Source organism: Sorex araneus, chromosome X (assembly GCF_027595985.1).
Source record: "Sorex araneus isolate mSorAra2 chromosome X, mSorAra2.pri, whole genome shotgun sequence".
Taxonomy (NCBI): domain Eukaryota; kingdom Metazoa; phylum Chordata; class Mammalia; order Eulipotyphla; family Soricidae; genus Sorex; species Sorex araneus.
The window spans coordinates 79,994,159-80,066,247 of NC_073313.1; the positions used below are offsets into that span (position 1 = coordinate 79,994,159).

Genomic DNA, 72,089 nt, shown 5'->3' on the forward strand with positions numbered 1-72,089 from the left:
AAAATGTGTATGGGTTTTCAAATGTAGATTGTTTCTAACATTATTTTTCTGCCCAAGAACATTATACTATCATGACTGCTACCTTACTAAAAAGCAGTGCCCAAATATTTTCTTATGGAAGTCGGATGTGGTTCCTTTTTATCTCTCATTCTTGCATTTTATTTGGTGACTTAAGGAAATATGCAAATTCTATCATTTTCAATATAAATATTTGGGCTCTGCTGGTAAGTGTATCTCAGACAGGGTATGAGAAAATGAAATTTCTCTCAGGCTAAAGAGCTGAGCGATAAATTTCTGACTTGATATGCAGGGGTTTTGTTCATTCAAATATCGTTTCATAAAGCAAATAGTGCCCACTCTCCTCCTCTCCTCCATTAAATGATCAGGTGTGGCGTCCTGACATCACCATGATATGCTGGAGTTTAGTTAGCAGCAATATGAAATCTTTTCCTCCAAGTACCTGGTTTCTTCCATCACAGTAGAAACAAATCTCATTATGATTCCAAGCACATAGCACGATTAATTTCAGATGACTGCAACCAAAATTAATTTGAATATTTTTTATTAAGGCACTCTAATTTACAAAGTTGTTCAGGTTCAAGTTCAGGCAGAGAATATCAACGCCAATCCCATCCTAGAATATTCCTTGATCGTTGGTTTGGTGTTCCTGCAGATATAAGGGATAGAGGGGTGAGGATGGAGGGAGAAAAGATAATTAATCATAAGTTTTAATTAAACTAGCATGCATGTACAAATAAAAATGAAGACTGTGCTTCTGAAATACTTCCCCCTCCCTGGCTAAAGCCTCATTAAGAATAAAAACAAAAGCAATTAATTTTTTAACTTAAAGAGCTGTGATTTACAAAGTTATTGATAGATGAGTTTTAAGCACACAATATTCCAACACCAATCCCATCACCAGTGTCAACTTGCCTCCACCAGTGTTCTCATGCTCCCTCCACCCCACCCTCCACCTGCCACTATGGCAGACACTTTCAAAGTTTAGTGCTTGTAGTTTAGATCTCATGTTTTCAGTGTGGTTGAGTCTGCTTTTTGGATATATAGCTATACCACTCTCCCACATCAGTACACGAGGCCTCCGACCCGTTTGCCAATTAGTTCTCTTTCTCATCTTCTTCCTTCTCTGCATTTCTCTCTGTACTCTGAACCCAGAGAAGTGTACAGGGTGTTCAAGGAATCCCTCTTTATTACATTACATCTCCTTGTAGAGTTATTGTATGTATCACAGAGAAGTGAGGTCATCTTGTGTTTGTCCTTATTATGTGGCTTACTTCACAAAACATGGTATCTTCCAGTTCCAACCAGGTTGTGGCAAACTGCATGAAAATCAAGCAATCTGCAGCAAAATGGATGGAACCAAAGGATGTAAATCTAAGTGAAGTCAAGCAGAAGGAAAGAGATAGATACAGAATAATTTCTCTTATGCATGGGACTGGAAGATACATAAGGTAGCAACATGGGACAAGGCAACACAACTGGAAAACTGATCTACATGATTAAGTTGGTTTAGGGTTTGAAATGGAGGGGTGTTGAGGTACATGGCCCAGGAAGAGAGGTAGGTACACTGGTGATGGCAGTGGTGATGGAATTATGTGAATAAAAGGTGCCATCATTAACAGTACTATAAATCACAAAATATCAATGAAAAAAATTTTAAAAGACAGCAAATTTCCTTACTTCTGTCTGAACATAAGGTCACAAGGTGTGATTACTTCTGAGCACGGGCTGAAGATGGAGCAGGTTTCTTAGGGGCTGTGGAAGCACCAACCACTGGTAAACCAGCCCTTTGTCCAGGAAGCGAAGGCATTAGTGCTGAAGAAGTCCCTGGCATAGTGCTGTCACTGGTTGCAGGTATATTGCCTCCTGCTGACCTGCTAGACTCGCCAAGACTTTGAGAAAGCTCCTTCACAAAAGGGGACAAATAGGGGTGTGCCATGGCCTCTCTCGCAGTAAGCCTTAACTGAGGGTCATATTGTAGCAGATTATCCAGTAAATCAAGGGCTTCTGGGCTGACAAGGTGCTTGTTTTCACCGGAGATGAAGTGCTGCCAACGAACACGAGGATGCTTGCCCACGATTATTCGGAGTTGTTTATCTAACTTGATTCTGTATTTTTGAATGTATGCATAAAAACGGTTTGTTCCTAGAATGCTAACTATCTTCAGCAACTGATCATTATTATTGCTACCCGCAAAAAATGGATCCTTGCGAAAGATCATGCTTGCCAGGACACACCCCAAGCTCCACATATCCAAACTATAATCATACATCTCATACTCCACCAGAAGTTCAGGACCTTTGTAGAATCGGGTAACAACTTCAGCACTATACTCTTCACCAGGATTATAAAACTGTGACATTCCCCAGTCGATCAACCATAGCTTTCTTTGTTTGTGATCAATCATGATATTTTCGGGTTTGAGATCTCGGTGCATAATTCCCATGCTATGACAGTAATCCAAAGCTTTCAGAATCTGATAGGTGTAAAACCGTATTTCATAGTCTGTTAATATCTGGTGCAATTCCTTAAATTGAATGTTGTTTATGAATTCAAAAACCAAGGCCAAGGCTTCTGAATCACGGATTTTGACAACTGCTAACAAATTTATGATGTTGGGACCACCTCGCAACATCTCCAAAATCTTTATTTCACGCTTAATTTTCTCCTCCTTAGTTGGTCTGAGTACTTTAATAGCAACCTTTTCACTCGTTAAAATTTTAACAGCTTCAAATACTTCGCTATAGCCCCCTCGACCTATTACTTTACCTATTTTGTAGTCACGTATATTTCCCCATTTCACCACATATGACTCATGATCCCAAAATTCTGGGGGTTGACGTGTATTAACATCTGCATAAACTCTAGCCCTACTTGGCAAGGGTGGGGACAAGTTAGACATATTGGTAAACAAAGATAAAGATGATGGTTGGAGATCTGGTAATCAGTGTTTAGGATCACTTTATATCTTGCTTCAGTCTTGTTTCCTTCAGGCTTGTTATGCCCTGTAAAGAAAAACATCAGATCAGCAACTCTTTAATATCTGATTTGTTTGCACAATATTAGTCTACTCTATTACTGTATGTGCCAAATATTTATGAGGTAGTATTCAATTCCTGACAGTAACTTGTGGCCTGTGGAGTATTGTTGGATGGGACCCTCTCTGTGGTAGAAGTTACAGCGGAGGCTGCTGCTCTCCCATCTTCTCCACAATGTGGCTGCCTCAGAAGAAAAGGAGATACTGCTTAGCCACCAGCACCCAGGTATCAATTTGAGGTTGGCACTTTTGTTCCACCTGTACTTTAAATAGTGTCCACAGATTATCTGGGGGAAAGAACAACATACTATTAATATTCTTGAAAGATACTAAGAAATTCAATCAGATTTAGATATGTTCATTGAACTCATGTTCCAATGCTTGCTACTATAGGCTATATATTACTTTTGCTTTATGTGTCTCAGATTCCTTGTATCACTTATATCACTTGTCATCCCGTTGTTCATCAATTTGCTCGATCGGGCACCAGTAACGTCTCCATTTGTCCTTGTTGCGTGCTAGTGTAGCCCAGTGGCGTCTGCTCGCTCCAGGAACACGAAGAACCTCAAACCGTTCATTCAGGCTCTTGATAAAGAAGTCAAGTTTTTTGAAAAAACTTCCAGGCTAGAGTGCAGTACCCCGTAAAGCTCTCATTTATACTTGAGGGAGGGTTAACAACCTTTTCAGACAAACAAGAGCTGGAAGAATCTGCGACAACTAAACCAATCCCGCAATAATTACTGAAAGGCCACTTAAACTCCTGAAAAAACACATGAATCACACAAACAATGTACACACAAATGACAATACAGTCCTATATGAATAATCTCTCCGAATGTCAATGAACTAAATTCCCCTATAAAAAGGCATTGAGTAGCAGAATTGATCAGGAAAGAAAATCCATTCATTTGCTGCCTTATAACAAATACACCTAAACTCACAGGATAAATACAGACTTAGAGTGAAAGAATGAAAAACAATTGCACAAGCCAATGTAAGACAAAAAATAGCTGGGGAAGCCATCCTTACATCAGACCAAATTCCATTCAATATATAGAATGTAATTAGAGACAACGATGGACACTACTTATTGGTCAAGGGACCAATACATCAAGAAATATTGTCATCAATATTTATGCACCAAATAAAGCCTCAGAAAAGTTCATAAAGCTTCTGCTCACAAACCTAAAGAAACACATGAGCAGAAACAGAATAGTAATAGGATACTTCAATACACCACTTTTTCCACTAGACAGATCAAATAGACAGGATATCAGTAAGGAGACAAGAGCCCTAAATGAGGACAAGAATGAACTAGGAATGTTGGTCATATACAGGGTTCTACACCCCTCCAAACAAGAATACATATTCTTCTCTAATGCACACAGAATATTCTCAAAGATAGACCACATACTAGGGCACAATTTTAAATTTAACATACATAAATTTACAAACACAGAAATAATGTACAAACTACCTTCTCAGAACACAACCAGAACCTTTGGGATACAGCAAGTGCTCTGTTAAGGGAGGAATTCATAGCAATGCAGCCCTACATTGAAAAAGAAGAAAAAGCCCAAATCAACAACCTAAACACACAACTCAAAGATGTGGATAAGGAACAACAAATAAATTCAAAAAAGAAGCAGAAGAAGGGAAATAATAAAAACTAGAGCAGACATCAAAAACATAGAAACCAAAAAAGCAATTCAAAAGAATCAATGAAACCTGGAGCTGGTTATTAAAAATGAACAAAATAAATAAACCTTTAGCTAGACACAATGAGGAAAAAAGAGAAAATGTTCAAACAGATTGGATCAGAGATGAAATGAGAGAAATTACAGAGGATCATTCAGAAATTCAAAATATAATGAATTTACTATTTACTTTATGCTCTTAAGCTGGAGAACTAGAAGGAATGGATAGATTCTTAGAGTTAAGTTATTTCCCAAAGCTGAATGAGGAGGAAGAAGAAAGCCTAAATTGGCCAAATTACAAGTAAGGAAATTGAAACAGTAATTAAGAATCACCCCAAGAACAAAATTCCTGGCCCAGATAGGTTCACTGGTGAGTAAATCAAAGAATATTTACTGCCTATATTCCTTAAGCTCTTCCAATATATATAAAAGACATGGAATCTTAACATGCTCTAAGAAGCTAACATTACACTAACACTCAAAGCAGACAGAGACACTTCCGGAAAAAAAATTCAGACCAATCTCCCTGATGAATATCAAGAGGGAGATTGGTCTGAATATCAAAATCCTTAACAAAATCTTAGCTAACTGAATCCAAAAACATATAAAAAATCATACACCCTGATCAAGTGTGAGTCATCCCGGGGATGCAAGGATAATTCAACATACACAGATCAATGAAAATAACACACATTAATAAAAGGAAAGATAAAAATCATATGATCATATCAATTGATATAGAGAAAGCCTGTGATAAAATCCAACATCCAATCATGATAAAAACCCTTAACAAAATAGGGGTGGAAACTTCCTCAAGATAATAATGGCCAAGAGCTGCACAGGACCAGGGACCCCAGGCTGGAGAAAACCCCCAATTCGAGTTCAAGCTGTAACAACCTAATACCTCCAATTACAGGTGAGGCATAGTGGGAGTGGTTTCTGGAGACCAGGACACTAACTCAGCTTCGAGTTAATCTCCTCTTCCATATCCCATAAGAAACACAAATTATTCTCCTTTTCCCCATCCCGATGGGACTCTGAGATGACGCCAAATCCAGCCATCATCTACTATTTAAGCTGTCCTATTCAAGGTCAGGGGAATGAGGCCCATCATTGCTACTTTATTTTGGCATATTGAATATGCCACAGGTAGCTTGCCAGGCTCTGCCGTGCGAGATTCTGCATTGCTCTCTTTGTTTTATAGTCTCTGGATCTTGGCTGTTGATGAGATTACATGGTGCCAGAGGCAGTTTGTGGGCGTGACTGCCAAGCTACTGGAAAACTGGGGATCTGGGTGGAGGAGGCCCAGTTCTGATCAGAGCAGGCTTGGAGATCTCAGCCACGGGTCCTGCATACCTGGGTTGCTCTGCCGGTTCCTTCATGCGGGAGGCTTGTCCAAGTGTGTGGAGAGTGGCCTTGAACATGGCTGTGGTTGGGTTCTGGAGGTTTTGGCTGCCAGGGTTCTGCATGGGGCGGGGAGGGAGACTCAACCTGCCCCCCTCCGAGGGACCCCGGTGGAAGACAGCCAGGTGCAGGGGTAGGAGATTCTGCCATGGTGGGGGTTATAGTGAAAAAACTATATATATATATATACACACATATATATATATATAGTGAAGTAAATGCCTCACCAAGAATACTTTATCCAGCTTTATCCAGCTAGATTCATATATCTAATGGAAAAAACACAAAGTTTCACAAACAACAACTCATAGACTCAAAACCATGGTTACAAGAAAAACCTAATGGGCTACTTTTTGAATTTCAGAAACTACAGAAATTCAAAGAATAATCAGAGACTACTTTGAGAGTCTTTGTGTCATAAAACAACATCAAAGAAATTGATAAATTCCTGGATTCCTACAGCCTCCAAAGGCTGAACCAAGAGGACTTGGAATATCTGAACAGACTTATCACTATCAATGAAATTTAAATGGTAATCAAAAGTCTCACCCAAAACAAAAGCATTGCCCAGATGAATTCACTAGTGAATTCTTCCAAATTTTTAAAGAGGGGGCATACTCCCAATCCTTTTCAAGCTTTTCCAGGAAACTGAAGAATCAGAAACACTTCCAAGCACTTTCTATGAGGCACATATCAACCTAATACCAAAAGAAGACAGAGACACCACAAAGAAAGAATTACAGGCCAATATCCCTGATGAACAGATACAAAGATGCTAAAAAATCCTAGCAAACAGAATCCAGTGACTCATCAAAAAGATGAGACCAAGTAGGATTCATCTCTGGGGTGCAAGGATGATATAATACTCACAAGTCAATCAACATAACACAATATATTAATAAAAGAAAATGAAAAACCACAAAATCCTATCAATAGATGTAGTGAAAGCATGTATTTGACAAGATCCAGCAGCCGTTCATACTAAATAAAACTCTCAACAAAATGGGAGTTGAAGGAGCTATCCTCAGTAGAGTCAAACTATCTACCACAAGCCCACAGCAAACATTACTCTTAATGTAGAAAAGCTAAAAGCCTTCCCTCTAAGATTGAGGACAAGAAAGGTTGCTCACGTTCACCACTTCTATTCAATATAGTCCTAGAAGTACTTACCACAGAGTTAGGAAAGAAAAAAAGATATTGAGGGCATCCAGATAGGAAAGGAAGAGGTCAAGTTATCACTATTTGCAGATGACATGATATGATACTTAGAAAATCCTAAAGATCACAAAAAAAGCTCCTAGAAACAATAGGTTTGTATAGTAAAGTGGCAGACTAAAAAAATCAATATCCAAATGTACATAGCTCTCCTATATACAAATAATGAAAAACAAGAAAGAGATCTTATAAAAACAATCCCGTTCACAATAGTGTCTCAGAAAATCAAGTACCTTGGAATCAGCTGAACTAAAGAGGTGAATGACCTGTACAAATAAAACTACTTCAAGAGATAAAAGAAGGCACAAGGAAATGGAGATGTACTCCCTGATCATGGATCAGGAGGATTAATATAATAAAAATGGAATTAGTCCCCAAAGCATAATACAGATTCAATGCAATCCCTGTAAAGATACCCATGAAAATTTTCAAAGAAATGTACAAAATCAAAACAAAACAAAATCCTGAAATCCCCAGGAGTGTCAGAAGTGAGTCCAAACCCCAAGTAGGCACTGAAGGGATCCACCACTCCCTGTAAAGTGGGCGCCTTGGCCTCCCTTTCCCAGCTCTTTGGACTCACAGGTCAGCTTCCGTTACCTAAATCTGAAGAGGACATCCTGGCTATCCCAATCACATTAGGCCAATAGTCCACTAGCCTATTCTAATCAGAATACTCTCCAAACCACCAAAATAATAGTGAACACACATAATTAACAATCCCAATGAAAAAGAACACAACCCCTGAAGCTACATTACTGGCCCCACATAAGCCACAGAGGAGCACTAAACAGGTAGTATTCTTTAAAAAAAAAATTATGAATCACTGTGAGACAGTTACAAGCTTTAATTTTGGGTTACAATCACACAATTATCAAACACCCATCCCTCCACTAGTGCAAATTCCCCACCACCAATAGAGGTAGTATTCTTAAAGAGGAAAAAAGAGAACACCATCGACCGAGCCCATCTAGAATCCTCCCTTGCAACAAGAGGTGGTCACTGATAGTGAACTGAAGGGACCCACCTCCATACTACCACAACAACATGAAGAAACAGCGCAAATCTCACCCAGGAGTAGTGGATGAAGAGCCCTAAAGCCTCATCAGGAAATTACCACAAATATAATCTCTCAGACAAAGAATTCAGAGAAGAAATGTCTAAGATGTTCAACAAACTCAAAGAAACGGTGGAACAGACATCTATAAGTTAAAGGACAACATGAAACAGCGGAACAGACAGCCAAGAAAATATAGGAAGAAATGAGAGCAGAAATAAGAAAGCTATAACAGAAGTATCACTAATAAAGGATTCAGTAGATAAAAAACTCAGTGGGTGCTCTCAACAGTAAAATGAGTACAGCTGAAGACAGAATCAGTGAGTTTGAAGATGAGCTGCTGAAAACATACAGGGAACAACATACAATGGGAAGAGACAACAAAATAGCTCTAGGCAAGTCAGAGACCAAGGGGATGAACTCTGGAGGAACAGCATAAGAATCATCAGAGTACCAGATGGACAGGGAGGCAACCCCAATGAAAAAGCAATAGTTAAAGATATCATTGCCGAGACACTCCCAGAGCTGGAGAATGCAGGCATATAGATCCAAGGAACCCAAAGGGTACCAGCTAAAAGAGACCTTAATAAAGACTCCAAAACATATCATAATCAGAATGATGGATACTACGGATAGAGACACAATACTGCAAGCAGCAATGTCAAAGAAGGAAATCCCATATAAAGGAGCACCCCTTAGATTTACAGCAGACTTATCAGAGGAAACTTTCCGAGCCTGAAGACAACGGTGGGATATAGTGAAAAAGCTCAATGAAATGAACACCTCACCAAGAATACTTTATCTGGCTAAACTCTCACTCAAACTCAAAGGAATGATAAACTCTTTCTTGGATAAACAACAAATCAGGAACTAAATAGACTCAAAACCAAGCTTAGAAGAAGGACGAAAGGGGCGACTGTAAGAAAAACCCCTACAAACACAACAAACCTCTACAAAAAGATGGCACAAAACCCCATGACAATAATCTCTCTCAATGTCAATGGTCTAAATGTACCAATTAAGAGACAGAGTGGGAAAATGGATTAAAAAATTCAACCCAACATTCTGCTGCCTACAAGAAACACATCTAAACAGTCAGAGCAAACACAGACAAAGTCAAAGGATAGAAAACAATCCTTCAAGCAAAAAACTTCCTCAAAAAAGCCTCGGGGACAATACAAGTATCCGAAAACATCGATTTCAGGCTGAAAAAATATTAGACAGGACAGTGAAGGCCACATTTTAATAATCAGGGGATATATACAACAGGAAAAAAATCACACTCCTAAACACATATGCATCCAATGAAGGACCAGCTAAATACTTAAAACAACTGTTAACAGATTCCAAGGAGGACATTGGTAGCAACACAATAGTAGTTAGAGACTTCAACACCGCCCTATCACCGCTTGATAGATCAACCAGACTAAAACTCAACAAGGAAGTACTAGCTTTGAACAAATACATGGAAGAGAGAGGACTAATAGATGTATACAGAGACTTTCACCCCCCAAAAATTGAATACACATTCTTTTCCAATGCACATGGAACATTCTCCAAAATAGACCATGTGCTGGGCCACAAAACATACCTCAATAGAATCAGAAGACAGAAATTGTATCAACTGTTTTTTCAGACCACGATGTACTGAAGATAGAAGTTAATCACACAGAAACAGAGAATCAAATAAAAAACCTAAAAATTAAACAACTCAATGTTGATCAATGAGTGGGTCAGAGAGGAAATCAAGGAATAAATCAAAAGATACCTGGAAACAAATGAGAATGAAGACATGAGCTACCAGAACTTGTGGGATGCATCTAAAGCAGTGTTGAGGGGGAAATATATAGCTCTGCAAGCATTTCTCAGGAAGGAAGAAAGGGTCCACATAAATAACCTGACTTCACAGCTCAAGATCTTAGAAAAATTCCAACAAAAGGGGTTCAAACCAGGCAGGAGGAAGGAAATAACAAAACTTAGAGCAGAAATTAACAACACAAAAACCCAAAGATTTATCCAAAAGATCAATGAAACCAAGAGCTGGTACTTTGAGAAAAAAAACAAGATTGATAAATCACTAGCAAGACTCATAAAGAAAGAGAGAACCCTAATAAACTGAATCAGAAAGGAAAAGGGGGACATCATATCAGAAACCAAAGAAATTCAAAAGATAATCAGAGATTACTTTGAAAGGCTGTACACTACAAAACAAGAGAACCTAGAAGAAATGGATATATTCCTGGATTCCTATAGCCTCCCAAGGCTGAGCCAAGAAGATCTGGAATACCTGAATAGACCTATTACCATCACATAAATTGAAAACAGTAATTAAATATCTTCCCCAAAACAAAAGCCCAGGTCCAGATGGATTCACTAGCAAATTCTTTCAAATACTTCAAGAGGACCTATTGCCAGTCCTTTTCAAGCTTTTCCAGGAAATTGAAGAAACAGAAACTTTTCCAAACAGTTTCTATGAGGCACATATCACGCTAATACCAAAAGCAAACAGAAACACCACCAAAAAAGAAAATTACAGGCCGATATCCCTGATAAACACGGATATGAAGATCCTCAATAAAATATTAGCAAAAAGAATCCAGTAATTTATCAAAAAGATCATACAACACGACCAAGTGGGATTCATCCGGGGGATGCAAGGATGGTTTAACATTCGCAAGTCAATCAATATCATATCATATCATATCATATCATATCATATCATATCATATCATATCATATCATATCATATCATATCATCATCATCATCCCCATTGATCATCAAATTTCTTGAGCATTCTCCGTTCATCCTACCCCTGAGATTTTAGAAGCCTCTCTTTACTCATCTTTCCCGACGATGTCGCATTGGAGGCTCTTTCAGGATCAGGGGAATGAGACCCAGCACTGTTACTGGTTTTGGCATATGAATACACCATGGGGAGTTTGTGAGGCTCTCCCATGTGGGCAGGAAACTCTCGGTAGCTTGCCAGGTTCTCCCAGAGGGAGAAGTAGGCTATAAAATATCTGGGAGCTTCTGGGAGCTTGGTTTTAAGTCTCTGGATGTTGGCCGTTGGTGGGATTACACGGCGCTGGGGGCAGTCCCTGGGTGTGACCGCCTAGCTACTGGAAAATGGTAAATCTGGGCGGAAGAGGCCCAGGTCCGATCCGAGCAGGCTTGGAGGTCTCAGCCCCTCCAAGGGCTATCATATCATTTATATGATATTGTGAGGTCCCACACACAATATCATATAAATGAAAGATAAAAACCATATAATCATATCAATACATGCAGATAAAGCATTTGACAAGATCCAGCACCTTTTTATGATAAAAACTCTCACCAATATGGGAATTTAAGGAACTTTTCTTAATATAGTTAAAGCCATCTACCACAAGCCTTACGGCAAGCACTATCCTCAATGGAGAAAAATTAAGAGCCTTCCCTCTAAGATCAGGGATAAGACAAATATGCCCACTCTCACCACTACTATTCAATATACTACTGGAAATACTTGCCATAGCAGTTAGACAAGAAGAAGACACTAAGGGCATCCAAATAGGAAAGGAAGAAATCAAACTCCCACTATTTGCAGATGACATGATACTATATATTTAGAGAACCCTAAAGTCTCTACCAAGAAACTCCTAGAAACAGTAAACTTGTATAGTAAAGTCACAATCTATAAATCAATACCCAAAAGTCCATGGCTTTCCTATACGCAAATAATGAGAGAGGAGAAAGTGATACGAAAAAGGCAATCCCGTTCACAATCATGCCTCAGAAAATCCAGTAACTCAGAATCAGCTTAACTAATAAGGTAAAGGACCTGTACAAAGAAAACTACAAAACACTACTTAAAGAAATAAAAGAGAACACGAGGAAATGGAAACACATCCCCTGCTCATGGATTGAGAGAATTAACATTGTCAAAATGGCAATATTCCCCAAAGCATTATATAGATTCAATGCAATTCCTATAAGGGTACCCATGATATTCTTCAAAGAAATTGATCAAACACTCCTGAAATTCATGTGAAACAACAATATCACACGAATAGCTAAAGAAATTCTCGGGGAAAAAATATGGGGGGGCATCACCTGCCCCAACTTTAAACGATACTACAAAGTGGTAATAATTAAAATGGAACAAAAACATTTGTATTGGAACAAAAACAGACCCATAGATCAGTGGAATAGGGTTGAACATCCTTACACATAGCCTCAAATATATAAGCATATAATCTTTGATAAGAGAGCAAGAGATGCAAAGTGGAACAAGGAAAGTCTCTTTAACAAATGGTGCTGGCAAAACTGTATAGCTCCATGCAAAAAAAAGTGGGCTCAGAGTCTACCTAACAATGTGCACAAAAGTAAGATAAAAATGGATTAAATACCTCAACATCAGACCTGAATCCATCAGGTATATTGAAGAAAAGGTTGGCAAAACCTTCTATGACATTGAAGCTAAAGGTATCTTCAAGGATGACACGCCACTGACCAGACAAGGGGAAACGGGGAAACAGAGATAAAGAAATGGGACTATCTTAAACTAAGAAGTTTCTGTACCTCAAAAGAAACAGTGACCAGAATACAAAGACAGTCTACAGAATGGGAAAGGCTATTCACCCAATACCCCTCCGATAGGGGGTTAATATCAAGGATATACAAGACACTGGTTGAACTCTGCAAGAAGAAAACATACAATTCCATCAGAAAATGGGACAACGAGATGAACAGAAACTTTCTCAAAGAAGAAATCTGAATGGCCAAAAGACACATGAAAAATGCTCTTCATCAATAATCATCGAGGAGATGCAGATCAAAACAACCATGAGATACCACCTCACACCACAGAGACTGGCACACATCCAGAAGTACAAAAACAACCCGTGTTGGCATGGATGCGGGGAGAAAGGGACTCTCCTTCACTGCTGTGGGAATGCCGACTGGTCCAGCCTTTTTGGAAAACAATATGGACTTTTAAAAAAATTTCAATGTTTTTCACTGTCTATTTTCTTTCTTTTTAAAAAAATTATTATTTTTTTATTAATGAATCACTGTGCGGGTACAGTTACAGATTTACGCATTTTTGTGCTTGTGTTTCAGTCATACAATCCTCGAGAACCCATCCCTCCACCAGTGCCCATTCTCCTCCACCGATGACCCCAGCATCCCTCCCACCTCCTCTCCCACCCCCACCCCCAACTCACCCTGCCTCAGGGCATTTGCTTTTGTTCTTTCTCTCCTTCTGGGTGTTGTGGTTTGCAATGCAGGAATTGGGTGGCCATCATCATCAATCTATAGTCTGCTTTCAGGACACCTCTCCCATCTCGAGTGGGTCCTCCAACTGCACTTTAGTTGGTGTTCCCTTCTGTATCTGAGCTTCCTTTTCCCGCAGCATGTGATGCTGGCTTCCAAACCATGGAGCAAACCTCCTGGTACTTATTTCTACCATTCTTGGGTGTTAGTCTCCCATTCTGTTATTTTATATTCCGCAGATGAGTGCAATTCTTCTATGTCTGTCTCTCTTTCTGACTCATTTCACTTAGCATGATACTTTCCATGCTGATTCACTTATATGCAAATTTAATGACCTCATCTTTTCTGAAAGCTGCATAGTATTCCATTGTGTAGCTGTACCAAAGTTTCTTTAACCAGTCATCTGTTCTTGGGCACTCTGGTTTTTTCCCAGTTCTGGCTATTGTAAACAGTTCTGTGATGAACATACAGGTGCAGATGTCATTTCTACTATACTTTTTTGCCTCAAACAGTTTCTATGAGGCACATATCTCCCTAATACCAAAAGCAAATAAAGACACCACTATCAAGGAAAACCACAGGCCAATGTGGACATTTTAAAAAACACTAGAAATCAAGCTCCCATTTGACCCAGCAATACCACTTCTGGGAATATATACTGGAGATGCAAAAGTATAGTAGAAATGATATATGAACTTGTATGTTTAGTGCAGTACTATGTCAATAGCTAGAATCTGGATAAAACCTGAATGCCCGAGAACAAATGACTGGTTAAAGAAACTTTGGTATGTCTACATAATGGTATACTATGCAGCTGTCAGAAAAGATGAAGTCATGAAATTTCCATGTATGTGGATCAACATGGAGAGTATCATGCTAAGTGAAATGTGTTAGAAAGAGAGGGTTAGTCATAAAAGTAATGCATTCATTTGTTGAGTATTAAGTAAGATAATAGGAGACTAACACCTAAGGATAGTTAAAATAAGGGTCAGTAGGGACTGCCCCATGGCTTGATAGCCGATCTCATGCACTGGAGGTAAAGGTAGCTGGGGTGGTGAGAGGAGTACTAAATAAGTGATGGTTGGAAGGATCGCTCTGGATAGAAGATGCATGTTGAAAGTAGACTATGTACCAAACATGATAGTTGCTTATTTCCTGTATTGCAAACCATAACACTCAAAAGGACAGAGAGAGTAAGAGGGATTGTGTCTGCCACAGAGGCAGAAAGTGGGAAGGGACAGGGGTGAGGGGAGGGATACTGGGAACATTGAGGGTGGAAAATGGGCACTGGTGGAGGGATGAGTACTTGAACATTGTTTGACTGAAACACAATCACTAAAGTCTGTAATTCTGTAAATATATCTCGCAATGATTCACTAAAATAAAAAAGAAAAAAAGAAATGTACAAAACAATCCTGAAATTCATATGGAAAAATAACCTCTAACAAATAGCTAAAGCAGTCCTTGGGGAAAAAGAAGGTAGGTGGCATCACATTCCCCAAATTCAAGCTCTACTTCAAAGCAGTAGTAATTAAAACATCATGGTATTGGGGTACTGGCATAGAAACATCCCTGCAGACCAATGGAATAGAGTTGAATATACTGACAAGACCCTCAAATACATGATCACTTAATCATTGATAAAGGAGCAAGAAATGTGAAGCGGAGCAAGGAAAGCCTCTTAAATAAGTGGTGCTGGGAAAACTGGAGAGCTACTTGCAAAAAATGAATTCATACCTCTAACACCAGGTAAAAAAGTCAGATCAAAATGGATTAACGACCTCAATATCAGACCTGAATCCATAAGTTACATGGAAGAAAATGTAGGCAGAACCCTCCATGATATTGAAGCTAAAGCATGAAACACCATTGATGGTACAAGTGGAAACAATGATAAACAAATGGGACTACATTAAACTAAGAAGCCTCTGTACCTCAAAAGAAATAGTGACCAAAATACAGAGACAGCCAGCAGATTTAGAAAAATTATATATCCAATACCCATTAGGTAAGAGATTAATATCCAAGATATATAAAACACTGGTAGAACTTTACAAGAAATAAAAAAACCTCCAACCCCATAAAAATTGGGGAGAAGAAATGAACAGACACGTCCTCAAAAAATACAATGGTCAATGGGCATAGGGAAAAATGCTCTACATCGCTAATCAGGGAGATAAAAATCAAAACATCAATGAGATATCATCTCACACCACAGAGTTTGGAACACAAAAAGAACAAGAACAGGGGCTAGAGCGATAGCACAGCAGGTAGGGCATTTGCCTTGGCACGCGGCCGACCTGGGTTTGATTCCCAGCATCCCATATGGTTCCAAGAGCACCACCAGTGGTAATTTCTGAGTGCAGAGCCAGGAGTGACCCCTGTGAATCGCCAGGTGTGACACAAAAAGCCAAAAAAAATTAGAACAAGAACCACCAATGCTGTTACAGGTATGGGGAGAAAGGGACTCTCTTTCATTGTTGGTGGGAATGCCAACTGGTTCAGCCTTTTTGGAAAACAATATGGGCATTCGTTAAAAAACTAGAAATTGAGCTTCCATATGACCCAGCAATACCACTTTTGGGAATATATCTTGGGGGTCCAAAACAGCACAGTAAAAGGATATCTGCACCTGTATGTTCACTGCAGCACTGTGCACAATAGTCAATCTGGAAACAATCCGAGTGCCCAAGAACAAACAACTGGTTGAAGAAACAATGGTACATCTACACAATGGAATACTATTCATTTGTTATGAAATATGAGGTAATGAAATTTGATTATAATTGTATAGACTCAGAGAGTATCATGCTAAGTGAAATGAGTCATAATGAGACAGACATAGAATGACTGCACTTGTTTGTGGAACATAAAATAACATAGTATGAACTAACAGTAGAGACAAGGAGACAAGGGCCAGGAGGATTGGTCCACGTTTGGAAGTCTCCCTGAAATGCTGGGGGAGAAAGCAATTGAAATAGAAAAGGAACTATAAAGTCAATGATGGTTGGAGGGATTTCTCAGGATGGGAGATGCATGCTGAAAGTAGGCAAAAGGACCAAACATGATGGCCTCTAAGTGTCTGTATTTCAAACCATAATAACTAAAAGGAGACACAGAGCAAGGCCGGAGTGGGGGTGGGGGGAGAGATACTGGGAACATTGATGTTGGAGAATGGGAACTGGTGGAGGGATAGGTACTTGATCATTGTATGACTGAAACATAATCACGAAAGTTTGTAAATCTGTGAATCTGTAAAGTTTGTAAAACTATATCTCATGGTTATTTAAAAAATTCTTTTAAAAATAAGGAAAGTGTCTACCATAGAGTCAGGGGGTGGGATGGAGTGGCGGTGGCAGGAGGGATAGTGGGGACATTGGTGGTGTGAAATGTACACTGGTGGAGGGATGGATGTTTGATCATTGTATGACTGAAACTCAATCATGAAAGCTTTGTAACTATCTCATGTTGATTTTATTAAAAAACAGAAAAAGGCCATCTATAACAAGCCCAAAGCCAGTAATCATCCTTAATAGTGAAAAGCTGAAAGAATTCTTTCTGAGATCAGGTTCAAGACAAGGATGTTCACTCTTTGCACTTCTATTCAACAGTTTTAGAAATCCTGGCTATAGCAATCACAAGAAAAACCAATAAAAGAGATCCAAACTAGAAAAGAAGAACTCAAATTATCATTACATGATGATGACATGATCACATACATAGAAAACCCTTAAGAGTCCATAAACAAGCTCCAAGAAACAATAAGGTTATACAGCACAAGTGGCAGGTTACAAAATCAACATACAAAAATAGGTGACATTCTTAAATTCAAAGAATGAAGAAAGCGATCAAGAAGCCTATCCCATTTAAAATCATATCCAAAAACATCAAATACCTATGAATCAGCTTAACAACACTGGAGGGAAGCTGAAACTGGTGGTATGGCTGGTGTTGAAATATTATATGCCTAAAGTTCAACTATCAATAACTTTGTAAATCACATTAATTAAAAAATGAAAAATAATTTTTAAAATCTGATAAAAATGCAGAAAACCTAGTGGAATTACAATCTGGAATTGATAGAAAAAGAAAGGTCATAAGCTCCCTATTCATATTGACTTTCACCATGGTTCTTTGCATCTGTTGAGAAAAAGATGGTGCTAAAAGGGAAAGCCAGCAGAAGCCCAAGAAAGGATTTCAATGATATGCTCATGAGAAAACAGTCAGAAGAAAGACTGTAGTGTGATTGGGAAAGAATCCAAGTGGAGCAGGTGTTGCTTCAGGTGCCTGATTCCTGATATACCTGCAATCCTGGAGTTACACTCACAGATTATTGCATTTCTAATTCTCACATTCACCCCTCATAAATCTCAAAAAGGAAGCAGCTGGATTCAACGATGTGGTAAGTTCATCTATTTCAAAGGAACTGGGTTCATGGAATTCAGAATCATAACCTCTTCCACACACAATGTTGGAGTAATTGGATGGCCAGTGGCACAGGATGAAACTGGATATGCATCTCACACCTTGCACAAAAGTTCATTGCAGGTTGAATACTCACCTGGACATTAATCAGTAATCCATCAAGAACACTTTGAAAATATAGGCACAACTCTGCAGGGCATGCATCTCAGAGGTGTCTACAGTGATTTACCTACAGTAGCAAAGACAACAAGAATATAAATAAATGGGATATCAAACTCAAAAGACAAGGTAGCTAAAGAAACTCAGTCTAAAAATAAAAAGATGTCCTATTTAATGGGACAAAATAAAACTTGGATACCAGGCATTAGATAAAATATATCAAGCTCAACAATAAAAAAAACTCACAACCCATCACAAAATGTTAAGAGTTGATGAACAAGTCCTTCCACAAGGAAATGTATGGACCCCCAAAAGGTATATGAAAATGTGTCCATCATAACTTATACTTAGGAACATGCAAATAAAAACAGCAGTGAGATATCATTTCACACTTAGAATGACATATACCTAAAAGACAGGAAACAACCAGTATTGGTGGGTATGCGATGAAAAATTAACCAGATTTTTATCTGGTTAAGCCTTGAAGGAAAAATACAATATGGTGATCTCAGCAAAGACTAGCGCTTCCATGGTATCAGTGATTCCGCTACTCAAAATCTACCCCTAAATCACAAAAATGTTACTTTAATGACAAAATATTCACATTCATGTTTACTGTAGCACTTAGTACAATAAACAGAATATGTAAACAACCCAGGTGAACAATTTTAGATTAATGGATCTAGAATTTGTAGTGTACTGCCTTATGACTGGCTCTGCAGAGAGGCCAAACTGCCAAATAATTTCAGGTACAAAGGTCTTTAGGCTGAGAAATCTAGGGTCTTCTCACAGCGGGACAGGAAGCCTCCTCCCACCTCCCCATTACTTCTGGAAGCCCCTACAACCACACCCACATTGTACAATCACCACCACATAAGCTCAGTCGAAAATTTCAGGTACAAAGGTCTTTAGGCTGAGAAATCTGGGGGGAGGGTCTTCTCTGAGTGGGGACGGGAAGCCTCTTCCACCTCCCGGAAGCCCCTACAACCATACCCACATTCTACAATCATCACCACATAAGCTCATGTAAAGCCCATCTTTACAGACTCAGGATCAAATCTCAGAAGAGATCAACTAGCCATAAAAATTCATGGATACACTGGTTTTCCAGATGAAAACTCTGGGGTACCTAGGGGAGGGTAACAGGTCAAGACCTTGCCCTGACAAAGCCCTGGCAGCCACACTCACATCTCCACAGCTATGACAATTGCCTAACTCCACTGCCTCAAGACAGCTCTGCAGAGATGCCAAACTGCTGAAAATTTCAGATTTACTGGTCTTCAGTCCAAGAACTCTGGTGTCTTCTTGGTGTGGGATATTGGAGAAGGAGCAGGCAGCCTCCCTTCACCAATCCCATACTTCTGGAAGCCCCAGAAGTCACACCCACATCTCACAAATGCTGCCATGTAAACTCACTGCCCAGTTAAATATTCTGGATTTTCTGTATCACGAACCTGCAAATGCTGCCACCCAACACATCCAAACTCTACAATACTGACATCTGAGTAGGAGCATACCAAATTAGATGGGAAAGCAACATAGATGGTAACTAAGCTCAATAACACAGAAGGTAACAACAGCTTATTAAATACTCAGGAAAGACTTAAGATCCCCACAGTGAGAATAATTTTCACTAATTTTTTGTATTTAAGTATTTTTTGTAAACTGCATTTACCATATAGTTCTAAAAAGCAGTATAAATAATTTTGTGCCTGCCAAGGGCACAAGGATGGGGGAGGTTAGGAAAATGAGGACAGTGGTGGAGGGAAGGTCACACTGGTTGTAGGACAGTGTTGGACTACTGAATGCCTATAACAAATACATCATGAAAAACTTTGTAAACCAGTGTTTAAATAAAGGGGGGGAAAGAATCTGCCATGCATACATGTGTGTACATGTTACACATGTACATGTGAAAAATAAAATATAAACAGAATAAAGATAAAAAGTCACTGAGGAAAAAACACTGGGAGGAGCCAAGATGGTGATGGTCTGGATGCAGGTAACAGGATGGGTGGAGTGGTGGCAGCTCTTGGACCTCCAAATTGTGGGTGCTACAGCATAGAAACTCTCCATATTTCCTCGGGAATGAATGTGTCAATTCTTATAAAAAGCACGTTTCAAGGCCAGTCTGGAACCTGAAATTGCTGTAGTGCCCCAGGTTTCTGCCTGAGTAGCCAGTTTGAGCAGCAGGGTAGTCCCAGAAACAGAAACAGCTGGGCACTGTTCTAGGGCCAGAAGCTTTGCCAGCTAAAAATCTTCTGCCACCACTCCCATGGCAGTCAGGTCCTGCTGCAGGACCCCAGGTACCTGCCATGAACGGTCAGCTTGGGCAGCTGAATAGCTCCAGAAACTGTGGCATCCGGGTGCCCATGCTGGGTCCAGAAGTTGCACCAAGACCACAAACCATCACTTCTCCTATGGCTCAGACTCTGGCAAGGAGGCTCCACTGTCATTTCTTCCCTGGACCAGCCTGCATTACCCACAGTGTATAATGGAGGAAAACCTCCTTGAGCACCAACTGTCTGGAGACCTAGGATGGGGGCATGTGCCCCCAGTCAGGCTCTGCTGGACTGGTGGTTGCAGCCCACCCAGAGTGCCCAGACTGCAAACAATAGCAGCTTTGGCCCTGGTCCTGGTTCCCGCTGAGGCTGCTGCCACCATCGTCACTGGGGCCAAGGGGGCAAAGCACTACCAGCAGGTCAACCTGAACCTGCAGGGTGAGTATATCAGCAGCTTTATGGTGCCTTCAGATTACCTGATACCCCAAACTCACCATTTTGCCTCTGGCCAGACTCCAACAATTCAGGACTAAGTTTCATGAGAAATCAAACAGCCAAAAGTTATGTACGTGGGAACCAGGTCCACAAAACACGTTCAATTCAGCCATACGAGCTCATTTATCAGCCTTGCTTCAGAGACCCATAAATAAATCTCGAAAGAGATCAAAAACCGCAGTTAATATCAGACCTGCACAGACCATGGTGGAGCAGAGGGGGGACTGGAGTGGGGGAAGTCAGCCTGGTGCCACCCAAACAAAGCCCCTGGCAGCCACTTGCTCCCACAATGCAAAATGACCGTCATGCCCCCGGCCAGACTCCACCACCTTGGAATGGAACTCACCGAGATATTAACCTGCTGAAAATTTGGATATGCAGGCTTTGTAACTGAAATCTCCAGGTTTTCTCTGAGCTGACATGGCCAACTCCCTCCATTTCCCTATAAACCTAGATACACTGGCAGTAACCCCCACGAATCAACTCCAGTGCCACCATGTAAGCTCTTCTACCTGCCTCACTTCAGAGACATAAATAAACCTCAGAAAAGGTCAAAAACTGCAGTTAATCTCGGACCCACACAAGGATGAACAGACCAGGGTAGATCAGAGGCGGGCAGGTTAGCCTGGTCCCCACCCAAATACAGCCCCGGCAGCCGCTTGCTCCCACAATCCAAATTGCCGGCATGACCTTAGCTGGACTCCACTGTACTGGGACAGACCTCAGTGAGATATTAATCTGCTAAAAATTTGGTATGTAGATACCACAAAGGCTGAGATCTCCAGGCATTCTTGGTATCTGGATTGGTTACTTTCCCCCACCTTCCTGTACTTCCGGAAACCTGGCAGTCATGTTCACACTCCAAGGCTAGCACCCAGCTTAAAAAAGAACTACTCCAGGGGGGCCTCCCCAATAAAAACACTGAATGCCCTGAAAAAAACCACAATGACCTCTTAGCACCTGTATTGTCAACCATAATGTACAAAAAGAGAGAGAGAAAGAAGGAAGAAAGTTGCCTGCATAGAGACAGGTGAGGTGGGTGGGTGGTAGGGGGGCAGTGGGAGGGAAACTGAGGACACTGGTGGTGGGGATGGATACTGGAACATTGTATGACTGAAACTAAATCATAAATAGCCTTGTGATGGTCCATCTCATGGTGACTCAATAAAAAAACCACTGGCAATATTACCTTATAACACACCAACAGGACTTCATACCTTAAATAAACTAAATTGCTTATTTGTTTAAAAAACTCGGTCAGGGGACTGGAGCTATAGCATAGCAGGTAGGGTGTTTGCCTTGCATGGAGCCAACCCAGGTTCGATTCTCAGCATCCCATATGGTCCCTTGAGCACTGCCAGTAGTAATTCCTGAGTGTAGAGCCAGGAGTAACCACTGAGCATCACTGGGTGTGATCCAAAAAGCAAAATAAATAAATAAAAAAAATAAAAATAACCTGGTCAGGTGCAAGCTAGATAGAAATGTTGTGTAGCATGTTAAGCGATACAAGAAGGAGAAAGAAGCACAAAGAACTATTCATCTCTCTTGTATGGTATAAAACGAAACCAAACTGAAGATAGGCAGTAACAAATGGTGAGAAAATCCTTGGATGGATTACAAAACTGAAAATGGAAATCAATTAGGGATTTTTTAGGGGTGGGTAATTTTCAGGCTGTAGTACTGTCGTCCCATTTGCTCAAGTGGGCACCAGTAATGTCTCCATTGTGAGACTTGTTACTGTTTTTGGCATATCAAATATACCATGCTTAGCATGCCAGGCTCTGCCATGTAGGAGGGATACTCTCAGTAGTTTGTTGGGCTCTCCAAGAGGGATGGAGGAATCGAAGCCGGGTTGGCTGCATGCAAGGGAAACGCCCTACCTGCTGCACTATCGCTCCAGTCCTTTTCAGGCTAACCCATGAAATAAAGGTGTTAGGTGCTTGGGTCCTTTAGTGGAGAGCAGATTTGGTTAACTCTGCACATCAAAACAAATAAATGCTAAAATGACTTGAAACATATTACCTAGAAGAAATAACAAAAGTGGTAAATTAAAATAAGAGCCAGAGAAAAATTAAAGTGTAAAGCACTTGCCATGGATGTGACCTACACTGGTTTGGTTCCCAACAACAGTGCAATATGTAAACCACCTTTCCACATAACCAGGAGTGATCCCAGAGCCCAGAGTCAATAGTAACCCTTAAGAACCACTAGATGGGGGCCAGAATGACAGTACAGCGGGTAGGGTGTTTGCCTTGCACACAGCTGACCTGGGTTCAATCCCCGCCATCCCATTTGTTCCCCCAAGCATCTCCAGGAGTAATTCCTGAGTGTAGAGCCAGGAGTAACCCCTGAGCATCACTGGGTGTTACCCAAAAAGAAAAAAAAAGAACCACTGGATGTTGCAAAGCCAAAAGCTGCAATCAAAAAAAAAGAGCATAATGTCAAATAAATATAAAAGCTAAAATAAACTGGCATACTAAGTCTTATAAACTGGCATACTAAGTCTTGTGGCAATGTGTGCTGTTATTATCTCAGTAACACTGAGTTTCACAAGTACAGGCGACAACCACGAAATAAAAAAAAATCACTTGAAAACAAAAGAGTTTAGGGATAACTACAGAGAAACTTTGGGTGAGTTTGCTTCCTGTGGATAGGAATTCATTTAAAACAAAAAGTCCCAATCACATAGAAAAATTCTTTTTCTTTGAAGAAAATGAAAATCAGACCCAGATTTTACCAATTGAATTCAAGAAAGACACTGAATTCTTCTGCAAGAAAATCCCAAATGGTGTCCAGGTCAGACACAGACACACAGATAATAGTTTTAGTATGATAGAAAGGCAAGAACTCATATAATGGATGTTAGATTTGACTTCCCTTTCTGTACAAATTTTTTAACCCCCAAGCTTATAAAGAACAAGCACCTACAAAATTTATGAAAATAACTGTAAGGTGATAAGGGAAAAAAGTCATCAGTTAATGGGCTGAAACGATAGTACAGTGGGTAGGGTGATTGCCTTGCAGGCAACAGACTCACTTTTTATCCAAATCATCCCAGTGCCCCCCCCCACCAACCCAGCCAGGAATGATCCCTGTGCACAGCCAGGTATAAGCCCTGAGGACCATCAGTGTGGCCCCAAAATAAAAATACGTCATCAGTTTTTCCACATCTTCGTGGGCTAACCAGAATGAAAATAAATACAATGAAAAGTCATTAAAACAGGCCATGTTACTAAGCCATATATATATATATATATGTACACATATATTAAATATTTTTTTATTATTTTTCATTTGGGGTTATACCCGGCAGTAGTCAAGGCTAACTCCTGGATGACTAGGTGACCACATGCAGTTCAGAGGAAGAATCCTGGTTGGCCGCGTGAAAGGCAAGCACCCAACCCACTTAGAATCGCTCCGGTCCTCCCATCTTTACTTTCTGTTTTTCTTTTTGGGTCACACACGGCGATGCACAGGGGTTATTCTTGGCTCATGCACTCAGGAGTTACTCCTAGCGGTGCTCGGGGGACCATATGGGATGCTGGGAATCGAGCCCGGGTCTGCCACGTGCAAGGCAAATGCCCTACCCGCCAGGCTATCGCTCCAGCCCCCGGCCATCTTTACTTTCAATACGTGCAGATGAACATGTAAAATCCAGAAGCCGGGCTGGAGCGATAGCCCAGCGGGTAGGGCATTTGCCTTGCACGCGGCTGACCCAGTTCGATTCCCAACATCACACATGGTCCCCTGAGCACCGCCAGGAGTAATTCCTGAGTGCAAAGCCAGGAGTAACCCCTGCGCATCACCAGTGTGACCCAAAATGCCAACCCCGCCCCCCCAAAAAAAAGCCATTCACCGATAAGACGGTAGAGTAAAATCAACATTTAGTGCATGAAATGCCGGGCCATAAAACCTTTCCCCAATACTATTCATCACATGTGGACGGGACACTGGGTATGGCGTATACATGAAAAGTCCGCGTCACCCAAGTCACTTGCTCTCACAGACACCCACCCTTCACTCATTTTCTAGATCTCAAACCATAACACAATACAAACCAGAATCAAGACTTACAAGAATGAAAAGGCACATCCCTGAAAAACCAGAAGAAAACACAATAGTCGACCCCGGGATGGCTGCTGGTCCTTCTGCGTTAGCAGATCTGATGCCCACTTTCTTCTCTGAATTTGCGACGACTCCTCGGACCCTCCTCCCCTCCATTCACAGTAATTGAAGGGGCTGAGAGACAGTGATGGAGGAATGGTGCTTCCTGTCCCGAGACTGTAGGCACAGAAAATGGCCGCCCTGCCGCCCCGCCTCCCACACGCAGGCCGGAAGTGATGCTCAGAGCCCCGAGGGCGCCTGAGCGGGCGCGGGAGGAGGTACGGCCCCCAAAGCGCAAAGAAACACAAAACCCGCACTGAGAAGGGCATACCTGCCACACAATCCTCTCAAATGGCTAACGGACAACACATAGGAATTAAAATCAGACACTCTTAAACGGAAGGGCGTCAGGAAAAGGTCTCACCGTGTTCCTGCACGTCTAAGCACAACCAGCTAAGGATGCCATGCGGATAATGTGCAACGTCATTTCCGCATGGCGCGCATGCACACTGTAGGGTCCTGCCCTCCAGCATCACCATTGGACGACCTGCGGTGATTGACAGGCTTACTGTCCACTCGCTTCACTTCTTGTCTGAAACCTCTCTGCGCTTTCCAAGACCCAGAGGCATTGCACAATTTCCCTCATGTTGTTCTAATACTTTTTTAGAGAATAAAGAATAAAGAATCCATCCTTATTGCTAATATTTGGAAAAATGTAAACTACTCACTTGCCTATATTTCACATAATGAAATGTGACTTTTTCTTTTCTACTGCGTTACGAGAGATGGCTTTCTCACTCTACTCTTGGCTAGAGACACGTGCTTGCATTGCCCCGGTATCCGGCATACAATACCCCATAATAACTCTGTCCTATGTCCCCGGTCATCTCTGCCTACCTCGTCATTGGCATAGTACACTTTTGTTCCATCTTTCCTTCAAAGTATGTTCAAAGACTTTCTGAAGGAAGTTATCCTTTGCCTCTCACCTAATATTCTCTTTGTATACTGTCAAATTCTGCAAGCTTGAGATGCGCTAATGGATTTTCCTACACAAATAGTCATGCCACCTACTACAAGTTCATCACACTTTCTGTGTCTCAGCTTCTTAGTACATTGAGTTACGGGTATGACCAAATCATACTTTGCATTGCAAGAAAAGAATTATTCTTTGTCTTCTGTAAAGAGAACAGACTCAAGTGATATTTAGCACTTAGATAAAAGGTTAGGACGATCTTGTCACTTGTAACCTAATCAAATTTAAGACTGAGGGCCGCCACTGGAATTATGTGAAAATATACTAACTATATTGTTATTCATGATCTCCACAAAAAACTTTAAGATCAAATGCTTAAAAAACATGGCATAAGATTGAAATTTTTGTAAGAGCAGCATAAAAATATTAAAAATCAGAGTAGAGATTGTTTCATACTTAGGCTAAGATGATAAACATTATTGTACGTAGTGTGCATATATCTTTTCCAATTACCTGTATTGGGGTGACAATGGTTTACAACAGAAGGAATCTGTTTCATGGTTATGGTTCACACCTCTCTATATCACTGTTACCACACCAATCCCACTGCCAAAGCACCAGTATCTTTCCACCACAATCCACTGAAACCCCTTTGCCCTTGGCTCTCAGTCCTCACCCTGTCTAGTCATCACAGAACTGCATCAGACCCCAGGTTTTCTTTTTAATTTTAAATTACCTTTTCAAAACCTCCTGCATTCCTCCCTTGCTACTTGTGGAAATCTTAACCTCCCTTCAAATCCCAGGCAAAGAGTCTTTTCTGGCTTCTGTGATTTTATATTGCCAGCTCCACCCCTCAAGAGGTGTTATTTCTAGCATGAAAGGATGAAAGGAAAGGAAACTTCACAGCTCAGCTTCAAAGAGCAGGGCACTGCACTGCACTGTCCTCCCCTTGTTCATCAATTTGCTCAAGCAGGCACCAATAACATCTCCATTGTGAGACTTCTTGTTACTGTTTTTGGCATATCAAATACGCCATGGGTAACTTGCCAGGCTCTGCCGTGCGGGAGGGATACTCTCGGTTGCTTGCTGGGCTCTCCAAGCACTAATCCTTATAATTTCAAGTTCAAACCATAGGTCCACTTCTTTAGAGGAGGTCATTTGCCAAGTAAATTTTGCAAGTGCTCTCAATTTTCCTTTTGTCCATCTTGAACACTGACCAACCTCTTTTGTTTCAACTATCTTTTGTCTACCATGGTGGGAAGAGCACAGAAATACTGCTTGTTGTTAGTTGGCTTGTACATTCACAGTGAGCAATGTCTTTGGAAGATTTTTCTAACGTTAGCACTATTCTGATCTCCAGAATGTTCGTTTTTGGCATGGGGACATATTGTATAGTCAGATTTATGCCATAGCTTATAGTATCTTACCGTGATGTGCAAAGTATATATCGTAGTTTCAATTCAGTCAAAATGCTCTCCCTAAACACCATGTATTTTTTGAACTTACGAACTTGCTGTACTATAATATTTTCAGTTTAAGAAATGCTGTAATTGTGATATGTAAGACTATAAGGCCCGACTTCTAGAAACCCTAGAAGCAACATTTACTTACTATAAGCTGTTCACCAGCCACATAAGATATCATGGTATAAGCTCTTCACTTTGCTCCTGTGTGATAAATGAGGAACCAAATACCCCATAAAATGCTCTTAAAACCCCAGCTCATGATTTTATGAGCTTTGCCTAATTTCAGTGCAGTTGTAGGAATAAACCTCCTTTTTTCCCACCATAAAACTCAGTGTGCCAAGGGGTGGGTGAGGAAGGGCAGTTAGAACAATGAAGGGATCATTATGACAATGATAGTGAGAGATGATCACTCTGGGTAAGAACTGGATGCTAAAATGCATGATAGCTTTTTAGTAACAGTATTGCAAATCACAATGTCTAAACGGGAAAAAAATGGCCCAGATGGAGCCCCGGCGACAATGAGCAGCAACTAACATGGCTCCGGGATGCGGGACTGGGACAGCTCCGAACCACACGGCCGCTAATGCGGCTGCACGACCTTTTCTAAAAACTGAAAACATACAATCTTTTATTGCCATCCAACATGTCTGCCTGCTGGAGGAAAATCTCCAAATAATGATAGTGAGATCCCTGTTGAAAATTGAATGTAATCAAAGTAAGGAAAGAGTAAAGTGAAAAATGTCTGCCACATAGGCAGAGGGGGAGTGGGCGGGGGGTATGCGGGGGTTTGGTGGTGGATCAAATATGAAAACTTTGCAACTGTATCTCAGTGATTCAATAAAAAATAAAATTAAAAATATAAAAAAAGAATAAAAAATAAAAATAAATAAAAATAAAAGGGAAAAAATGGAAAAGTGTCAGTTATAGAGGCACGATGGAGACACATGAGGGAAACTGGGAACATTGGTGTAGGGTAATGGACACTGGTGAATGGATGGGTGCTTGAACATGACTGAAAGTCATTCATGAACAACTTTGTAACTTATGATGATTCAATGAATTTAAAAAATGTAAAAGGAATAAAAACAACTAAGTATGCTTACTAAATGAACTCTGGCTACGATACCTTCCTACTGTAGCAATGTCGTCCCATTGTTCATCGATTTTCTTGAGCAGGCACCAGTAACGTCTCCATTGTGAGACTTGTTACTGTTTTTGGCATATCAAATATGCCACGGGTAGCTTGCCAGGCTCTGCCATGCGGGCGGGATACTCTCGGTAGCTTGCCGGGCTCTCTGAGAGGGGCGGAAGAATCAAACCCAGATCGGCTGTGTGCAAGGCAAACGCCCTACTCGCTACCTTCCTACTATGACGGGTAATTCCTGAGTCTACTTGAGTGCCCAAAGGTTGTCCAGATTTCAAAGAACACATTTCTGGAGAAGCACGGAAATATTTGCAAAGGAATTTTTTGGATAAGATTGACACTTGAATTGGTGGTTTTTTAAGGACCTTTGCTATCCCAAATATAGGTGGGCATTATCCAATCCAATGAGGCCCCAGATAATAAAATCAGTCAGAGAAGGAATTCCTTCCTCCCCCTACCCCATCCCCACCAGCATTTTCCTGTCTCAGCCTTAGCCTTGAAACCCAATCTTATCTTGCCCTCACGTTGGAATGTAAACAAGTGGCCCACCTGCTTCTTAGTCCTCTAGACTGAAACTGAATGACACCTCCAAATTGCCTGACTCCTAGGTTCCAGTTAGGAGATCAAAGAAATTCTCATATCCTCCACAGGTGGACAAATCCAATTCCATATAAAATTTCCTTTCCTAACAGGATAATCACTGTAAAATAAAGAAACTGGATTACCCAGCATCCTGCCTTATAGCTTTAAACTCTGGTACTTATGTTCAGGTCACAACTGGACTTAGTTCTATGCCATGATGATGCAGCAGAATCAGATTGGGATTTTACAGTCAGTCACTTTGGGTATTTTGCTTTTTGTTTTGGGGCAATACCCAGCACTGTTCGGGGCTTTTCCCTGGCACTCCGCTCTGGAATGACTCCTTAAAGTGCTCAGGGGATCATATGGGGTGGAGTGATCAAAGCCAGGACAGCCGTATGTAATGTAAGCACCTTACGCTCCATACCATCTTACCAGTTAATATATTTGGGACAGTTTCTGTGATCACCACTAAATAAAGGGCAAGTAAACTGTGTCATAGATTTTTTCATAAGTTTTTGCTTCCATAACGTTTTTTCCTTTCCTGGAATATTATACTATTAGGATTGCTGTCCAACTGAAAAGCAGTGTCCGAATGTTTTATTATAGATGTGAGCTCTGGGTTCTTTTTTGAAATCTCTTGCACTTGCATTTTATTTGGTGTTTGAATTGAAGAGTCAAGAAAATATGTAAATTATCATTTTCACTAAATCTTTGGGCTCTATTAGTAAATATATATCAGACAGAGTATTAGTAAATGCAATTTCTCTCAGGTTAAAGACCTGAGTGATAAATTTTTGTGACTTGATATGCAGGGGGGTTGCTCTCATTTAAATGAATATGGTTTCAAAAAGCAAATGGTGCCCACTCTCCTCTTCTCCTCCATTAAGTGTTCAGATGTGGCACCTGAGATGATGTGCTGGAGTCCAGTTAGCAACAATATGAGATCTTTTTCTTTCAGTGTCTGGTTTCTCCTATCTTTAACCAACCTCAGTGGAGGCAAATCTCACCATGTTTCCAAACACAAAACATAGTTAACTACCGATGAATCAGAACCAAAGTAACCAAAGTAACTTTTAAAACTTTTATATCAAGGCACTGCAATTTACAAAGTTATTCAGGTATGAGTTTCAGTTAGGGAATGTTATGATAACCAATATCATCACAAAAAACTTCTTTAAATAGATGATTCCACACTACTGCAGATAAAAATAAGGACCTGAGGATGGAGAGACAAAGAAAATCAATTGGTTAGTTTTTTAAAAATTGTTTAATTGGCATGCATGCACAAATGACAGTATGAACAGTACTTCTGAAGTACTTCTCCCTCTCCCCACCTGGCTGAAGCGTCATTAAGAAAGAACAAAAATCTTCTAATTTGCAGCATTATAGATGGAACTACAGGATATGAGGCTAAGTAAAGTCAGTCATTAAAAAAAGGATAGATACAGAATGATCTCTGTCATGTGTGGAACTTAAACACGGCAAGGCAGAAATAAAAATGACAAAGGCAACAAACCTGAAAAACTGATCCCCAAGATTAAGTTGGTGGAATATATGAAGAGAGGAGTGTTGGGGTACTTAGGGACTGAAGGAGGTGGATACATTGTTGATGGATGTGGTATTGGAATCATGTGTACAAGAAATAATCATTAACAGTATTGTTAATACTGATATACTGTTATACTGATATACTGTAAAGCACAGAATATCAATGAAACAGTTTTTAAATAAAAATTTTGAAGAGAGCTGACTTCCCTACCTACCTCTACCTGAGCATCACGAGACAAAGTGTGGTTACTCCTGCGCATCGGATGAAGATGGAGCAGGATTCTCAGGGGCGGTGGGATCATCAATCACTGTTGAACCAGTCATGGATCCAGAGCGTGAAGGGAAAGATGCTAAAGTCTCTGGCAGAGTGGCATCAGCAGGCAGAGTGGCATCAGTGGGCAGAGTGGTATCAGTTGGCAGAGTGGTGTCAGTAGGCAGAGTGGCATCAGTGGGCAGAGTGACATCAGCGAGCAGAGTGGTGTCAGTTGGCAGAGTGGTATCAGTAGGCAGAGTGGTGTCAATGGGCAGAGTGGTATCAGCGGGCAGAGTGGCATCAGCAGGCAAAGTGGCATCAGTGAGCAGAGTGGCATCAGTGAGCAGAGTGGAATCAGCGAGCAGAGTGGTATCAGTTGGCAAAGTGGCGTCAGCAGGCAGAGTGGCATTAGCGGGCAGAGTGATGTCAGCGAGCAGAGTGGTGTCAGTTGGCAGAGTGGTGTCACTGGGCAGAGTGGTGTCAGCGGGCAGGGTGACATCAGCGGGCAGAGTGGTGTCAGTAGTTGCAGGCATACTGCTTTCCAGACCACTAGTTTCACCAAGTCCTTGAGCCTGGTCACTTACAATCGTTGAGAAATAGGGGTGTACCATGGCTTCTCTGGCGGTAAGCCTTAACTGAGGGTCATATTGTAGCACCCTATCCAGGAAATCAAAGGCTTCTGGGCTGACAAGGTGATCGTTTTCATTGCGGACAAAGTGATGCCAACGAATACGGGAATGCTTGCCCACGATTACTTGAAGATGTTTATCTATCTTTATCTTGTATTTCTTAATGTACTCATAAAAACGGCTTGTTCCTAGAATGGTGACTATCTTCGCCAACTGATCATTATCATCACGACCACGAAAAAACGGCTCCCTGTGAAAGATCATGCTTGCCAGGATACACCCCAGGCTCCACATGTCCAAACTATAATCATACATCTCATAATCGACCAGCAGCTCAGGGCCTTTGAAATATCTTGTAACAACTTGAGTACTATACTCCTCACCAGGATGGTAAAATTCCGACAATCCCCAGTCAATTATCCATAGCTTTCTTTTCTCATGATCAATCATGATGTTTTCAGGTTTGAGATCTCGGTGCATAATTCCCATGCTATGACAGTAATCCAGAGCTTTCAGAGTCTCATAGGTGTAAAACCGTACATCATAGTCTGTTAATTTCTGGTACAACTTCTTGTGGTGAGTGTTGTTTATATATTCAAAAACCAAGCCAGGGGTTCCTGACTCATGATTTTTCACAACGTCTGTCAAAGTTATGATGTTAGGACCACCTCGCAAATTCTCCAAAATCTTTATTTCACGCTTGACTTTCTCCTCTAGGATTGGGCTGAGGAGTTTAACAACAAACTTTTCATTTGTTGAGAGTTTGACAGCTTCAAATACTTCACTATAGCTTCCGTGGCCAATTCTTTTTCCCAGATCGTAGTCATCTAGATTCCCCCAGTGCACCACATGTGACTCATAATCCCAGTATTTTCTGGGTTGATGTGCATTAACATCTGCATAAACTCTAGCCCTGCTTGACAAGGGTAGGGACACATCAGACATATTGGTAGACAAAGATAAAGCTGATGGTTGCAGGTCTGTCCGTCACAGTGTTTAGACGCACTTTAGATCTTGCTTCAGACTTTTCTTCAGACTTGTTATCTCCTATAAGAAAAAAATGAGATAATCAACTCTTTAATATCTGATTTGCAGAATTAGTCTACTCTTTCACTGTATGTACTAATAATCATTAGGTGGCATTAAATCCCTAGCTGTGTCTTGTGGCCTGCTGAGTATTATCAGGTGGGACCCCTCTCTGTGGTAGAAGCTGCAGTGGATGCTGCTGCTCTCCCCTCTCCTCTACAGTGTGACTGCTGCAGAATAAAAGGAGACACACTGTAGGGAAATCAGCCTCAGAGACCAACTTGAGGCTGGCATTTTTGTTCCACCTTTACTTTAAATCACGCCCATATATTGTCAGGGTGTGTGGGAAAAAGAACAATTTAGCACGAACCTAACATTCTTGAAAGATACTGACAATTTACATGAGCCGCATATGTATCCATTGAACATGTCCCAATCCTTACTACTACTGGCTGTAAATGACTATTGCTTTCTGTGTCTCTGAATCCTAGTCAGTAAAAAATGATTTGCTAAGGTAAAGCAAACCTGAGGTCGCTGTGCTCTTCTGTGAGTTAAGATAAAGCATTAGGTTAGGTGTTGGAATCGACTAAGCTTACAGTTGCAATGAACATTATGTTATTTTATAATCCTCAGGCCTGTTTTCTGTATCATGTATCTGTTAAATTTTGGAGCATACCACCTGTTCATCACAGTCTGCATTAATATGCTCCCTGTTGATCCTTTTCTACTTAACATTCATGAAAGACACAAAAGCCACATATGAAACACCTTGTCCAGTTTACTAACAGTTTGTTACACCACATGGGTAACTTCATCCATGCTAAAGTCTATGTTAATTTACAGATGGACACTTGCACCACTTCATGCATATGTCCTCTACCAAATATACCTGTTTTCAAATTTAACACAAGGGTCAAATTTAAAATCAGTGCATAAGTAGAAATTTAAGAACTACATAGAAAATGTGAAAACACTGAAGAATCATGAATACTCAGCAGCTAGGGCATTAAAACAATTCAATGTGATTGGTGGGAAATACATTATTTGAATATTTAACTGTGCACTATTTCAGCTATAAAATATTTAAATTTTTCTCTAAACATGTTAATTCTATATTACTTCAAAGATACATAAATTTTAAACACAAATTGCATATTTCTAGTATTTATATCTGAATAATATTCTGAAAATCACTGTATTCTTATGTATCTTCTAAAGAGTCATTCCTTTAGAGGCTGAGTACTTTCTTTGATATGGGATGTCTGGGCTCAATTCTAGTCCTACTTATTGCTCCAAGTACTGCCGGGAGAAACCCTCTAGCATAGACAGGCCTCTGAGCTCCTCAGGATATGTCCCTCCCCCCAAAAATAAACAAGACAAACAAAAGCAGATTTATCCCTTTTGTTTGTTGTAGCCATGAATGACTATTAAATTGTTTCTTGCTTTGGATTTTAAGGGTTTGCTCACAAGAAGACAACCAGAAGAAAGGCCTAAGGAGTTTTGAGTAGAGCAGGATCTAAGTGGTGCAGGTGTTGCTTTAGGTGCCTAATTTATGGTATCCCTGCAATGTCTGAGTTGCACTCACATGAGGTTACTGTATGTCTGGTTGTCACGCCTGCCCATACTGTAGCACTGTCGTAGCACTGTCGTCCCGTTGTTCATCGATTTGCTCGACCGGGCACCAGTAACGTCTCTATTGTGAGACTTGTTGTTACTGTTTTTGGCATATCGAATACACCATGGGTAGCTTGCTGGGCTCTCCGAGTGGGGTGAAGAATCGAACCCGGGTCAGCCGCGTGCAAGGCAAATGCCTACTCACTGTGCTATTGCTCCAGCAATTACTGCCCATAATAAATCTCAAGAAAGAAGCAGCTGGGTTCACTGATATGGACAGTTAATCTATTTCAAAGGAACTGGTGTATGGAATTGAGAAGCAAAGTCCCTTCCGAACACAGTGTTAGATAATTCTATACCCACTGGCAAGGGATGAAACTGGATTTATTTCTCACACCTTACACAAAAGTTCTTTGCAGGTTGACTACTAGCCTGCCTGGGCATTACTCAGTAATCCATTAAGAACACTGAAATTGGAAGAGAGCAACAAGCTGCAGAAATGTCTCCGGAACCCATGCCAGGCTGTCTCACCTAGGGCAACCTGGGAGGAGCAGGTGAGTCCCTCCACCTACCACAACAGAGCCCCGGCAGTCACAAACCTCCAGAACCCAATCGCTACCCTCAACTAACAGCTGATCTCCACAGTCTCAGATGAGCCTCATCCATGAGTGAATCTGCCAAAAAACTTCAATATGCAGGGTCTGTGACTAAAACCTCCAGGATCACAGAGTCAGGAATGGGAAAACTCCTGAGCCTGGCAGTCATGCCCATGAATTGCTTCTGGAATCATATAAGCTCATTGACAGTCATGATACAGAGACTCACAAATAAATCTCGAAAGAGAGCAACAGACATCAGATACGCTTCTGGACCCCAAAGCCACCATCTAGTTAAAAATTAACTCCAGCTATTTAAAATTATAGAATCCTCATAGTCTACATCACTGATGTACCAAGAGTAGCACACCATATTTGATGGGGTGTAAAGGAGAAGGCAACAAATCTCTCTCTCTCGCTCGCTCTCTCGCTCTCACTCTTTCAGCTTCTTGGAAGAAACTTCATTTTGTTTTTCATCATTGGCAGCATGGGTGAAATGCAGAACAAAGCTATTGTTTTCTTTGTGTTTTACACATGGAGGGCCATTGAAATTTTCAGGTGGGTGAAAGTGCCAGGCTCAGGCTGGGATGCAGCCCCCTTTCTGAGAAGGGTCGCTGCAGCAGCCTGTGGAAATCCTGCTTGGTTCAGGATAAGAGTTTTAGCCACGCCTCCACTCTGCAAGTGGGAGGAAGAGCTCTTTAGAAGCCTGTCCTGGTCTCCACTATGGCAGCCCCTCTCTGGGGAGCACCAAGGAAAACCCAGAAAAAGAAGGCATGTCTCCCACTGCTAGATTGTGTGGTCTTGTTGGAGACAGAGGGCGAGTTCACGTGGGAAAATTCTGGACAGGGCAGAAGCAACATGGATACATGGAGTAACAGAAGTTGGGTCGAACTAGTTCAGCCAGTTTTCCAGGAGGAAGGATAAACACTAATTTTCTACTACAGGATTGCTGATCCGTCAGCTCTTGTTTCATTCTCATTTGTCAGTTGAAGGAACATCTTAAAAATAATAGATCCAAAGTGGTAGGCCTGATGCTAACAGCACTGCATATGTACAACAGTAATATTGGCATGATTATTAAAAAAATTAAAATACATAGACTGAAATAGAGCCAATGTAAGCCTTTTTTACCACATCTGGCAGTGCTGGGGACCATATATGGTGCAGGGGTTTTACCTGGATTAGTGGCAGGCAAGGCAACAACCTACCTTCTAAATGGCCCTGACTTTAATTTATTTTATTACATAGAAATTCTCGCTGTACAATATATAAATCAGTTTCACTATATTTTTGAAACTTAATATTAATTGAGAAGAAACACATTTATTATGCCACCTCTTTTAAAATAATGTCTTATGGCAATCTTTTGTATACTTGAATATTTTTTTTCTGGAGAGATGTCACAGGGACCAACTATATGTGGTGCCAGGATATGAATCATTGTTACAGCCACAACTTCAGCAGAAGAAGTGCCTTGACCTCCAGACTGTCTCTCCAGCCCCTGTGTCCTTACTTTTGGTAGTTTATTCTAATACTTGGATAGTTTATTTTTGATAGCTGATTCCCTGATGGGTAGGGCATTCACTTTGCACACGGCCAACCTGGGTTTGATTCCTCCATCCCTCTCCGAGAGCCTGGCAAGCTACCGAGAGTATCTCACCCACATGGTAGGACCTGGCAAACTATCCATGGTGTATTCGATATGCCAAAAACAGTAACAAGAAGTCTCACAATGGAGATGTTACAGGTGCCCGCTAGAGCAAATCGATGAGCAACGGGATGACAGTGATACAGTGATACAGTGCTATATATATGCACTAGTGCACAAGGCTCAACCTGTAACAACACATTAGTAATATCTTATACAAAGGCTTAATGGCTCCAGGGTGAGATACAACAATCTTCACACTCTTTCCTCTAAGAAAACTTTTTTGGATCATTTTTAGTGGATTATTCATAACAGGCAATACAAAATAAAATTTTTAGGTCCTGCCTAAAAATTCTGCAGGCTTTGGGGGCTGGGAAATTTTGAAATAATGGATGTGTGAAGGTGTGATAATGCTGGTATTGGTGTTGGAATACTGAATATAATAAATTATTGCAAACAATTTTATAAAATAAAGCTTTAAAAAATAACAATATGAAAATATGGGCATAACAGTTTGGACATGCATCTCAGAAGTGTATATAGTGATTTCACTCCAGTGGCAAACAAAACAAAAATAAAAATAAAGGGATATTAATCTCAAAAGTTCTTGCATGGTTTAAGAAACTCAGGCTGGGGCTGGAGCAATAGCACAGTGGGTAGGGCATTTGCCTTGCACGTGGCTGACATGGGTTGGAATTCCAGCATCCCATATGGTCCCCCGAGCACTGCCAGGAGTAATTTCTGAGGGCATGAGCCAGGAGTAACCCCTGTGCATCACTGGGTGTGACCCAAATAGCAAAAAAAGAAAATGAAAAGAAATTCAGGCTAATAATAAAAAAATGTCCTGACATCAAAAACTTTGATATCAGGCATAAGATGAAAGGTCCAAGGTATATATAAAACTCATTCATAAAGCTCAACAATGGAAAAACTGCGTGAACTCATCAAAAATTGTGAGAACTAGTGAACAAGCCCTCCACAAAGAGACATATGGATCCCCAACAGGCACTTAACAAAGTAACCATCATATTTATATTTAAGGACATGCAAATAAAAACAGCAGTAAGACATCATCACACACCACTAGGAATGGCATTTACTTAAAGACAGGAAAGATCTTTTGTCAGTGGGATGTGGTGAAAAAATGTACTAGACTTTTATCTTGTTAAGCCTTGCTCTAAAACAATATGGCGATTTCTCAGCAAAGAAAGACTAGGGCTAGCATAGACCCAGTGATTCCACTACTCAAAATCTCTCCCTAAATCACAAAAATATTACGTAAAAACAAAGGTTTTACACCAATATATTCACTGCAGCACTAAGTACAAGAGATAGAACTGCACTAAGTACAATAAACAGTACATTTAGTACAACACAGTATAACTGAAGGCCAACCAATGGACAGGAAATAAGAAGGGTTGGGGGTATCTGATGAAAAGTGTATCAGCCTGTTGTCTGTTTAAGCCTTTATAGAAAAATTTTAAATATGGTCATCTCAGTAAAGGAAGCAAAGAGCTTGCATAGGACAAGGTGTTTCCACTTTTCAACAACTACCCCCAAATCACAAGAACATTACTTCAGAGTCAAAATGTTCACACCTATCTTCACTGCAGCAGTTAGTACAAGTGTAAACAACCCAGATGAACTACATATGAATGGATAAAGAATTTGTTTACAAGTATAAACAACCCAGATCAGCTATAGAAGAATGGATAAAGAATTTGTCACATATATATACACTTCTGTGTGCATGTTATACACACAATACTATACTAAACAGAGAAAAGATAAAAATCACTTGATTGGGTGCAAGTTAGGTGGAACTGTGGGGCATTTATTTAAGTGCATTTATTTCATTTATTTATTTAGAGGGAGAAGCACAAATACTGATTTTTGAGTCTCATCTATAGTGAACAGAGAAACCGAACTGAGAATTGGCAGTATCCAATGATGATAAAAAGCATTGATCTCGGATTTCAAAACTGAAAATGCCAATCAAACAGTGATTTGTTGGGGGTGGGGTAATTTCAGGCCAATCCATGGAACAAAGGGACATTGTGTAGGTGCTTGGGTCTTTTGGTGAAGGAGAGTGTGGATAATTCTGTACATCAGTAGTATAAATGTTAAAACTATTTGAAAGATATCATCTAGTGGGTAATAACGAAAATGGTTATTTAAAATAAAATAAGCCAGAGAAAGCAGTGTATAAAGAACTTGCCTTGCACATAACAGGCCCTGATACAGTCCTCAGCAATGCATATGGAAACCCACTCCCGAGCACTACCAGAAGTGATCCCTGAGCCCAGAGTCAGGAATATGCCACGAGCACCACTAGATGTGGTTATAATAAAAAATACAATGCATAAAATGGAATAAAATAAGAAGTCAAATAAATATAAAAGCTAAACTAAAGCAGCACACCTAAATCTTGTGACAATGTATGTGCTCTCTCTCTACATATATACATATATACATATATCTCTCACTGATATTCTCAGGTATAGTCAACCTGTGAAATAAATGGCAAACTAGATATCAAAAGAGTTTTATAATAAAAATAAGAAATTTTAGGTGAGTTGGCAGCCTGAGGACAGATAAATGGCTTCAAACACAAACACCCACATACAGAAAAAATTGTCTTGATCTGTGAGAATAAATGAAAACTTTTATCTGAGATTTTATGAGGAGACTACACCTAGATTTCACCGAGTGGATTCAAAACAGACAGTAGATTTGTTTTGTTTGGCAGCATGGTACTGGAACAAAGGCAGAGTCGCAGACCAATGGAACAGGGTGGAAAATCCCTACACACGACCTCAAATCAAATGTATAATCATCTAATCTTTGATAAGGGAGCAAGAGATGTGAAGTGGAGTAAGGAAAGCCTCTTAAACAAATGGTGCTGGCACAACTGGACAAACGCATGCAAAAGAATGGGCTTAGACCTCGACCCTGACACCATGCACTAAAGTCAGATCAAAATGGATTAAAGACCTCAACATCAGACCACAAACCATACGATACATTGAAGACAAGGTCGGCAAAACTGTCCAGGATGTTGAAGATAACTGTATCTTCAAAGCTGACATGCAACTGGCCAACCAAGTGGAAATAGAGATAAACAAATGGGACTACATTAAGCTAAAAAGCTTCTGCACCGCAAAAGATACAGTGACCAGAATACCAAGACAATCTACAGAATGGGAAAGGATATTCACCCAATACCTATCAGATAAGGGGTTGATATCAAGGGTATATAAAGCACTGGTTGAACTCTACAAGAAGAAAACATCCAACCCCATCAGAAAATGGGGCGAAAAAATGAACAGAAACTTTCCCAAGGAAGAGATACGAATGGCCAAAAGGCACAAGAAAAAGTGCTCTACATCACTAATCATCAGGGAGATGCAGATCAAAACAACCATGAGATACCACCTCACACCACAGAGACTAGCACACATCCAAAAGAACAAAAGCAACCACTGTTGGAGAGGATGTGGGGATAAAGGGAACCTTCTACTCTGCTGGTGAGAATGCCGAATGGTTCAGCCCTTTTGGAAAACAATATGGATGATTCTAAAAAAACTAGAAATAGAGCTCCCATTTGACCCAGCAATACCACTCCTGGGAATATATCCCAGAGAAGCAAAAAAAGTATAGTCTAAATGACATCTGCACTTATATGTTCATCGCAGCACTAATTACAATAGCCAGAATCTGGAAAACCCCAAGTGCCCTAGAACAGATGACTGGTTGAAGAAACTTTGGTACATCTATACAATGGAATACTATGCAATCGTTAGAAAAAATGAGGTCATGAACTTTGCATATAAGTGGATCAGCATGGAAAGTATCATGCTAAGTGAAATGAGTCAGAGAGAGAGAGACAGACATAGAAAGATTGCACTCATCTGTGGAATATAGAATAACAAAGTAGGAAACTAACACCTAAAAATAGTAGAAATAAGTACCAGGAGGTTGACTCCATGGCTTGGAAGCTGGCCTCACATTCTGGGGAGAGGGCAGCTCAGACAGAGAAGGGAACACCAAGTAAAATGTGGTTGGAGACCACACAGGGGATGGTGATGCGTTCTGAATGTAGACTAGAGACTGAACACAATGGCCACTCAACACCCCTATTGCAAACCACAATACCTAATTAGAGAGAGAGAACAAAAGGAAATGCCCTGCTACAGTGGCAGGGTGGGGTGTGGGGAAATGGGATTGGGGGGGGGGTGGGAGGGATGCTGGGTTTATTGGTGGTGGACAATGGGCACTGGTGAAGGGATGGGTTCTCGAACACTGTATGAGGGAAACATGAACACGAAAATGTGTAAATCTGTAACTGTACCCTCAAGGTGATTCACTAATTAAAAATAAATAAATTCAAAAAACATTTTTTTGGGGGGGCACATCCTGCTGTGCTCAGAGCTTACAGATGGCTTTGTGCTTATATATCACCCCTGGCAGTGCTAAAAGAAACATGCGGTGCCGAGGATGGAACCCAAGTCAGCCTCATGCAAGGCAGGAGCCCTGTCTGTTGTGCTGTATTCTCTCTCTGTTCCAGACATCGAATTTTTGCGTATCACAGTAAAATCACAGTGTACAGGACAGATACAGAGAAACAGACAATGTTTTACAATGTGGCAGAAGAGCAACAAGTCAAATAAACGATGTTTGATAACAATCCAGTCCATACCAAAACACTTATTTTTAATATTTTTAAATATTTTAAAAATATTTTTAATATTTTTTGTTTGGGGCTCAAATACAGCAATGCTCAGTTATTACTCAGGACACTGCACTGAGGAATTTACTCCTGGCGGTGCTAAGAGGACCATATCAGATGCTGGGAATCAACACAAGTCAGCCTCATGCAAGGCAAGTGCCCACTTGCTGTACTATCACTCTAGCCCCTCTGTGTCAAAACTTTTTGGTTTGTTTTTGTTTTTTGGAACCACACTCAGCGAATCTCAGGGACTACACCTGGATCTACACTCAGGCATCATTCCTGGTGGTGCTGGGTGCACCACATGGGATACCAGGGATCAAACCCAGATTTGCCATATGCAAGGCTATCACCTTACCCACTATATTATCTGGCCCCCATACCAAAACTCTTAACAACCAGGCATATAAAGAATAAGCAACTCCAGAATTTACAGGAATAATTGTATGACAAATAAAATAATAAGACAAAATAAGACAAAAGTCATCTCTTAATGAAACAAATAAAAACAGTAAAAGGACATTTATATAGGCCATGGTTACCCAGCTTTATTCTCATTTATATATTTTACTATTTTTTTAATTTGGGGCACCTCCTGTTAGTGCTCAGGACTTAATCCTGTCTATGCACAAGGATCACTTCTTCTTGATAGTTCAGAGGGCTATATGTGATGCCGCGGATAGAATTCAGGTTGGCCACGCGAAAGGAAAGCATCTAACCCACCTTACAATCGCTCTGGTCCTCCCATCTTTACTTTTAACATGTGCAGATGAACATACAAAATCCAGAAGCCGTTCACTGAGAAGACAGTAGAATAAAACCAAGATTTAGCGAATGAAATGCCGGGCGGTAAAACCTTCCCCCAATGCTATTCATCACATGTGGATGGGACACTGGGTATGGAGTATACCGGAAGAGCCCTCGTCACCCAAGAGACACTTGCTCTCACAGACACCCGCCCTTCACTCATTTTCTAGATCTCAAACCATAACACAATACAAACCAGAATCAAGACTTACAAGAATGAAAAGGCACATCCCTGAAAGACCAGAAGAAAACACAACAGTCGACCCCGGGGTGGCTGCTGGTCCTTCTGCGTTAGCAGATCTGATGCCCACTTTCTTCTCTGAATTCGCGACGACTCCTCGGACCCTCCTCCCCTCCTCTCCCAGTAGCTGATAGGGCTGAGAGACAGCGAAGGAGGAATGGCGGTTCCTGTCCCGAGACTGTCGGCACAGAAAATGGCCGCCCTGCCGCCCCGCCTCCCACACGCAGGCCGGAAGTGATGCTCAAAGCCCCGAGGGCGCCTGAGCGGGCGCGGGAGGAGGTACGGCCCCCAAAGCCCAAAGAAACACAAAACCCTCACGCTGAGAAGGGCATACCTGCCACACAATCCTCTCAAATGGCTAACGGACAACACATAGGAATTAAAATCAGACACTCTTAAACGGAAGGGCGTCAGGAAAAGGTCTCACCGTGTTCCTGCACGTCTAAGCACAACCAGCTAAGGATGTCATGCCGATAGCGTGCAACGTTATTACCGCATGGCGCGCATGCACAGTGTAGGGTCCTGCCCTCCAGCATCACCATTGGGCGGCCTGCCGTGATTGACAGGCTCACTGTCCACTCGCTTCACTTCTGGTCTGAAACCGCTCCGCGCATTCCAAGGCCCAGAGGCATGGCACAGTTTTCTTCATGTTGTTTTATACTTTTTTAGAGATAGGCAGGAATAAAGAATCCAACCTCGTAGCTAATATTTGCCAAAATGTAAACTACTCACTTGCCTATCTTTTCACATTAATGAAATGTGACTTTTTCTTTCCTACTGCGTTACGAGAGATGGCTTTCTCACTCTACTCTTGGCTGAAGACACGTGCTTGTGTTCTCCCGGTATCTGGCAAACAATGTCACCAGTCATCTCTGCCTATCTCGTCATTGGTATAGTTCAGTTTTTTTCCATCTTTCCTCCAATGTATGTCCAAAGACTTTCTGAAGGAAGATATCCTTTACATCTCACCTAATATTCTCTATGTATACAGTCAAATTCTGCAAGCTTGAGATGCGTTAGTTGGATTTTCCTACACAAATAGTCATGCCACCTACTACAAGTTCATCACACTTTCTGTGTCTCAGCTTCTTAGTCAGTACATTGAATTACGGGTATGACCAAATCATACTTTGCATGCAAGAAAAGTATAATTCTTTGTCTTCTGTAAATAGAACAGACTAAAGTGATATTTAGCACTAAGTCAGATAAAAGGATAGAATGATCTTGTCATTTGTAACCTAATCTAATTTAAGACTGAGGGCAGCCACTGGAATTACGTGAGAATATACAAACTATATTGTTCTTCATAATCTCCACAAAAACTTTAAGATTAAGTGTTTAAAAAACATTGCATAAAATTGAAATTTTTGTGAGAGCAGCATAAGAATATTAAAAATCAGAGTAGTGATAGTTTCATACTTAGGCAAAGATGATAAATACTGTTGTACATAGTTGACATATATCTGTTTGTATCTTTTCCAATTTTTTTGTGTTAAGATGACATTGGTTTACAAAAAGGGATGTTTTATTTTAAATTACCACTTTAAAAGCTCAGGCATTCCTCCTTTGCTACTTGTGGAAATCCTAACCTCCCTTCAAATCCCAAGCAAAGAATCTTCTCTGGCTTTTGTGATTTTATATTGCCAGCTCCACCCTCAAGAGGTGTTATTTCTGGCATGAAGGGATGAAAGAAAAGGGAACTTCACACCTCAGCTTCAAAGAGCACTAAGCCTCATGATTTCAAGTTCAAACCATGGGCCCGCTTCTTTAGAGGAGGTTGTTTGTTAAGTAAATTTTGCAAGTACTTTCAATTTTCCTGTTGTCCAGTTTGAACACTGACCAACATCTTTGGAGTGAAATATGTTGTGTCTACTATGGTGGGTAGAGCACAGATGCACTGCTTGTTATTAGTTGTCTTGTACATTCACAGTGACCGATGTTCCTGGGATATGGTTCTAATGTTAGTACTATCCTGATCTCCAGAAACATCGTGTCTGGGGTTGGGGACACATTGTGTAAGCAAATTCATGCCATAGTATATGATATAATATCTGCTAACCCTGACAGGTAATTCTTGAGTCAACATGACTATCATGTGCTGCCCATATTACACAGATCTTGTTTCTGGAGAAACAATGGAAACATCTGCAAAATTGTTTTTGTAGAAGATTGATATTTTAATCATTGCTATTTTAATAGAATTGTTATCTCCAATTAGTTGGTCAGTTTCCAATTGGAGAAAAAAAGAATTCCTCCCTCTCCTCATCTCCATACCCCTCATCTACTTCCAATTTTTTTTGCCTCAGCGTTAGTCTTACAATTCCATATTATTCTGTCCTAAGACCGTAATGTGAACCACTGGCCCACCTGCTTCCTATTCCTGTAGACTAAAACTGAATGACACTCCCAAACTGCCCCAGTTCCAGCCTTCAGTTAAGAAATCAAGGGACTTCTTAGTTTTTTAAGTTCATTCCAAATGCACAAATTTAATTCCATATAAAATTTCTATTTCTAACTGGATAATTACTTGTAACACAATGAAACTGGATCAGTTTTCCTACCATATATAAAAATTTTTCCAGGGTAAATCTAACTTGGGGTGAGAGGAATATTTTAGCAGAAAAGATGCTTGCCTTATATGCACCTAATCCAAGTTCAAACCCTGGCAGCCTATATGTCATCTTAACCAGCCAGAAGTGATCCCTGATTACATCTGAGTGGCCCCCAAACCAAACAAACAAATTAAAAGGACCACAAAAACCAAAATGTATCTAACTCAACAAAATGTGTTGAGTAAAATATCGGAAGAAATCTCCAGGAATTGAACATCAAAGAAGTCTTCAATGGCCTGATTACATTGTTGGCGATTACAAAAATAAAAATACAGAAGTGGGATTATATGAAGTTGGATAGTTTCAGCACATTAAAGAAAGTTGGGATTAAAATAAAAAGACAATGCTTTGACTGGGGAGAAGATATTTACACACTACACTATAGGTAAATGACTAATATTTAAAATTTATAAGCTCTTCACAGCTCAGCCACAGGGGGAAAATGCTGATAAACCCATGAGAAGATGGGGATAAGAAATTAATAGACATTTCTACGAAAAAGACATATGATGGCCACCAAGCATAGTGGGGACAAAAGTTGGCATGGGAAGAAATGGTAACTCAAATGTGACAACTGAGAATTAGGCTGGTCTATCTTTCCTTTTGTGTGATGTGAAACTGAATTTGGAAGAGAAGGATAATTTGGTTGCAGCAATATTCCACATGCAAGTAATTTTTCATGGGATATCCTGAGTTACAAAAATTTGAGTTTCAAAAAAGTTGTTATTAAGTCATGCAATTCGCCACAACATGGATGGAAGTGAATATATCACATTCAACAAAGTAAGCCAGAAGAATAAGGATAAGCACAGGATCATATCATTATATGTAGCATTTAGAATAACTGAATGAGTAAATGCAATGTTTTAAAAAGGTGATGCCGAAAAAATAAAAAGGTGATGCCTAAATGACCTTTGGTTACAGCTTATAGGAAGGAGAAAGAAAGAATTCTAATTGTGGGGTGGGGAGAAGAGACAGAGTAGATGCAATGGGGACAGGTGTCAAGGGGATTCAGGTACAATAGTGATTTTAGGAATGACAGAGCTAAATATCCAAATCATAGAGTCAACAACACTGAAATCATGAGACCCAAATTTTAAGAACACAACTTTAAAAGGTGCCTATCAAGATGACAGGCTGGTGGGAATGGCATGAGTAGGAACCCTGGAATATTGGTGAAGGGAAGTTGAAACTGGTTGTGAGATCAGTGCTGGGATATTGTAAGTCTAAAACTTAGTTGTGAATAACTTTGTGAATTATGGTGCTTTAAAATTTTTAAATGTATTTGCCCTTTAACAAATTCAGGAAACTCTCATGTCTTTTACAGTTTTTCTAAAATATATGGTATGAGATGCTCTGATAAGACATTGGCTAAAAATTCTTGAAGTTCTGGTTCAGTCATGTGTCACTGTGTCATGGAGAGATGAACAGGGGGATCTAGGTATCGCCATTTTAAATCATTGCACTCCTTCATCCAGCTATTCTTAAATATGTAGTCACTGGGCTGACTAGTCATCCAGGAGAGAGAAGAAGCAGGGTGAAGTCATCAACAGGATCAAGATCACACATACCTGAATAAGCTCACCTTTCACAAAGAAGGATAAACACACTGAAGTGAGTTCATTTATAATAGGGAAGTGATGAGGAAAACATAACCAAAACAACAAACCTTGGGTCCAGTGATACAGACTCCCAAAGAGTTCAAGGAAAAATTACACATATTCTATTTGTTTTTCAGATCTGTCGTTTGTGTCTCAGTAGGTTTAGCCATGAAAACACAGTTCTAGGGGAAATGAGGCCATCTACTTTGAAGAAATTTGTTAATACTACAGTCATAGTAGTGAAGTTGACTGTCCCAAAGAAGGAATGATGGCTGTATGAAAACCATGGGTGACACTCGGAAATGGAGACATCCCATGTTCATAAATAGGGAGGATTAACATTATCAATATGGCAATACTGCCCAAAGCACTATACAAATTTAATGCGGTCTCTATCAGGATACCTATAACATTTTTCAAAGAAATAGACAAAACACTCCTGAAATTCATGTGGAACAATAAACCCCCCATTAATAAATAATTGGGAAATCCTTGGGAAAAAGTATATGGGTGGCATCACCTTCCCCAACTTCAAACTGTACTACAAAGCAGTACTAATTAAAACAGCATAGTATTGGGCTAGAAACAGAACCGCAGACCAATGGAACAGAATTGAATATTCTGTCACAGACTCCCAAATATATGACCACTTAATCTTTGACAAAGGAGCAAGAAAAGTGAAGTGGAACAAGGAAAGCCTCTTCAACAAGTGTGCTGGGAAAATTGGATAGCTACCTGCAAAAAACAATGAATTCTGACCTCTGTCTAGTGCCAGGCACAAAAGTCGGATCAAAGTGGATTAAAGACCTCAATATCAGACATGAATCCATAAGGTACATAGAGGAAAACGTAGGCAGAACTCTCCATGACATTGAAGCATCTTAAAGGATGAAATACCACTGACTAAGCAAGTGGAAACAAACATAAACAAACAGGACTACATCATACTAAGAAAGCTTCTGCATTTCAAAGGATACAGTGATCTAAACACAGAGAGAGCCCACAGAGTGGAAAAGAATATTTACCCAATACCCATCTGATAAGGGAGTAATATCCAGGACATACACGACACTAGTAGAATTATATAAGAAAAAACCTCCAACCATATCAAAAATGGGGAGAAGAAATGAACAGAAGCTTCCTTAAAAAAGAAATACGAATGACCATAAGGCACATGAAAAAAATGCTCCACATCCCTAGTCATCAGGAATATGCAAATCAAAACAACAATGAGATATCATATCACACCACAGAGACTGGCACACATTCCAAAGAACAAAAGAAACCACTACTGGTGTGGATCCAGGGGAAAAGGGACGCTCTTTCACTGTTGGTGGGAATGCCGACTGGTCCAGCCTTTTTTGGAAAACAGAGGGATGGATACTCGATAATTGTATGACTGAAAAGCAAGCACGAAAGTTTGTAAGCCTGTAACTGTACCTCACAGTGATTCACTAACAAAAAAAATTAATATGGATAATCCTTCAAAAACTAGAAATCGAGCTTCCATATGACCCCGCAATACCACTTCTGGGAATATATTCCGAGGCTACAAAAAAAACACAGTAGAAATGAAATCTGTACATATATGTTCATTGCAGCACTTTTCACAATAGCCAAAATCTGGAAACAACCCAAGTGCCCGAGAACAGATGATTGGTTAAAGAAACTTTGGTACATTTACACAATGGAATACTATGCAGCTGTTAGGAGAGATGAAGCCATGAAATTTGCTTATAAGTGGATAGATATGAAGAGTATCATGCTATGTGAAATGAGTCAGAAAGAGAAGGACAGATAAAGAAGGACTGCACTCATTTGTGGAGTATAAAATAACATCACATGAGACTGACACCCAAGGACAGTAGATAGAAGGGTCAGAAAGATTGCTCCACAGTTGGAAGCCTGCCTCATGAGTGGGTGGGGAGAAGGCAGCTGGAATAGAGAAGAGATCACTAATAAAATGATGGTTGGAGGAATCGGTCGGGATGGGAGATGTGTGCTGAAAGTAGATAAAGGAACAAACAGGATAACCTCTCTGTATTACAAACCATAATGACCCCAAGTAGAGAGTATGGGGTATATTTTCTGCCATGGAGGCAGTGGAAGGATGGGAAAGGTGGGGGTATACTGGGCATATTGGTGGTGGGGAATGTGCACTGGTTGACGGATCGGTGTTTGATCATTGTGTGATTGTAACTCAGACATGAAAGCTTGTAACTATGTCTCACAGTGAATCAATAAAATTTAAAAAATGAAACCTGGAATTGAGGGATAAAGAAAGGATATAAGTTCTTGTGAATGTGAGGTCTTGGCATTTGATGAGACAGATAAAGTGCAAAAGAGGGCCAGCAGAATTCCATGAAAAACTTTTAAGGATGTGCTCACCAGTGAAAAATCTTAAGGGAAATAAGAGTCAGGGTCAGGGGTACAGAATGCAAGATGAGGCAGTTGCTATGTGAGACTCCTGAGAAACTTAATTGTGAATAACTTTGTGAATCATGGTGCTTTAATTTTCTAAAAAAATTTTGCCCTTTGACAAATCCAGAAAATAGCTGCCCCATATAATCCCCAAAGCATCTCTGTATCTCAGTTATCATTTTGGAAAATATGATGCAAAGGCTGTCCTAGAGAAAGTATTTTGGTCCCTTTACCTCTGGTCTATCTCCTCTCCTTCCCCTTTTCCATTGACTCTGAATTGCTTTCTGTCTTGTTTCCTCAGTCCCAGTGATCCTTGAACTAACACTTCTAATTTTTTTTCTTTTTTGGGTCACAAACAGCCACGCACAGGGGTTACTCCTGGCTTATGCACTCAGGAATTACTTCTGGCGGTGCTCATATTGGGATGCTGGGAATCAAACCTGGGTCGGCTGTGTGCAAGGCAAATGCCCTACTCACTGTGCTATCGCTCCAGCCCAGAACCAACACTTTATCCCTTTTATTCGGTGCTATTCTAGTTTATCATGACAATGCAGTACTGGAACCATCGTAGGACTTACATATCCCCATGATTTAGATGCATTCTTGCACGTCTTGTCACATGAAATCTGTTCTTCTTGTCACATGAAATCAGTTCCTAGGTAGTGTAAGCTATAAACCAGGCTGTGCATATGGTTAAAAATATTCTGGAAGTGGATATTCTGTAATAAAAATGTATATAGGTATTTAAATTTTTTGATACTCATAGTTAAGTTTGCATTCTGAAAACAAACCATTAATTTTTTAATATCTCTGAGAGGGGTGTCAACGAAAACAGATGTAACTTATAGCAATAAAATTTATTTTAATCAACTATCTAAATGTTTGCAAGAGGGTGTGGGAAGACGAGATATTTGATTACTATCACATAAATAATGTATTTACTGATGTGACATATATCAACATCACAAAGTCTGTCAAGTTAAAACTTCGATCAGTTTTAATTCGGTCAGTCAGTAATTGCAGGATCTAACTCAGGTTAAAGATTTTTTTCTCCTTTGCAAACCATTTTGCATCTTCAGTAGCTGAGAGGTACAAGCTTACAATGTTGCAATTTCTGACAGATATTTCTCTGGACTTAGTTACTAAAATACTAAAATACAGAAATCCAAAACCGTGGGGCTGCTAGTGCGGCCTCTCGACCTCATATCTCTTCATTCTCGGCAATGGAAAACAAATTATCAAATGCTTTCTTTTCAGCAGATCGACTTTAGGGAGGAGAAATGCCAAATCAATAATAGTAAGTTTTTTGTTGAAATATTGAATGTAATCAAAGTAAAGTGAAAGTAAAGTGAAATTTACCAGTTACACATGCGGGGTGGGGGGCTGGGGACATGGGAGGTGGGAAGGTATACTGTGATTCTTGGTGGTGGAATATGTGCACTGGTGAAGGGATGGGTGTTCGAGCATTGTATAACTGACTTAAACCTGAAAGCTTTGTAACTTTCCACATGGTGATTCAATAAAATAATAAATTAATTTAAAAAATAAAATAAAATAAAACCCAGGGAATTTAATGTCATTCATTGCTATTTGAATGGGAGTCAAATAAAATCTTAATTAATTAATTAATTAATTAATCTTAATTAATTACAAAAACAGATGTTTTTCTCCTTTGCAAACCATTTTGCATCTTCCAGACCTTTTAAGAAGTTCTGGTTATTTCTTCCCTTTCTCCAATTAGACCCTGAGTGGTGTGTCTAATACAAAAACACAATACAAATCTTAGGGAGCCATGCTCAATCTTCATTTTCAATGCCTTTCCTTTTAATCAAACACTAAGAGCATGATCCTTGAAGTTAAAAGTCTATGATCTTCTATTTCTTAGGTTATGTGTTCTTTTTCAAATGTCTGAAATCATTTTAGGAATGAATTGTAGTAAGCACCTGGTAATACTCTCATAGGAACAGGAAAAATATGGAAACAGCAAAATTCATATGTGATAATAATTAATATGTACTGAAATGCTGTGCCAATACCCCTGGTTCAGTAAGTATTTTTGGAGTGATAAAAATGAATCTATTAATCTTTTTTTTTATTTTGGGAGGACTAGTGAGTTTCGAAGAATAAATTATAAACATCACGAGAAAATGCAATGCCACTTTTTTTTCCTAGAAAGGAGACTCTGAATAATCCGTTTTGTCTCCAGTTACAAAGCTACTGAATCATGAAAAAGTTGCTCACAAATTATTTAGATGGTGTTTAGTATGAATTTGTGTGACATTGAATATGACAGTAACAAATGATTAAATACTTTTCATGTAGCTATGCTTTGGAAGATAATATAGTCAATTTGTGACAATACTTGGGGGGATGCTACTGTTAGAAAATAGTAAATTCCATTTTGAAAATATCATAACAGATTCCATCTAGAATACATGATGCTGAAAAATGCCAGTCCTTTAAGTGGAAAAATATGACAAAATAGATTTGTATAATTCAAATAGATATAGAAGGTTAGCTTTCAACTTACATGCATGCCCCTTGGAAACTATAGACAGTGGACAAGAAGTAAATACTTTCATAGAACAATTAGATACTGTTCAAGATAAGAATCTTGCCTGAAAATTCAGAGTCTATAGAAGTAGTGATAGATTTCTGGAAGCTTCAGTTAATCGAAAAACAAGATATAGCTTAAGTAATAGCCCATGCCAGTAACCAAACTCTCTGAGGCATCAATGCAATTGAAGTGAATCATGTTTAGAGAACATTAGTATTCTTCCAACAAGAGTTTTATTCAAGCAGCATGGGAGACTAACACCCAGGAATAGTAGAGATAAGTACCAGCAGATTTGCTCCATGGCTTGGGAGCTGGCCTCACTTGTTGGGGGAAAGCAAGCTTAGATAAAGAAGGGAAGACCAAGTAAAGGGTGTTTAGAGGGCCCTCTCAGGATGGGAGATCTGTACCAAAAGTAGACTACAGACATAACATGATGGCCATTCAATACTTGCATCACAGACCGCAACACCCTAAAGAAGAGAGAGAGAGAGAGAGTAAAAGGGAATGTGCCTGCCACAGAGGTGGGGGAGGAGGAATGGTAGGGATGGGAGGGATACAGGGAACACTGGTGGTGGAGAACAGGCACTCATGGAGGGATGGGTACTTGATCATTGTATGACTGAAAAGTAAGTACAAAAGTTTGTAAGTCTGTAAATGTACCTCATGGTGATTCATTAAAAATTAAAAATAAAAGAATTTTATTCAATTATGTATCATTATTATATAAATAATGAAAATTCATACCCAAGAGCAACCAATATACACCCAGTAATACAAGATAAAACCCATAATCAGGTACCTGGTGTTAGATCTCACTGTGCTGAACCGACACTGGTAGCCAACATCATTAGCAATTTCTTCATTTTCTAGATGAAAACACCCAAATCCATGCTCTATGTTAAAGCTTTTTCATTTACTAACTCCTTAACAACTTATGTAGGTATATCTATACAGACTACAATAGCTGTAGAAACAGAAACTTCATTGTTTTGGACAGCAGCTATGATATTTGTCCCTTTTCTTCTTCTCCTCCTCCTACTCACCACACTGTTGTAGGTTCAATACTCGCTGCTCATAGCTCTTTCTGTCTTCTCCATACTACACCTCTCTCTTCCTTCTTCTCTTCTTTTTGTCTCAGTGCCGATCACAGAAGCAGCCATTTCTGGACCATGACCTGTGTTTATACACTTTACGAGTCCCTGCCTTTGAGTTGTTTCTGCCATCTGATTGGACAATTGTGTTCTGTCAAGCCTGATAATTAGCTTAAGACTGCCTCAATTTTATCTGCTCTTCGTTTTCTGAGAATAACTCCCCACAAACTGATTTCTTTGGGTGCCATGAACTCAAGATGCAGTGAGGAATCTGCTCTTTGCAAAAGAATGAAAAGTTAATCCTGACTTCTGTCCGGGTTACTGAGTTCATCATCTATCATGGAAGAAAATAATTTCAGGAAGATGAATAGGGAAGGAAGACAAGGTTATTGAGGAAGTAAAAGTTTATTAGAGAGAAAAAGGGAGGAATACATTCAGAGAAACATGGGTTTCTCAAGAGGAGATATATCTGAGAAAATACATTTAAACAGAGCAACGAGAGATCAAGATGGAAAGCTCAATATTTTTATCTCTGAAAAGTTAGTTTTTACAATAATTTCCCAAACTGCCCTCCAAAATCTGTTGCTAAGGTGTTAATGGGGGAGCTTGAAATTAGTGATGACCTTCTTTGATACTCATGTTTTGTTTTTGGTTTCTGGGTCACACCTGGCAATAATCCTCAGGGATAACTCCTGGCTCTGCACTAAAGAATTACTCCTGACAATGCTAAGGGAACCATATGGGATATTGGTGATCAACACTGAGTTAGTCAAGTGCAAAGCTAGGACCCTGCCCACTGTACTATGTCTTTGATACTCTTACAACAGCCATTAGTTCTGAGAATTCTGTCTAATCCACATTGCCAGGGCCTCACCTGTCTGCCTGTTTGCAACCTGCAACAGAACCACAGGTCTTCAAAAACTGTGGTCATAGGGAGCAGTTCCTGTTTCACACAGATATATGGGAAGTAGATTTTGGAATGATGGTTACCTTTAAGGGTTCAGAAGGATCTTCATGATCAAATCATACAGGGGCTTGTGCAGAAATTTGCCAGCCCTAACTTCCCTGCTATTTCAGAGGATTTGTGTTCTCTTGATTTCATTTGCTCACCAGTTATGCTGCCTGAATGCAATCAGGTACTTTCATCTACTGTCTACTATACAATTTGTGTTTCTTTTTTGTTGTTTTTCTAGTTGTGCTGCTTTCAGTTGCATGTTCTGTTTCTCATAATTACTAAATATTTAGGATGAGAGCATGGGATTAGAGACCTCCTTGAAATAGTCTGGGGTAAAGTGACTTAACCTGGAGCTACATGTGTGTTTTTAAATAAATCTGTAACTCATCTTAGGCTCAGAGGGAAAAAAACTAAATCCTGTGACCAATTAAAATGTTCTTATAAGGGCCGGAGCAATAGTATATAGGATCAGGCATTTGCTTTGCATGCAGTCATCCCGGGTTTGATCTCCGGCATCCCATATAGTGCCCCAGCACCGCCGGGAGTAATTCCTGAGTGCAGAGTCTGGAGTAACCCCTGATTATCGCTGAGAGTGACCCAAAAAGTAAAAATAAAATGTCTTTATAAGTGTTGTTTCCTCCTACTGAATAGAATACTTAAGCAATAAGATGCATTTGTTCATGAAAGAACAGTCTTTGGGTATGGAATGGGTTAAAGGAAAAAAAGAGAAAGAAGAGAATAAAGGAAGGAGGGAAGAGAAAGCCAAGGAGGAAGAGGGAGGAGAAAAGGAAACGAGGAAACGAGGTATGGGTAAAAAGGGGAAAGGATGGAATAAGCAAAAAGAAAGTGGGTGTAATTCTACTGACCACTAGGTGGCAAGTTGAGGCTGTTTTTCTGAATCTATATTATAACAAAGATACTGCTCAAGGAGCAGCTACAGTGCTATTGTTCCTCAAGAGCATCAAGAAAGATATCCAAGGCACAAAAGAGTGAAAATGGTAATGTAAAGGTAAACATTGCCTTTGGAGAAAACCTCTAACCTGATCCTGGTAATGTGATTTGTGTTTCTCTAAGAGAAAAAATGATAAATGAGTGGGATAAATATACAGACAGCCCCATTAAAGTATATTTAGTGTGGGGTGGAAGAGGGAATGGAGAAAATGTTTTTTAAAAAAGGTGCTGATTGGCTTTTATGTGTGAGAATGTTTTTTAAACATTGGTTGAGATGGGAACCCCACCTGGTGGGGTATATAATAATCTGCTGTCAATTTCAGAGAATACTTTTGCCTCAAACCAGCAAGAAGATTAAATGCGGAAGTGACAGAAACTATGCCCATGTGTGTCTCCACTACAATGCAAGGCTTACCTATGGTTCCATGAGTCAGAATATGTGGTGGATATAAAGAGAAGGCAAACTCCTGGAAGTCTGTGTATTTGTCCTCCTCGTCAAGTCTAGAACCTCAGTGCCTAGAATAATCACTGGCACATAAGAGGGAGTCTGTAAAAATGTAGAGTGAGTGAAAGTTTAAACTCTACATGATATTCCTGAATCAAGAGGGGAGCTGGTCACTGGTTGGTTTAGAGACCTCGCTAAATGCATAAAACAAATTGACCAAAATCTCTCGGAGTTGGGAATAGGCAACCTTCCCCATCTCCTTGTGCTTCCTGTAGCCTGAAAGTCATGCTCAGGAACTGCCTCTGATAAACTCATGAACGGCCATGATCCAGAGACTCACCAATCACACATGATCCAGAGACTTCCAAATCTCTTGGAAGAGAGCAACACAAAATGATATGCCACAGAGATACCTTCGAACCCCAAAACCACCATCCAGTTAAAAAAATTAATTAACCTCAGCTGTATAACCGTTTTTAAAATTTTAGAATTCCTGGAGTGCTCGGCCATATTCACAGGCACATGATATCTCATACTCTACACCATTGATGTACTAAGAGTGGCACACTACATCATAGGGTGTAAAGTAGAAGGCAACCAATTTCGGGGAGTGAATATATATATATATATATAAACGTATATATATATACATATATATGTGTTCACTCAAAAATATGTTCACAAAAAGTCACCTGTCTTCAGAAACTCTTGAGCTCATTTGCCAACGTGGTCTGGCATGGGCCTCACGCAATCACAAGCTAACGTCCGAGCTCACAAAGCTGTGCAGAGAAGCAATAAAGGAAAACCTCAAAGAAAGAAGAGTAGCAGTGTTGACCGATGTGGCAGAAGCCGAAAAAAGTATTCGCAACACCGCCTGTCCTTCACCAACTATAAGACCAAATTCCACAGGATGGATATGTTGTTCCCAGCATTCTGCCTTCCAAAATCTGACACACCATTTCTTTGGTAAAGATGCATACAGCACCTGGTCCAGACAAGATCAGACCCGAACACCTGAAGAATCTGCCAGTACACTGGATCAGCTCTTCACATGCTACCTGTCTGAATGCAAAGTTCCATCTCAGTGAAAAACCAGCAGGACCATCCTGTGGTACAAGAAGAGAGACATCCACGACATTGGCAGCTATGGCCTGATCTGCCTCTTGTCCGTCATCTACAAGTTATTCACTCGAGTCATCCTGAATAGGATTGACAGAACACTAGACGAAGGACAACGATGCGAGCAAGCTGGTTTTCGAAAAGGATTCAGCACAATTGACCATATCTACAGGGTGACCAAGCTCATTGCGGTCTTGAGAGAGTTCAAAATACCGTTCTATATAACATTCATTGATTTAAAGAAAGCCTTTGATTCTGTTGAGACTGAAGCGGTCATCAAAGCCCTAGCCAAACAGGGCATTCACATTCAGTACATCAAGATCCTCCACAAACTAGTATTACGGATTCACTACAGGATCTCACCATTCTACAAAGAAGTGTTCATCGAAATAAAGAGAGGGGTTCTACAGAGCGACACCACTTCACCGAAACTCTTCAGTGCCACCCTCGAGAATGTCATGCATTTGCCTTGCGCACGGATGACCAGGGTTCAGTTCTTACGTCCCTCTCAGAGAGCCCAAATTATATTTTGTATCTTTTTTGTTTTATCATTCATTTAATTTATTAGCTGTGGTAGCTCCACCCCTAGACTCAGGGTACAGGGTCACACCAGGAGATGCTCCTGAACCACAAGGCCACATTCATCTGAATGTACTAGGGTACATTGAAGTGTCCAGTACTGAAGGAATATGAGGTCCTGATTTGTGCTTTTTTATCTTGGTTGACTTTTAGGGGGCCTTGGGGAGACAGCATACCCAGCATTGCCCAGGGGTTACTCCTGGCTCTGCACTCAGGAATTACTCCTGGCGATTTATGGGGGACCATAAGGAATGCCAGGGCTAGAACCAGGATCAGCTGCATACAAGGCAAACACCCTACAGTCTTTACTATCACTCCAGCCCCTGATTTTTAAAATCTTGAATCCGCATCTTTTAGGCTAGCCCAGCTGTCACCCTGCTCTTGACTCTCAGCTTTCCATCCTCCATTCAGCTTGGCTCTCACTTCTGAATTATTAAATGCTACTCACAGTGGAGACGTTACTGGTGCCCGCTCGAGCAAATCGATGAACAACTGGATAACAGTGACAGTGACAGTGACCTATGCTCAGGGCTAAAGAGATAGTACAACAGGTAGGTATTAGCTTTGCACTTAGCCAACCCAGGTTTGATCTCTGGCATCCTAGAGTCATCCGCTGAGCACTGTTTGGAGTAATTCCTGAGTGCAGAGCTAGGAGTAACCCCTAGGCATCACCAAGTATGGCCAAAAAACAAATGCAAAAAAATCCCAACAACTACCTAAGCTCTGGGCCTGCTCGTTTCTTTTCAGCAGTGTAGGCAACAAGATTTTAGAGTGAACCAAGAGGATGACCCTCCAAAAATGCGTAAGAAGGGAAATCTTGAGTGCTAGAGTCATCTAGTACTAAAAATTCTTCATTTTATTTCAATTGAAGGTGGAGGAAACCAGATGTGCAGCATGATCTCACCATCTCCCGAGCTGAAATTAATACATAAAATTTTGGAGTGAACATTTCTCTGGGGTTATTCTGGAGTGGAGAGAACATTTCTCCACTTCAGAGTAAACCAAGAAAGCCCTATAAACATAACAACCCAAAGAAATGAAATTGTTCAGAACAAATAGCACACTTGATTTTAGCCAGGAAAGAAAATTAGGGCCTTTTTCCCACTCTGGAGAAAGCCTTATTCTCTCTTGAACACCATCTCTCTTTCTCTCCTCACATTTCTCTCATTTATTTTCAATTAAAACTATTTTGGGGGAAAAGGAAAGTTCGTAGTAGAGATGATGAGGACAGGGGTGGAGGGCTATGGGCATTTTAGTGACAGTTATGTGTGCCATAACTTTGTCTATCAACACCATAAACTTTAACTTGATTAATAAACTACAAAGTATAATTTTTTTAAGTAAAATAGAGGTGGTGAGAATACTTACCTCATAAGGTTGCTGACTGTATGGCTTAAATGAGATAAAAGCGCTTCCTCCTGCCTCTGACTCATGGTAAGCCATCAATAAAATAGATGCTATTGTTTTCAACAGCTCGAGGTTAAAGGAAAACGCCTACACAACTATGGAGAGAACTTTTGTCCTCACTGGAATGGTTGAACATTTCCCCCAAATGCAGAGAATATTCACTTTATTATAAATGAAGCACTGTGTTTATCACATTGACTTTATCAGGCTATAAGTCTCTCTGTTTTAAATAAAAAATTTTGATGGGGGGAAAAGGCAGTTGGGATAGAGAAGGGACGACCATGACAAAGATAGCTGGAAATAATCACACTGCGTGCTGAAAGTAGGTAAGGGAACAAACATGATAACTTTCAGTATCTGTATTGCAAACCATAATACTAAAAAGGAGAGAGAATAGAGACAGACAGAAAGGAAGAGACAGAGACAGATACAAAGAAGGAAATTACCTGCCATAGAGACAGGCTGGCTGGTGGTGGGGTGGTGGGAGAGAAGCTGGGAACATTGGTGGTCGGAAATGTATACTGGTGGAGGGATGGATGTTGGAACATTGTATGACCTAAATATGAACAGCTTTGTAACTGTGTATCTCACAGTGATTCCGTTAAAAAATATACATTTTGATGACTGAGATATTGTCATTTATAATGCCATTAATGGTGGTTTTATGTGTACATAATCCCACACTAAAATAAATAAAAACAAAATAAAGTAAAATCCCAACATCACCAGTGTACCTTCTTTCCTCTCCCAAGCCTCCTCTTAGTCAATCCTGTTCCCCACCCCACCACAAGCCAAATCACTTCTGTGGATCAGTTATACCATTGAATTGCCTTTGGCCCTTTGTTGTGTTGGTGTCTTTTTTAAAGTGTTGACTGTGTGCTGGGTTATCCTTCATGAAATGCTGTCAGAGGGAAGTGTCAATTGACCTGGAATTGCTAATCAAATCTTATTACTAAATTTAAAAAACAAAAGGAATGAAGAAACAGCTTTTATTTTAGCAGCTGAAAGAATGAAACAGTTTTCAATTTTAAAACGTTTCTTTAGCATTTTCCAAATTTACCAGGAGGCATGAGCAGGTAGGTTAATGGCATTTTGGCCATGACCAATATCACACTGATATGGTTTAGTTCATATCCACACCCATCTAAAGAGATTTATATCATTTTTGTGACTTCTCAGGTGACTGGCAAATAAAACTATCAGAATATTGTTTGGTGCTAGTGGATTTTTGGGTTTTCTTTTCAATCTTGGTTGTAGTTATGGGTGACGTGGGGCTCTCGTCAGATTATGTGCTGGCTGGGGGTCTCCTCAAATTGTCCTTTTATCCATAGCTGGATGATAGAGAAGATGACTTCAGTTGAACAGAAAATCTGAAAAAAGTATGTTCAAATCAGTTAATGCAACACATTCAGGGCCCTTACCTTTCCTTCCTCCCCAGAAACAAAGATTTCCATTTCAGAAATGGCTATAAAGACTTTCTCGGACCATGCCCTGATATAGGCCTGACTCTGGACGCGAACCCGAGGTGGGAAATACCTGTGCTCCGCGTGGCGGGATCACCGCAACCCAAGAAGGGCAAGAGTACGCGATGGCTGGCGCTCACCGCGGCTTCCCATCAGCGGCACGCATCTCCCCGGAAGCGCATGCGCGGCGACACGGACCCCCTTGGACCATATTCATGTTTTCTGTGTTAAGAATCTCTTTTCTGTTTCACTGATTTTTCTTTTTGTTTTCTGCATTTATTACTAAGCTTATAAGATAGATTTTATATCTTGAGGTGTTAACACCAATTATTCCAGCTCCCTTGCTCTCAATTAATCAGGAATGTGGTAGTAATAAGAATAAAATAAGCAACACAATCCATATCCCAGTGCTCAGTGTGTTTGCCTGCCAGACAACTCTCAAACCTAACACAGACCACTTATTTAACTCCTCCTCAAGGTGGGATACGTAGATGACCATCTTTCCATGGCAGAGAACTGAGGCATAGAAAAAGTTATGCAACTGGCCGAAGGTCTCATAACTAGTAATTGGCAAGGCCAGGATGTGAAAGCATTTGTCTGGTGTCAGAGCCCTGCCTCCAAACCCTCCATGGTGTCTCCCCTGGATACTTGTAGAAGGAATTAAATCATTTTCATCTTATTTGTCACTGTGCACAGTATCTTAGTAAATGTCTGTGATTAAACACTTCATTTATAGGATTTTATATTAAAAATTAGTAATTACAGTGTCATGGCAAAGCTACTATGAGAAAGATTTGAAAATCTCACCTGAAACTGAGTTGCCTTGCAACTCTCTGAGTGATTATGTCTTCAGGTCACAATCCCTGACTACTGACCAATGGGCCTATTGAAACACAGTGATCACTTGTAAGTGATTAGTAACTTCTCCCATGTGAGAAGTTGTAGTGGAGAACTTTGGAGAGAATAAGGAAGACCTCTGAAACCGAGTGTCAGGGAACAGGTACATAGGTGGTATTCAAACACAAGTACTACCATTCTTCTAGTTTAGCACCTTTTGTTCTCCATGCTGAGTCCTGAACACAGAAGAAACAGCTGGTTGTGATAAGGATTTGTATCAGTCCTACTGCTTGCTTCTGAAAGCCATCTGAGTCACCATGACTATTTTCAGTTCTTAACCAGTTAGCACCTGTGTCTCAAGGAAAATATCAGGAAGGGGTAAGAGAAATTTTTTTTCTCTTTCTCTTTGCCCTCCCTTTCCAATCAACTATTTTTCCTGAAATTATGATTGTCCAATGGTCGCAAAGATTAAAATAAATTATGTCTCAACTCATCAAGAAAATGTGGCACCTTTATCTGTCATCAGTAAACAAATCAATTAAACTGATGAACCCAACCTTGTTCTTTAATGGAAAAATATGCAATTTTATTTGCTCATATTTTAAAAATATGTTTTATAAAAAGTGATTAGGAACACAATCTCAAGAAGCAGATGGTATGATTTCCAATCTAGTTTTCTATGGCATTAGGCAAGTTGTATGAAGTCTCAGTCCTCAGGCACCCCTTTGTAAAGTAAGGGAAAACAGTAGGAACTCTTTAGGAATTGATGAGAAATAAATTACTACATGATTGGTAAAAAAAGAAAGTGTAACTAACAGGTAGTGCTCAAATCACCTTGGCATACATCACTGTAATAGCCTCAGCCCTCCCTGATTTAAGCAATCTGAATTGAGTATATATTCAATCCCTTCAAAGCTCATCACCACCGTGCCAGTTACCTTCTCTGCATCCCATTTCCAAAGGTGAGGTTTTGGTCTTAGTAAAGCCCTTGATGCTTACAAATTCAGGCACAACTCACTCCTGTATTTCAAGCTGATCTGTGCACCATGACTGAGGGTCAGATCATTGACTATGTTATAACATATGTTCATTTAGGAGAGGATTATCCACTTACACCCCCCCATTAGTGCTGCACAGAGAAAGTCCCAGGCAGAGAACCAATGTCTAATCCTACCAAATACATCACTTTTCCTTTATAAAGAATTAGTGAACTCCCATTGGTTTAAGAGGAATGTTGTGGAGAAACCAAAGTGCAGGATCTGACCTCCTCGGGCCCCCTGTTTTCTGGGCAGGAAGCCAATACAAATTCTGTTGGGACTATATCCTGGTGTTTTCACAAACTTTCATGCAAAGGACAGCATTTTTCCCTTCTGCCCTTTCTAAAGGCTGTGTTTCACCATAAGCTGTTTTTTTTGTTTGGCCTCTGATATATTTGCATATAAAATATCCCTTTCTGGAAGGGATCACAGCTTTTATCACAAATGTAGCTGCCATACGAAGATGTCAGGGCAATAAACTAGCCAAGACTTTCAGACTCTAAGCATTACACTCTGCCTTCCTCAGCTGGCTGTGATTCAAACCCTAACTTTTAAAGGAAAGCACAAAGACCAGAGCCTCTGTGATAGCTTGGACTGAGACCCAGAACTAGAAATCTATAAAGATCAGCTCTTGGACTACAACTGTAAGGAATCAGCAGATACTTTTACAGTTTGGTTTCCCCATTCGAATGTTCCTTCTTGGAATGGAGAAATAAGTGCATCCTCATGTGTTCCAAACCGTTCCTGTAGCTCTTCTCACACCAGTTTACAAAAACCCACTAGTCATGGGGATTTTCCACCAATGCCTGAAAGTTTGCCCCAACATTTGCCTCTGAGAAGCTCAGCAGAAATTATTCAGCATGTATCATATTCCCAGAGAATTAGGACAACTATCATACATGACCTCAATTCCATTACTTATTCGAACTGGGAATCCAGTGTCTATCTCTGGTCTTGATGGGTGCCATTATGGGCACGTAGGTCTAAAGCACTGTTGCTATTGATACATATGGTACTGAGTCATTATACCAGATCAGTCACAAAACCATAAAATTCCCCAGATTAGGTTATAGACATAAAGTCTGTCCATATAGCCTATAGTGTGACTGATAACAAATATGTGTGTTATCAGGAAAAAAGTACATATTGAGTATTGGTACTGGTATATGCAGCAATGGTACAAAGGACAGCTTCATGTCCAATTGGAGTGAGGTTAAATTATGAAAAGCAACATCCTGATATGTAAAGGTAATTGTGTACTGCACACAATTCTGTGGCATTATTATTATTAATTTGCAAGACTTTGGACACTATAAGAACACTCTTCTACCTACTTGCTTTGGAAATCAACTTATTTTTAATGCAAATGTCTTACATTTTGCTTCATATCAAATAAGGACCCAAGTACAGACATAAGGTAGTGGTGTGTCCAAATCCCATCCCTGGCAGGAATTGTGAGAATTTGGGCCTTTTGTGTTGATTTTTAAAAAAATATTTTTGAATCACCATGAGATACAGAGTTACAAAGCTGATCATGGTCAGGTTTCAGCAATAGAGTGTTCCAACACCCATCCCTCCACCAGTGTACATTTCCTACCACCAATGTCCCCAGTTTCCCTCCTGCTACCCTCCCCCCAGACTGTCTCTGTAGCAGGCACATTCCTTCTTTCTTTCTGTCTCTGTATCCATCCCTTTTTCTTTGTTTCTGTAACTGTCTATATCTCTCTCAACCATTTGGGACATAATGATTTGCAATACAGGAACTGAGAGGTTATCATGTGTGTTCCTTTACCTGCTCATGGATTGGGAGGATTAACGTTGTCAAAATGGCAATACTCCCCAAAGCATTATACAGATTCAATGCAGACTCTATAAGAATACCCATGACATTTCTAAAAGAAATAGAACAAACAATCCAGAAATTCATATGTAACAACAAAACCAACAAATAGCTAAAGCAATCCTTGGGAAAAAGAAGATGGGAGGCATCACCCTCCCCATTTTCAAACTGTACTACAAAGTGGTAGTAATTAAAACAGAATGGTACTGGGATAAAGACATACTGCTGATCAATGTAACAGATTTGAATATCCTTACACTGACCCTCAAATTTATGATCATCTAATCTTTGACCAAGGAAAAGGAAATATGAAATGAAGCAAGGAAAGCCTCTTCAACAAGTGGTGCTGGGCTAAGTAAATGATGGTTGGAGGGATCGCTCAGGATAGTAGACGCATGCTGAAAGTAGACTATGGATCAAACATGATGGCTGCTTGATACCTGTATTGTAAACTCTAACACCCAAAAGGACAGAGAGAGTAAGAATGAGTAAGAAGGAATGTGCCTGCCACAGAGGCAGGGGGTGGGAAGGAGTGGGGGTGAGGGAGGGATACTGGGTACATTGATGTTGGAGAATGGGCACTGGTGGAGGGATGAGTACTTGAACATTGTTTGACTGAAACACAATCATGAAAGTCTGTAAGTCTGCAACTATTGCAGGCGATGCATTAAAATAAACAAACAAACAAACAAATAAATAAACTAGTGGTGCTAGGAAAACTGGGCAGCTACATGCAAAAAAATGAATTCAGTTATCTAAGGCCAGGCACAAAAGTCAGATCAAAATGGATTAAAGACCTCAATAGCAGACCTGAATCCATAAGAAATATGGACAAAAATGTGGGCAGAACCCTCCACAACATTGAAGATAAAGGCATCTTCAAAGACAAAATACAACTGACCAAGAAAATGGAAGCAAATATAAACAAATAGGACTAAATTAAACGAAAAAGCTTCTGTACCTCAAAAGAAACAGTGACAAAGATACAAAAGACAGCCCACAATTTGAGAAAAAATATTTACCCAATACCCATCTGATAGGGGTTTAATAAGATATACGAGGCACTGGTAGAACTTAACAAGAAAAAACATCCAACCCCATCAAAAAATGGGGAGAAGAAATGAATGATAACTTTCTCAAAGAAGAAATACGAATGGTCAAAAGACATGTGACAAAAATGCTCTATGTCACTAATCATCAGGGACATGCAAATCAAAAGAACAATGAGATATCATCTCACACCACAGAGACTGGCACACATCAGAAAGAACAAGAGCAACCAATGCTGGTGTGGATGTGGGGAGAAAGGGACTTTCTTCATTGTTGGTGGGAATGGCGACTGGTCCAGCTGATTTGAAAAACAATATGGGCATTCCTCAAAAAGCTAGAAATTGAGCTTCCATACTACCCATCAATACCACTTTTGGGAATATATCCTGAGGGCCCAAAAATATACAGCAGAAGTTACATCTGCACTTCTATATTCACAATTTTCACTTATATATTCACAACAGCTAGAACCTGGAAACAACCTGAGTGCCAGAGAATAGATAACTGGCTAAAGAAACTGAAACATTTACACAATGGAATACTATGCAGATGTTAGGAAAAAATGAATTCATGAAATTTGCTTATGAATGGATGAACATGGCAAATATCAGGCTGAGTGAAATGAGTCAGAAGGAGAGGGATAAGCATAGGATGATTTCACTCATTTGTGGGATATAAAAAAAACATAATGTGAGACCTATACCTAAGTACCATAGAAACAAGGGCCAGGAAAATTTGTCCACTGTTCTAGCCTACCTCAAATTTTGGAGAAGACAGTTGGGATAGAGAAGGTACCACCTTGACAAAGATAGTTACAAATGATCACTCTGGATAAGAACTGCCTGTTGAAAACTTCTGTTTATTTCTTTAAGACAAAATTATTTATCAGCAAAGTCATAAATCCTCCTACCCCAGAGTTTGTCAGGAAAGTATGTAATAATGTGACTCTGGTTTTAATGCTTGCTGACCTTTTTTTTTGGGTAACTTTTATTTTTTATATGTATTTTTAAAATTTTTTATTAGAGAATCACTGTGCTGACCATTTTGAAACCCATTTACCCCTTCTTTCCTGAGCAAGAAATCTGATCAGAAAGTCCAGGTATTCCCTTCTTTGAATTAAGTCACAAATTAAAACTATGCCAGCCACCCCTTTGTAAAGCAAACTCCTTGCCCCAGCTCCACTTCCTTAGCAAAATAAAGCCTCAAAGGCAGTTTCCTGTCCTTTTTTTTCTTTGACACCATTTCAACCCTGCTTGGGGAGCTTGCTCTGCTCTCTCCAGGAAGCCTCAGTTTGCCGGTATTCAATCATTTAAAATTTTTTCTAGTGATGGGAGTGGGTGGGAGAGATGATGGGGTTATCAGCAGAGGACAGGCACTGGTGGAGGGATAGGTACTCAAGCTGTATATGACTGAAACACAAGCACGAGAATGTGTAAACCTGTATCTTTACCCCTACGGTGATTCATTAATAAAAAAAAATTTTAAATAAATAAAATTTTTCTAGTGCTTGTGGGATTGATACCCCAGACTTAGAGATTCTTATTACCCTTCAAATGAACAAAACCTGGAAGGTGTAAGGAGGGATGACACAAAGCCTAAAAGATAAGATTAAGCTTTGTGCAACTAGAAATTCAAAATTACTGAAATAGTTTATCACAAGTTTTAAGTGCCCTATTCTACTTCAGTGCAGACTCACAGACTTAAGCGTTCATTGTATCCAAACATACCTTCCAAATTGACACAGCCCTGCTGGGCCTGGTATCAAACACCTAGACATAATCATTTTATATATTTAATTGATTTTCTGGTTTTGTGAAAGAACTGACTTTAGTTCCCATTACACCAAGTGAGTCAGAAGCAGAAGATCAGAGTATAAAATTCATCATCCATCTAATTAATTAAATATTTGGTAAATATCTTTGTCTTCATATTGACTGCTTGATTCAAAAGATCAGGACCCATTTTTTTTTCTGGCTCCATTTGGCCACGAAACAACTATGACAGTGCCAGTAGGGACTGAATCGATTTAAGGATAAACCAAGTTAATGTAGAGATATGTAAATAGACTTCTGTGTCCCTTGTGATATGATGGGCATTGTACATTTTCCGGAAAAAGTTATTATAGACTTGCTTAATTAAAAAATTCATTAAGGCATTGTGATTTATAAAGTTATTCATATTTGCATTTTATACATACAATATTGGAGCACTGATCACACCATTAGTGTCAACTTCCCTCCACCAGTATTTCCAAGTTCTCTCCCATATCCTCTGCCTCCAGTCTACCTCTTGACTGGCACCTTTCTAAGTTCAATTGTTAAAGTTTGGGTCTCTTGCTTTCAGTATTGTGGTTTGGCTACTTGGTTTGATCCAATCACTTTGAAAACCAGTATGGAGAGAACACAGGAAACTTAGAATTGAACTCCAAGTTGACTCACTTTTGGGTATCTATCCCCAGGACAGAAAAACAATAATTCAAAGGAATGTATGCACAACTTTATGCATTGCAGCACTCAGTACAAGATTTGGAATCAACCTTGATTATCCAACTACTATTAGTAGATTTGCTTATTTTTTATTTTATTTTAAATTTTATTTTATAAGGTAGTTCACAATATTTCATTACATTTAATATTCAAACACCAATCCCACCACCAATGCACCTTCCCACCACCATATTTGGGATGTTTCTATCCCAAGCCCTAAGCCCTGTCCCAAAACACAACCGAAATAATATATTTTGTATTGTTTGTTAGGAAAAACTGCTGAAAATACTACAAAAAAGTATCCATAGAGGAAATAGTGTGAAGATTGTTCTATTTTGTCAGGAGACATTAAGACCTTCTTTAGGATATCACAAACATGTTTTTAAAGATTAAGTGATGTAAACTTTCATATATATATCTAAAAATATTATATGCAAATATATACATTTCCCTCTATGATTGGTTGCCCACTATTTGAACCCTATCAAATGCGTGTGATACTCTTGGAGAATGGATAGGGAGTGTCTTATGATGTGTCCAGGAATACGTTCACTCATGCATGAGGCTCGGCCTGAGCATGTACGGGGTGATCTTGAGCATGGTGGTGGTTGGGTAGTGGAGTTTTTTGGCTGCTCCACCTCTGGGGCGTCCCGAGTGAAACAGTCTGGCGCAGGGTCCCATGGCATGGCTATGGCAGGTGTCATATTGCTCTGCTTATTTTTTTAAATGTGAGTTTTTATTAAAGGAAGATGACTGGAGGATTTGAGTAGGAGAGAAAAAAATTAAATAATAGGTCACAATTAGGATTTAGATTTAAAATATGAAGTTTCTAATAACACTATATGTAATCTCTTTTTGTTTTAGGGGAGGGAATGTTTGCTTTGGGACCATACTTGGCTGTGCTCCTAGTTTATTTATAGTTCTGTGATCAGGAATCACCCCTGGAGGAACTTGGAGGATCATTTAGGGTTCCTGGGATTGAACCTGAGTTGACTGTGTGCAAGGATACAGCCTTAAAGTTGTACTATCTCTCCAGCCCTCAAAGAATTTTATTATTTCATTAATTTTTTTAAAAAATTATTGATTCACTGTGAGATATAGTTACAAGCTTTCATGTCTGAGTTACAGTCACACAATGATCAAATACCCATCCCTCAACCAGTGCACATTCCCCACCACCAATATCCCCAGTATATCCCCACCATTCCCACCCTCCCACTGCCTCCATGGCAGACAATATTCCCCATACTCTCTCTCTACTTTGGGGCATGATGGTTTGAAATGCAGATACTGTGAAGTTATAATGTTTGGTCCTTTATCTACTTTCAGCACATATCTCCCATCCCGACCCATTCCTCCAACCATCATTTTCTTAGTGATACCTTCTCTATTTCAGCTGTCCTCTCCCCGCTCGCTCATGAGGCAGTCTTCCAACTATGGAGCAATCTTCCTGACCCTTCTGTCTACTGTCCTTGAGTGTCAGTCTTGTGTTATGTTATTTTATACTCCACAAATGAGTTCAGTCCTTCTCTATCTGTCCTTCTCTTTCTGACTCATTTCACATAGCATGATACTCTCCATATCTATGCACTTATAAGCAAATTTCATGGCTTCATCTCTCCTAACAGCTACAAGTATTCTATTGTATATATGTACCAAAGTTACTTTAACCAGTTGTCTGTTCTCAGGCACTTGAGTTGTTTCCAGATTTTGGCTATTGTGAGCAGTTCTGCAATGAACACGTCGGTACAGATGTCATTTCTACTGTGCTTTTTTGCAGCCCCGGAAAATATTCCCAGAAGTGGTATTGCAGGGTTATGCAGAAGCTCAGTTTCTTGTTTTTGAAAGACTGTCCATATTGTTTTCCAGAAAGGCTGGACCAGACGGCATTCCCACCAACAGTGAAGGAGCATACATTTTCCCCCATATCCACGCCAGCACTGGTTGCTTCTGTTCTTTTGAATGTGTGACAGTATCTGTGGTGTGAGATGATATCTCATTGTTGTTTTGATTTGCATCTCCCTAAGGACTAGTGATGTGGAGCATGTGCCTTTTGGCCATTTGTATATCTTATTTGAGGAAGTTTCTGTTCATTTCTTCTCCCCATTTTTGATGAGGTTGGAGATTTTTTTCTTATATAATTCTACTAGTGTCTTGTATGTCCTGGATATTAATCCCTTATCAGATGGATATTGGGTAAATATTCTTTCCCATTCTGTGGGCTATCTCTGTATTTTGGTCACTGTTTCTTTTGAAGTGCAGAAGCTTCTTAGTTTGATGTAGTCCTGCTTGTTTATGTTTGTTTCCACTTGCTTAGTCAGTGGTATTTCATCCTTAAAGATGCTTTTAGTTTCAATGTCATGGAGGGTTCTGCCTACATTTTCCTCTGTGTACTTTATGGATTCATGTCTGATATTGAGGTCTTTAATCCACTTTGATCCGACTTTTGTGCCTGGCACTAGACAGAGGTCAGGGTTCATTTTTTGCAGGTAGCTATCCAGTTTTCCCAGCACCATTTGTTGAAGAGGATTTCATTGTTCCACTTCACCTTTCTTGTTCCTTTGTCAAAGATTAAGTGGTCATATATTTGGGATTCTGTGACAGAATATTCAATTCTGTTCCATTGGTCTGCGGTTCTGTTTCTAGCCCAATACTATGCTGTCTTATTTGCTGCTGCTTTGTAGTACAATTTGAAGTTGGGGAAGGTGATGCTACCCATCTTCTTGTTCCTGAGGATTGCTTTAACTATTCGTGGGGGTTTATTGTTCCATATGAATTTCAGGGTGTTTTGTTTATTCCTTTGAAAAATGTCATGGGTATCCTGATAGGGACCGCATTAAATTTGTATAGTGCTTTGGGCAGTATTGCCATGTTGATAATGTTCATCCTCCCTATCCATGAACAGGGGATGTGTCTCCATTTTCTAGTGCCTGCTTTTATTTATTGAAGTAGTGTTTTGTAATTTTCCTTGTATAGGTCCTTCACCTCTTTGGTTAAGCTGATTCTGAGGTACTTGATTTTCTGAGGTACTATTGTGAACGCGATAGTTTTTTCAATGTCTCTTTCTTCTCTTTTGTTGTTTATACAAACATATTTTGGGAGTTTGTGACAGTCCATAAAAAGCCATGGACTTTTGGGTGTTGATTTTTTAGCCTGCTACTTTACTTACAGAGCTATTGTTTCTAGGAGCTTTTTTGTAGAGTCTTTAGTGTTTTCTAAGCACAGTATCATATTGTCTGCAAATAGTGATTTGACCTCTTCCTTTCCTATCTGTATGCTCTTGATATCTTTTTCTTGCCTCACTGCTATGGCCAGTACTTACAGTACTATATTGAATAAGAATGGCGAGAGTGGGCAGCATTGTCTTGTGCCCAATCATAGAGAGAAGGCTTTTAGTTTTTCCCCACTGAGAATGATACTTGCTGTGGGCTTGTGGTAGATGGCTTTTACAATATTGATGAAAGTTCCTTCAATGCCCATTTTGCTGAGAGCTTTCATCAGAAACGAGTGCTGGATCTTGTCAAATGCTTTCTCTGCGTCTATTGATATGATCATATGGTTTTATTCTTTTCTTTTTTTGATATGATGGATTATGGTGATTGATTTCCAAATATTAAACCATCCTTGCATCATGGGATGAATCCTACCAGGTCATGGTGTATGATCTTTTTGATGAGTCCTTGGATTCTATTTGCTAATATTTTGTTGAAGATCTTTGCGTCTGTGTTAATTACGGATATCGGCCTGTAATTCTCTTTCTTTGTGGTATTGGTATCAGGGTGGTATTTGCTTCATAGAAACTCTTTGGAAGTGTTTCTTTTTTTTGCTTTTTGGGTCAAACCTGGCAATGCACAGGTGTTACTCCTGGCTCTGCACTCAGGAATCACCCTTGGCGGTGCTCAGAGGACCATATGGGATGCTGGGAATCGAACCTGGATTGGCTGCGTGCAAGGCAAACGCCCTACCCGCTGTGCTATCACTCCAGCCCGATTTGGAAGTGTTTCTGATACTCAATTTCCTGGAAAAGCTTAAAGAGGATTGGGAGTAAGTCCTCTTAAAAAATTTGGAAGAATTCACTAGTGAATCTGTCTGGGCCAGGACTTTTGTGCTTGGGGAGACTTTTTTATTACCATTTCAATTTCCTTGATGGTGATAGGTCTGTTTAGGTATTCCAGGTCTTCTTGGTTCAGCCTTCTGAGGCTATAGAAATCCAGGAATTTATCCATTTCCTCAAGGTTTTCTTGTTTCGTGGCATAAAGCTTCTCAAAGTAATCCCTGAGGATCCTTTGAATTTCTGTAGTTTCTGTTTTAATGTCCTCCTTTCCATTTCTGATTTGGTTTATTAGGGTTTTCTCTCTCCCTTTCTTTGTGAGTCTTGTTAGAGGCTTATCGGTCTTGTTTATTTTCTCGAAGAAACAGCTCTTGCTCTCATTGATCTTTTAGATTGTTTTTTTGGTTTCCATCTTTAATTTCTGTTCTGAGTTTTATTATTTCCTATTTCCTGTTCGGATTGTGCTCCTCTTGTTGGTCATCCTCCAAGCTCTTAAGCTGTGAAGTTAGGTTACTTATGTGGGCTCGCTCTTCCTTCCTGAGGAATGCTTGTAGAGCTATAAACTGCCCTCTTAACACAGCTTTTGCCATGTTCCATAAGTTTTGGTAACTCTTGCCCTCATTTTCGTTCGTTTCCAGGAATCTTTTGATTTCTTCTTTGATTTCCTTTCTAAGCCACTCATTGTCCAATAGTGAGCTGTTTAATTTCTAGGTGTTTGATTTAGCTTTCTGTTTGTGTGTGTGATTTACTTCTAATTTCAGTGCATCATGGTCTGAGAAGATCATTGATACAATTTCTGTCTTCTTAATTTTATGGAGGTATGTTTTGTGGCTCAGCATGTGGTCTATCTTGCACATCTGAGAAGAATATGCATTCAGCTTTTTGAGGATGAAGAGTCCTATATATACCTATTAGGCCCCTTTCTTCCATTTCTTCCCTCAGATGAAGTATATCATTGCTAAGCTTGAGTCTGATTGATCTATTGAGAGGTGATAAAGTGGTGTTGAAGTCTCCCACCAGCATTGTGTTGCTATCGATGTCTTTCTTTGAGTCTAATAGTAGTTGTTTTAAGTACTTTGCTGGTCCCTTGTTAGGTGTGTATTGTTAAGTTCTTCCTGTTGTACAGAGTCCTTGATCAATAAGAAATGACCTTCACTGTCTCTTGTGACCTTTTTCAGTCTGAA

The 72,089-nt window shown here is 40.0% G+C and overlaps 2 protein-coding genes across 2 annotated transcripts; both read right to left on the reverse strand.

Moving 5' to 3' along the window:
* Positions 1-1,729: 1,729 nt before the first annotated feature.
* Positions 1,730-2,920, reverse strand: LOC101556764 (casein kinase II subunit alpha-like). The gene has a single exon (XM_012935636.1). It carries the CDS (start codon positions 2,918-2,920, stop codon positions 1,730-1,732), a length of 1,191 nt encoding a protein of 396 aa, XP_012791090.1.
* Positions 2,921-31,106: 28,186 nt separating this feature from the next.
* LOC101557030 (casein kinase II subunit alpha-like) lies at positions 31,107-32,687 on the reverse strand. The gene has a single exon (XM_012935637.2). The coding sequence runs from the start codon at positions 32,685-32,687 to the stop codon at positions 31,107-31,109; it is 1,581 nt and encodes a 526-aa protein (XP_012791091.2).
* Between the last annotated feature and the right edge of the window lie 39,402 nt (positions 32,688-72,089).

What these genes read in the sequence shown, in the direction of transcription:
- LOC101557030 (XM_012935637.2), bottom strand. Translation starts at nt 32,687, where the DNA reads ATGTCTGATGTGTCCCTACCCTTGTCAAGCAGGGCTAGAGTTTATGCA.
- LOC101556764 (XM_012935636.1), bottom strand. Translation starts at nt 2,920, where the DNA reads ATGTCTAACTTGTCCCCACCCTTGCCAAGTAGGGCTAGAGTTTATGCA.